We start from the raw sequence: 68542 nt of genomic DNA, 5'->3' as shown, positions 1-68542 counted from the left end.
AAATGATTCCTATCATATTGTGTGCAATGGTCCGAAATTTGTTCTGCTGGCCAAAGCCTTTCAGCAGTGCCTTGCCATCATGCTTGAAAGTTTGGCTAGACTTATCTTGCTCGATAGGGCCTTGAACTATGGCAAGGGTTGAACCATTGAACTTCCAGATTTGCCTTCCCCTCTGGATCTCCACATTAACAAGCTTTCAGAAGCCGTGAGCTTTCCCAGATCCTAAAGCTGCTGCCTCAGGAACTACTCATTTCTCTCCTGGGCAGCAGGCAAAAATAGCCATATGAATTTATAGGGCTCAAATGCATCTTCAGGCAGCAGAGAACCAAGAAGCATTGCAGAGGCTTCCTTCACTGGAGGAAGAGCTGGCTCCTGTGGTAGGCAGGGTCCCAGGAGAGGCCATCTCAGTGCTCACTTTTCACCACATTTCAGTCCCCTTTTCCTCCTGTTTAAAACTGCCTCCTTAGATGTGGATGCCTTAATGCTTTAACACATTTGAAAACATTGGCGATACTTAAGCTGCTGCCATGATTACAAATGGAATTATTGGCAACCAAAGAGATGCAATTGATGATGAAAAGCATAGTCCATCCTTCCTCGTAACCAAAGTCAATCTTAATGCAATTTGAGTCCCTTTCCTTAGTAGGGATAGACTTTCTTCAGATTCCAAGTACTCTCTTAAGTGGCAAATTAGGTTGAAAAACACTAATCCCCCTCACTTGGCCTCCAGTTACTTGCTCAATTCCAATATCACCAAAGCAGTGATGTGCCAGGTTTGAATCGGTTTTCCTGTGAATTCTGTTGTCAGATTATTATTATTATTATTATTATTATTATTTTTAAGGCAGAGGTTCTGCACTGGAACATAGGAAGTTGGAAGCAGTACTACCTACAGAGGCTGTGTATTCTCTCCTCACCCTTCACTTCCCCCCCCCCCAATTCAAAACAGCCAAGTTAGCCTGTTCTAGTATTTTGAATCATTAGAGAAAATAAAGGGAATGGCTGTTTTGAGGTGTCATTTCTTGTAGAAAGGAGAAAGTGTAATTGTGGTTTTTTTTTTTTTTTTAACCAGCCTATTTCTAAGTGTCACTGCCTGGTTTTCCTCTTTTTCAATAGAACTAGGAGGACACACCAGCATTGTTTATTAAGCCCCTGACACTTGGTAGCTAGGTACTGAACATGGGAACTGTATGTTAATAGCACAAGCCCCCACTGTGGCAGAACACTCCTGCCTCTTGGTCCCTGAGCCCTTTGGAAGACTGAGAATAATAATCACATCCATCTCAAACTGCTGCAAAGTAAGATGAGAGCCCTTGGTAGTTGCTCTACAAGGGACCCTTCCTTGCATCCGAAAATTTGTTCGGTACAGAATGGTCCACATCTCCCTAAGAGTGCTCTTGGAGATGCTATGAAATTAAAACCAATGATGTAACCTCTTTGTACCTGAGATATCTCAGAATCACCTCAGGAGCTCTGAAAAAGACTTGTGACTTGTGGGAAAAGACTAGCCAACCACTTAGGAATTCTCTAGATATGCTTAGCCTAACACAGTTGCTTAACACAGGGAGATTGGCTTTGATTTTTGTCTGGTGGCATCTTCTGCAAGCTGGAAGTCTCATGGGATAACACTGCAGTTCCCCTGGTTCGGTGGCCTAAACAGAGATTTTAAATATCCCTTTTTCTGGATCCTTTGTACACATGAAATCATTCCATGGATGGCTGCCTTATAATTTTGTCTCTTTCCATTTTAATTGTGAATGGTTTTTAAAAAAATGCTGTTTTCTGGTTTGTTTATGATATTAAATTTTTATTAGTGCATACCTTATGTGAATGGCTCATTACTTACCTGACAACAGCGTTTCTGTTTGACAGCCAGGCTTGATTTGAACATCAAAAAAGTAATGAAAAGCTATGAAGGACAGTGGAAAGATCTATCTACTGTATGCACATCCTCTAGGCAAGGTGGGAGGTGGGTAGGGACGCAGTATACCACCTGCTCCAAAAGGCACAGCTTCACTGATGCAGTGTTTTGCCTTCTGCCGTTGTTAGCAAATGTGATTTATGAAGATAGCTCTCTACTCCCAGAAAAGAGAAGCAAGAACACATGAAGTGTATCATTGAAATGTATTATTTGTGTGTCATTAGATTTCATTAGTTATTACTGGTGCATTTTGTGCTGGTATATGTGTGTGTGTATATATATAATATATATATATACACACATCTCAAAATGTGTGTGCTGTGCTAGTTACAGAGATTGTGCCCAGAGTGTTCCATGTTTCTCAAAAACCTCTCCTCATGAGGAAAACCAGCAAAGAAGACATGCTGTTTACGACTCCTGTCATCTCTACAGGAGTCACCAGGTGAAGTGCTCTGTCCCTCCTCTGCCTTGAGCAGAGAGTTTGAAATTCTTAGGAAGTCAGCATTATGCCCCTTTCACACTGCTGTCCTGAGATGAAAGTGTGTTGGGGGGAGGGGCGGCGGCAAGGAAGGGTTTGCATAGCCAAAATAGCCAGCCATCCTTAGGTTTGTGTTGTTTTTAATCCTAAAAGCTAGAACTGCATCCTATGGTGTAGTTTTTATAGTAATAAATTAGAAATAAGCAGCTTTTGTCTATGTTGTCCCTGTGTCTGGAATGCTTTTCCCCAGCCTCCTCACCTTCTTGATGCAGTGTCCCCTTCTCTTAGCCTACTGTGACCTCTTAGTAAATACTGTAACTTACATCATCCCATGTTCCTCACCTTTTTTTTTTGGTTCCTAGTACCAAGGATTGAACCCAGGGGTGCTTAACCACTGAACCACTGAGCCACACACACCCCCAGCCTTTTTTATTTTGAGAAAGGGTCTTACTAAGTTGCTTAGGGCCTTGCAAAGTTGCTGAGGCTGACTTTGAACTTGTGGTCCTCCCTCCTCAGTCTCCTGAGTTGCTGGGATTACAGATATGCACCACAATGCCTGGCAAATCAATCATCTTCTAATGTGCTTTATAATACATGTCTTTACTTTGTCCCTTTTGCCCACTAGAAATCAAGGTCCAGGCAGGTAGGTTCTCATGTACTTGTTCAATGAATTGGTCTTGCTGGATAGGGGGGTGCTTTTCTTTTCATTTACAGCACCCTACCATCACCAGGAACTGCAGGCATGATTCCTGGGAGAACCAGCTGTGACCTTACGTGTTGCTCCAGTTTTGCCTCACACTTGAGGAGTTAGCAATGAAAAAGGGAATCAGAAGGATATTACCAGGGTTCACGTTACTAATCCAGTACTAACCTTAGGAAGGTGCTGTATGACTGACTCGGGGATGGGGAAATGTAGGTCCCGTTCCCAGCTTGGCTACTGATCCCCATTGCAGTGCTAGTCATTGCCCAGTTTTATGATCTGGGTCTTGCAATGAGAGTCAAAGTGTGTGCCTCACTCTGTTTGCCATGCTTATGGAGGGGTCCTGACAAATTCAGGAGCTGTCAGATGAGGGAGCCCAGGGGAAAGGGGGATGAGAGACCATTTGAGGAAGACAAACTGGATTGTTGGCCTGTACCTGGGATGCTCTTGGGGGCCCAGCTCAATAACCAGATTCTTCAAGGGACGCAGTGATCCTGTGTCCCACAGAGGGCAGGACCAGAAGCAGGTTGACTGTTCCTTTACTTACCACCTCATTCAGCGGCAGCATCCTATGAACCAAGTACTTCGAGGGAGCAAGAGTCAGTTCATACCTTTGAATAGTTTGTGTTCCATCGAGGGTTTCAAACAGGAAAACACAATTACCAGTAGTGAGGTTGTCACAAGAAAGCAAGACCACAGGGGCTAGGAGGACACATGAAGCCAGCAACCCAGAATGGGGCTCTGGGAGGCCTCCAAAAAGTGGTGGTACCTGAGCTGAATCTGGAGGCAGAGCAGAGTGAGCTAGGGGAGAGTTGGGGAACATCCCCTGGGCAGGAGAATGTTCTGGGCGGAGGCCTGCTGGCAACACAAGAGCATGAGCTCTGCACGTAGAAGTCATTCTGGCTGAAAGGGGAGGTGTGAGGCAGGTATGGAGAAGCGTTAGTCCCTTAGAAGATCTAATTTAAAAAACTACAGCTATATGGGCCTAGCTAGGGTCTTTATACTTCATGCTTTCACTCCACCTGGTGTCCCTTCTCTGGTTGGCCTGAGTTCCTGTCACCATGCAGGTGACTTGTGAATGTGGCAGTCAGTAGTTTTCAGGTCCTTGCACTCAGTGACTATAACTTTTCCTCTCTTTATCCCTGCTTATCTCCCCTACTTACTGGCCGGGGCCCAAAGATTCCACTGCTGGGCACCTATGTCACAATTCTGTGTAGAGGACCTACTCCTCCTGGCAGGCCATCTGCTCTGCCTTTGGTCTGTTCCTTCTCCCCCTCCAACACTCCTTTGCCTCTGCTCCCTGGTTTACTTAAGGGAGTAAGTAAACCCACCACCTTCTGCATGCACAGGCTTCTACTACTGTCTCACCAAGGCCTCCCTCTCACACCTGGTGTTTCCTTCTCTCTCTGTAGCCCCTGACTTGCTGATTTCAGGTCTTCCCAGGGCTAGGTGCAGAGGACAGGAGCTAGAGGAGAACCCATCTTATTCTCATCTCTGTCTCTGCCTTTGCCTTTGCTCAGAACTTTGAAAACCCAAAAAAGAACTTGCTGTTGGCCCCTGGGTAAAAAATTCCAAATTAATATGCTGAGAGTTCAAAGGCTTTCTTTTTGATACATGAAGCCCAAAGGGGGTTTCAAAGTAACGTGCCTGTGGTCTTTACATTCAGTATAGATGGAGCTAACACTGGGGCCCAGCTTCTGGCATTTGGTTCCCTGAGTTGCTAGTGTTCCAGTTTTAGATGAAAGACCAACACTCTGGCTCTCCCTCAGCTAGTCTGGGAGAGAGTGTGAGATTGTAACAATACATAGCTTATGGGTTTACTGGCCAGACTCAACACATCCACCCCTTAATCCAAATAAAATATTATACTTGCTCATAGAATCCAAATTAATGTGTACATTTTAATCCACACATCATCCTTGAGAGGGAGCACTTCCATTGTTTCTGAGCAGTGTGTTGCCCCTGGCGATGCCCTTGGGTGCCAAGAGCCCATGCTAGTGCTGTAAGTGGGTGGCAGGGCAGCAAGACATTTGGGCCACCCCCAGAAAGTCTGCATTGGCAACCTTGGGTGTGAGCAATTACTGGTTAGTGAGAGGGCAGAGGCCTAGTGAGACATGACCCCTGCTGGTGAGAACAGAATCTGCATTCTAGTGCAAAGGAGTCAGAGAAATCTGACTGCCAGTGTGGCTTCAAGTGTGCTTCCCCATGAGGAGGTGAGACTTCCTGTGGGGGCCTGCTTGATCCTGCTCACCCAGAGACAGTGCTGCTGGTCCTCAAATGCCCATCCAAGCCCCTCCCCAATCCAACCTCCTTAGCACTTTGGCCTATTGGCTGTGCCCCTGTGTGTGGCTCCCTGTCCCTCCCTCACCTCCCTCTCAGATTCTCCTGGGAGCAGCCAGGACTTGCACAGGCAAAGGAGCCTAAGACCAATCCTGATCTTACAAAGTCCAATCAAAGTAGGAATAGGATTCAACAAAAAGGGGTTTTAATCCTTGCCAGGAGAGGAGGGAGTGATCAGAAAAGGAATCACAAACGATCATTTAAGCTGAGTCTTGAAGCAGAATTTGGGGAAGAAGAGAAGCACTCAAGACCAAGGAAAGGACAAGTGAAAAGGATACAAAAGAGCTTGCCAGCCTCTCAGAATGTCAGAAGCAGTGTGGCTGGTGGGAGTGTTGAGGAGAACAGATGAGAAGGGGGAGCTGACCAGGAAGGGACTTCCAGCCAAAGGGAGTCAGGAACTGTAGTCGTGGCATGGGAGCTCCAGCAGAGAGCTCGAAACAGACACATAGTCACTTTGAGCATGGAAAAGATCCTATGAGAGATACGTAAGCCTGAATTCTTTGAGGGTAGGGACAGTCATTTGGAAAGGCTGTTGCAGAGTCCAGGTGAAAGCTGAGCATGAAGTTGGGAGCTGAGGAAGACGTGGGGTGAGAGAAACAGGCCAGAGAGCTACAGTGATTATCCTTAGTGCACAAGGCTATTGTTACAGCCTGGTGTCCAACCTGACTTAATGCCAAAAGTAGAGTCTGCCACCAAAAAATTGCTTTCAGAGGCTGAGATGTTCCTCTGGTAGAGCACTTGCCTGCCACGCACGAGGCCATGGGTTTGATCCCCAGCAACACACACAAGATTGCTTTCACATCCTTTCTCAGGCACCCCATAGGTTCTATTCTATAGGGAAGTCAGAGTCTGAGAGGTCAGAATTCATTTGGTAAGCAAAAATAGAACAGGAAACTGCAACCCCTGGCTAGAGACCAAGCAAAGAGAATCAGTTCAGTGAGGTACTACATGTTCCACCCCACCCCCGATCCTCAAGGAGTTCACAGTCTCCTTGACTATGAAGAGAAGCAAACACACAGAAAAACTCCAAACCAGGAGGATAGACATGGGCTAGAACAGAAGAATCAGCAAAGATCCACAGCACCAAGAGAAGGGTGTAGTTACAGCTGAAATCAGTACCATGACTTTATCATGGACTCTAGAATGGGAATCCAAGTGAGGAAATTGGGGTCCTAATGTCACCAGACAGGGGTCCAGGGAGTTCCCTCCAAAGAAAAGAATGGGACCTCATCCTGGCCCAGGCTCATTCTGGATTTTTGCCATTCGAAGTTCTAGGATGCATCAGAAGTAAGGCACAAGCGAAGATTTATTTAAGGACAGCAAAGGTGTATGTACCCAATAAGCACATGTCTTCCCAGAGAAGAGAGATGAGTGAGGTGCCCTCAATTGACTATATATGTGATTTTTCTGGGAAGAAATGTGCAGGTTCTCAGCAAGCTTCTCTGAAAATCAAGTTGTGTGACACTGATTTGATAATTGAGGTTCAGAATGTTCCTCTTGTTAAGCTGTCTAGCCATATATCAGTTGTGGGCACACTGTATAAGTCTTCGAATCTGGTGACACTTAAATTAATTATGTTTTTATTCTAGTTGATCCATTCCAAACATATGCTATGTTCACCTAACTAGAAGGACAAGCATGACTGGTCATCTTGTTGCCATCTACTAAAGGTCTCTTTTCCTCTCTCCCTAAGAGCCCACCTACCTCAGAAGGAAGAAAGAGGTTCTGTAGGGGCTGGGGATGTGGCTCAAGCGGTAGCGCGCTCGCCTGGCATGCGTGCGGCCCGGGTTCGATCCTCAGCACCACATACCAACAAAGACGTTGTGTCCGCCGAGAACTAAGAAATAAATATTAAAAATTCTCTCAAAAAAAAAAAAAAAAAAAGAAAGAGGTTCTGTAAAGGACACCTGATGCTGCTCCAGGGCCCAGCCTGGTGCCCAGATCTCCCACTTCTGCTACTTGGTCCTATAGGAAAGCTTGGGCCCAGCTCTGTCATCAAATTGACACTGGTGCTGGGCTGGGATACCTTAGAGAAGCCAGAGTAGCAGCATTCCTGGGTCCTTCACTTGGCACCAGCCTGGAAACAAGTAGAAAAACCATAGCCTGCATACCTGAGGGTGGGGTCAAGGACCGTTGGTGGGGGAGCAGTGGAAGTGGTGCTATGGAAGAGCCATTTTTGTTCGCCCAGGGTTCTGGGAACTTTGGTAGCCCAGTCAGGATGTGATTCCAGGGAGACCCTATCAACATTCCTGACGGGGAATGTTCTGCTGCCCATTCCTGGCTTGAGTGAGCCTGTATCTGGCTCACTGTAGCTAAAGTATAAGATCAGGGCTGAGGCTGTAGCTCAGTGGCAGAGTGCTTGCCTAGTATGTGTGAGGCACTGGGTTCGATCCTTAGCACCATATTGAAATAAAATAGAGGCATTTTGCCATCTACAACTACAAAATTTTTTTTTAAATAAATAAAGCATAAGATCAGAGAGCTGAACCCCAGACAGTAGTCACATTATGCAAGTATACATTCACTGTCGGGAGTCCCTTAGCTTCAAGGCTAGAATTTTACAGTGCAAGAAGAATTGTCTTTTTGGCTCTACAGGAACATTGATTCTTAGGTGAGTTGACGATAAAGTACTGGAAAAGAAAAAAAAAAAAAAGACTGAAAGGGATCTAGAATTTTTCCAGTCCAAACTTTAATTCACATGGCCCTATACTGCTGCAGGAAGGGTCTGGGCTTGGGATTTAAATCAAATCAAGGTGTTTGATTCTGCCAGTTTTCCTCATTCCACATGGATTTGTGAGCCTATCACATTCTAGGAAATGATCAGCTGTGTGACCTCAAGTAGACAACTTTTAAAAACTTGATTCTCATCTGGGAAATTAAAAATAATGTGTACCTCCTGGCCTATTAGATGAAATAGGTAAATCATAAACAGCCCACAGAGAACATCAACTCTGCACCTCAGCAGAGGAGGGGGACACTTTAAGGGAACCTGCATTTCTGGACTGGTCTCACTGGTAAGATTGGGCATCCCTGACCCACTTGACCTGGGGCCCTGAACTTGCCTCTGACTTGTTTTGTTCTCCCCAGAATTCTTGGCCAAGCATTCGGCACTTCTGGGCAGAGGACATAGCAAAAGCAGAAACATCTTCCACAGCTGACCTGGCATGACTTGGGCTGTTAGTTGAGGGGGACAGAAGTCACTCAAGTATCTAGTGATTGATCAAATTCATGTTATTTGTCTCCAGTGGTATTTCCACACAGTCTTTGCCACTGTTAGTTACATCATGTCCAGATGTCTTATTTGCAAAGGAATGGGCAAAGATCGATTTCCCTCCGCTATTGAAAAAACCTGGGGTCCATTTCTTCCACTGAAGAAACTAAGCCCTTCCTAGGATCATCTGGGCTCACACTACTCATCTCCTCGAAGGATGTCTCAAAATGACTCCTGGTATCCTGACTTTATCTCCTAGTGATGGCTCACAAACTCACCACAAGTGATCAAAACTAGAGAAGGGATGAATTTACTAAAAGAATATGAGGAAGGCCAAAGAGATAGGCAAAGCTTCCAAAACAATACTCAAAACCCTTCTGTACAGTGTGTGAGAAGGAAGCTTAATGCCACAGAACTCTCATGCAACTGTTGTGTGCTACCAGGAACTCGCCTCCCCATGACCACCACTACAGCCACAGTGGACACCCAAAACAAGTCACATGTCTCTGCATGCTTCTTCCTTGCATGTATCATCTATAAGTCCTGTCTCTGCCCTGACCAGTGAACTGCACACACAGGCAAGTTTTGATTGTTGATATTGGGACTTGAACCCAGGGACAATTTACCATTGAGTTACATTCTTTTATTTTCTATTTGGAGATAGGTTCTTGCTAAATTCCTTAGGGCCTCACTAAGATGCTGAGGCTGGCCACAGACTTGTGATCCTCTTGCCTTAGCCTCCCTAGTTGCTGGGATTACAGGCATGCACCACTGCACCAGGCCTAAGGCAAAGCCTTTAGTAGCCATCTTAGAAAAGTAAGACTCCTAATGTGGGAACATTTCCAGGTATTAAATGGGTCACAAACTCAAATACAGGGAGGAGCCAGGCAGGTAAGACAATAGAGGATTATAGGGTCTCTGGATAGTACCCCTTTAGGCATTCAGGTCAAAAATGTTAAGATGATGTGAAAATGATGATAAGAGTGATAAGTGATTGTAGTGATGGTGCTGAGGAATTGACTAGAAAGGGGCAAGAGGGAACTTTCTAGCATGAGGGAAATGTTCTGTGTTTGCTTTGGTTAGTGGTTACATGATGTATGTGGTGTATACATTATTTGGTGTATACATTCACCAAATGAGTAGTTAAGATCTGTTCATTTTACAATATATTAAGTATACCTCTTTTTTTTTTTAGCTTGGGGCAAGTTAATATGTCCAGCTGAAAATTAATTTGGCCTTCAGGCTACCCATTTCCAAGTTTCTGTTACAATCTTCATCTCACATATGAGGAATCAGAGACCTTGAGCAGGGAAAGTGATTCCTCAAGGGCACAAGTCAACGGTGACTTGTGGCCAGCTCCTCAGCCTGGGGAAGGTAGACTGTGCGGTCTGGGAGCTGCGTCTTACTGCGCAAACTCCGTGCATTTGAAGAGTCAGTCGCAGTGCTAACCCAGCCTTTCCACCCGCTGGGAGGAAGGCGTTCCCCAGAGACTGGGCAGTTGTCTGCCTGGCCAGAAAGTGAGACAGTCACTAAATACCTACCCCAAGGAAAGCCGAAATGAATGTAACAAGCATCCCTAGGGAGTATTGGCCAGGCGCGCAGATAAATCACAAACTGCACTGACAGTTTGAGATTAGCATTGAGTGCCAAATGCCGACACAGGCAACCAAGTTCCAGGAAAAGAAATCCGATCTGAGAGAGGCGACCGCGGCGGTGCAAAGCGAAATCCACAAGAGAGGCCGGGCAGAGACCAAATCTTGATGGAGCCTCCTCTTGGAGCGAGCACCTAGGCACTTACCTGGTCACCGGTCTGCCCCAAAAGGTACCGCTATACAGGTGAAAAAAATCAAGGCTCCTGCAGTTTACAGTACTATCCAAAGTCTGAGTTGTAATCTCAAACCCAGTTCTTTGACTCCACGCCCGAGATCCTTCCTCTCCTCTACCCACTGGGGAGTAGGTCTCTGCAGAGTGACTCCCGCCCATCCCAAAGAGACTTGTCCCGTGATTCGATGCAGGTGCTGCACGCCAGAGGGAACTGGAGGAATGCTGGGCGCCCGGGGTGGGGGCGGGGAGGTTCTGTAGCCAAATCCTCGGCCGCACCACCCGCCGGGACCTTCCGGACGCCGGGAGCAGGGCCCTCCAGCCGGCGCCCGCCCTGATTGGTGCTGGGGGTCGGCCTCCAGCTGGCTCACCTGCCACTCTCAGCCAATCGAGGACACCAGAATTAGGGCTGTCACCGAGGGAGGGGGAGATGCTGCGGGCGCGCGTCTGAGCTGCCCTCCCCGCGGAGTTCCCGCCAGGCCCGCGGCAATCCCGAGCCTGAGTCCCAGCCGCCGGCTGCCAGCCCCGCGGCCCTCATCACCGAGCTCGGTGCCCCGCGCGCTTTAATGCAGCAGCTCCAGCCCGGGCCTGCTCGGCATCTCCGCTCGGTGGGACGCGCCCCCACGGTGCCCCGAGTCGTCTGCGAACGCCACCCCCATTGCCTCCCACCGTCCACCCGGTCCCTGTTGGCCCCCGGGGAGAGCGTGGGCCCGGCCGGGGTCAGCCCGGCTGAGGCAGGATGTTCACGTCCAAGTCCAACTCCGTGTCGCCCTCGCCGTCCCTAGAGCAGGCCGACTCCGACGCGCTGGACATCAGTACCAAAGTGCAGCTCTACGGGGTGCTGTGGAAGCGGCCCTTCGGGAGGCCGTCAGCCAAGTGGTCCCGGAGGTGAGTGCGTCCCCAGAGCCCCCAGAGGACCTCCGGGAAGGGAGCTCCCGGTCTCAGGACACCTCCCATCACTTCCAGTCACTGTTCCGCCTCTGCCTTCCTCTGTGACCTTGATCTCGCTCCGTTTCACTCTGCACTGGCTCCCCATGAAAGATGTGGATCTTAGCCGCTAGAGCTGGAGTGGGACCACCCGCCTGGGGGAGGTAGTGAATTCTCTGTGGAATAAACTGAGTCCCTAGTGGGGAGCCTGGGTGTGGGCTGAGATCAGGGCTGTAGCAGGTCAAGTTGGGCCAGACTCTGCCTCCAAAGGAGAAGCCCCATCTTCAGCCACAAGACGTCTTTCCGGACCTTTACTGTCAACTCGTTTTCCACACCCAGGTCTAGAGGAGCTGGCTAGAGGTGGAACACTATTGAGCCAGCTTCTGACTTAGGCCAGGAGAGAGAGAGCAGGGCCTGGAAAAGTCTGTGCCATCCCCACCTGGATGGGGGCGGGGGGGGGGGGGATACATTGGTTCTGCTCAAAGGACTGATCCTTTGGAAGTGGTAGTGGATGGAGAAATCCACAGCAGCCCCAGCCCCATCCTTCAGCACCAGCTTCCTCATCCTCCCTCAGAGAGGACTCCCCAGAAGTCAATAGCCACTTGCCACTAACAAATGGCCTGGGAGGTTTTGGTATTGGGACAAGGGGAATCTTATAGCTCTGGGCTTGCAGGAAGCTCCCAAAACTGGCCTCAGGTGCCATGGGCCATCTTCTGCACAGTTTTTATCCTCAAGCCAACTTTGGTTCTGAGATTTGCTGCTTGTATGGCCTAGAGAACTTTAGACCCTGTCACAGCCCTTCCCTGGAGGTTGTGACCCTTCCAGGAAACTAGGGGTGCATCTATATACCCTTTCCCCATCCTATACCAAGAGTCTATCCTGAGCAGAGGGGCCTCAAATGTTCTTAGGATCACAGATCATATTCTGATGTTCAATTCTGATGAATAATTTAATATTCCTATAAAATTGCAGAACAAATGAAGCTGTGGACAGCATTTCATATTTTCCATACCCGGTTTTATGTATTTTTATTACTTTTGACAGATTTCTGAGATTTAATGTAATACACACTCTTTGAGTTCCTCCAAAATTCTTACCTCTGATGCTCTTAATGGAGATTTGCAGCAGCACGAAGATTGTATGAGGGGCTTCCAGGGTTGAACTGCTTGAGCTGTAGCCGCTGAGGGTGGGGAGCAGCCTGTCTCTGCCTGGGCTCTTGAGTGGGGGTGGGAAGTCTTCTTGAGATGCAAGTGCCATTAGCAGAATGTCCCCTCCCCTCTTCTGCCTCAGCTGCTCCAGGCAGCAGACACTCCTCTCCACTGGGTCTGGCTGCTGTCCCAGGTATTGCCTCTGAGTCTTGTCAGCCAATACTTTTCTGGCCAGGCATTTTCACCTGATTGCATCCAGTAAATGCTAGGTGTCTGGGACCCCCAGCTCATGTCCCCTGGGCCCCCTTACCACTATAGTTTCAGTAGGGACCTGGACCCACAGTTAATTTGGGGGCTGAGAAGCATCCAGGGTAGACTCCCAATTTAACCACAGTGATATGTTTGGGGTACCCAGAGAATCTCATCAGTGAACCCCACAGCCACCCTAAAAAACATCCAGTCTAAATCAGAACAATGCATGTGACCCACAAATACAACTTCAAGTCTAGCCCTCTAACCCCCTTAGAGAAGATTTTCACTTCCTTCCTCTGGAGCTGCCACTGGGAAAAGACTCCCACTCCTCAGGGCTCAGGCCTCTGTTCATGACCTCTGTTTCATACTCTGGAACTAACTAACTCACTCTCTCTCTCTCTCTCTCTCTCTCTCTCTCTCTCTCTCTCCACACACACACACACATATACCACAGATTTAGCCTTGAGTCAGCAACAGCTAGCCTGGGTGGGTCTGGGAGTGGGGGAGGCCTGATGATCCACTTAACTCCCTCTTGCTTCCCAGCAGGGCCCCCTGCGCCCCAGTTTCCCATTTGTGAGGTGGAGTCTCTGGACCTCAGCTAATTAGCAGCCAGGGTAAGCTTGGGAACAAGGCTTGCCACTGCAGAGCGGTCGATGCCCTGGCTGGGCAGCTAAGGAGAGAGGGCTTAGAAAGGCTCTGTCTGTACTGCATAAATAATGAGTGGGCAGGATAGAACTGCCTGGGGCTGGCTGGGTTCTATAAACCCTCTTCCCCTGGGGCCTGCCTTAGGAAGCATGCCTCCAGCCCCCACTACCCAAGCAGCCCTTCCTTCCTGGGGTGGGAGGACCCCCTGAGCTCAGTCCAATCCACATTCTAGTCTCCCATAGGCAACAGAAGGGGAAGGGAATCAAAAGCATTAGTTAGAAAAGGGAAGGGAATCTGGGGAGGTATTTAGAGGGTGATTCAATAACTCTGTCCTCACCTTAGGCTGTGAGCAGTGGTGATGCAGGTACCCAGACCTGGGAGGCTCTGAGACAAGGAGAACAGATTAGGGAGTCCCAGCCTCAGCCAGGGTCAGCTCAAGTAACCAGAGGCTTCTCAGATTCAATACTTCATCCAACACTCTAGCCCCTCTCCCAAATGAATGCCTCCTAAGACCAGAGCCCCTGATGAAGAGGGCCCAGCCAATTCTTTCCTTCTTGGGCAGAATGGTAGATCTCTGCCCCAGGGAGCTAAGACTCATGGTGCCCATCAGGTACCCAGAGTTCCATGGAAACAGCACCTACGTGTTGCAGATCTGCAACCTGCAGACATGGCTCAAGAATCTGCCACACCCACTCCCTTTTAATAATCAACCTGTGTTCTCCAAACTTCTATCAGAGTGGCAGCATGAGGGGGCGGAGGCTTGGCCAGGAGGCAGCTGGAAGGTTGGGATTCCTGCAAGTATGTGTGGGAAGGATGGGGGGAGGTGACAGAGCAGGGAATCTCTTTCAGCATTGGTGAAGGAGAGGGATTTGGAGGACAGTGTCTTCCCCAAGAAAATAGTGAGCGACTTACTTTATTCTAAAGATTTCATAGTGTTTTTCACTCTCTGGGAAAACATTACCTTCTTCTTATCCCAGGATTGCTATTCCCTATACCCACTGATAGGAAGGAAAATTGGGGCACAGAGGCAGGGGGAATGTGCCTTGTCAAGTGTCTCCAGATCCCTCTACCCATCATCAAGGAGATGGGCAAAGTCTCTGGACCACACAGCCATAAAATGAAATGACACACCCGTTAATTTAGGCTTCACTGGGGTCAGATTTGTCCAGACAGACAGGTCTACTGGAGTCAAGTGAGTTAATTGTGCAAACAAACCTCACTTCTTTCCCACTCCTTTCCTTAGTGGCTGTTGATGTCCTGTTTGAAAATGAGTCTCAGCCGGGGGGTGGGGGGGGTGGGGGGGCAGGGTAGGTAGGGGGTGCGGCAGACCCCAAGCTTGAAGGCATTTCAGCTTCCTACATCCGGGACTTGAACATAGAAAGAAGTTTCTTCTGAGAGCAGCTGTGGATATGGTGGAACTGGAAGCTAGGCTGAAAGGCGGGAGCTCTGAGTTTCAGTCCCTGCTCTGCCACTGACTAGCTGTGTGTCCCAGGCTGTGGCATGTCTCCTAACTGGCTGCCAGTGTCTCATCTACAAAGTGAGGGTGAGGTGAGGTTTTTTGTTTGTTTGCTTATTTGGTACTGGAGATTGAACCCAGGGGTGCTTAACACTGAGCCACATCCCCAGCCCTTTTAAATACTTTATTTAGAGACAGGGTCTCACTACTGAGTTGCTTAGGGCCTCACTCGTGATCCTCCTGCCTCAGCCTCTGGAGCTGCTAGGATTACAGGCGTGCGCCACCACGCCCAGCTCAAATTGTGTTTTCTTAAACTGTGTTCCACAGATGATTCTAGAGGTCCCTTGAGTCTACCCCAGGGAGTGGGGACCAGGTGGTAGGGCACCACCAGTGTCTCCACAGTAGTGTGTGTTTGGTGCATTGAACATGCCTTTGCTATATTGTTTGAAGAGTTCTGATAAAAAAATTGTTTGAACCTCTTTGAATTTGATCTCTCCAGGAGCCGACACACTCCCCCTGCCAACCAACCTGCTGTCTCAGATGCAACGCTAGCCAAGCAGCATAGGTCAGGATGAGCACCCCCTGAGCATACAGGCCTTTGGACAAGAAGGAACAAACACTGGGGGCTCTGCCACTTCCATCTCCCTTCTGTCACTTCTGTAAGGACACTTGATAAGCTGTCCTTTCCCAGCTTCAACCCCCATACCCACTCTTAGGATCTGAGGAGCTCAGATTGAGGGGAGTAAGGGCTGGACATATTCTGGAAGTCTGTGCAGCCAGACTGGATGTTCTGCCTTCCCAGGAAATGTAACTCACACCTAACTCCAGACTCTTGCCCTCCTGAAAGTGAGGTAACCTTGGCCCCAAGATCAAATGCTACAGGGAGTCTACATCCTGTACCCATGTTCCTGCTCCCACCTGGAGGCTCTAAACCTAGACCCCCTGAACGTAAATTGCTAGCTGGCTGGTGTAGGTGTCTCTGTTGCTCTAGCAGAGGGGGGACTCAGTTCATTCCTTGGTCTCCTCTACCCTTTCCCACTGCCACACGGGCAACCCAGCCTCTTATACCAGGTGGTCATGGGTCTAGCAGGCTGAGCTGAAGGGCAGGTGTGGCACCAAGGAGGAAGAGGAACACTTAGGTTATAGAGGTGTAAACACCCTCATGCTGAGTCTTAGCTGCCTTGTTTCTCAAGCCCACTATGTCCACCATCCTCTCTTGACCCTGTAGGACTCAAACTCTTGCATCTTCTTGGGTTCCTCTTCTGCACCTCCCCCCATTATTCCTCTACCCCATTGCCCTTCAACCTTTGCCCCAACATCAAATTTCTCTCACTCTTGTTATACAAAGTCCCTCCCAGATCCTACTCCCAAATTGGGCATTTGCATCTTGAAACCACAAGGAGCTCATCCAGTGGACTGACGAGGCCTTTCTAACAGGACCCTCCCCACTGGGAAGGTGCCTGCATGTTCCTCGGCTCCAGGTGGATCTCTCAGGAACCCAATGTTAACCATAAAACTCTGGTTGAGACCTTATTGAATCCAGAGCACAAGGGTGGGAGAAAGGAGGACAGAACTTAAGAAAACCCCTTCTGGAGGCTGGGGCTGTAGCTCAGTGGCAAAGCGCTGGCCTAGCATATGTGAGGGACTGGGTTCCATCCCCAGCATCACATGAAACTAAATAAATAAGATAAAGGCATTCTGTCCATTTACAACTACAAAAAAAATTTAAAAAATAAAATAAAACCCCTCCTGGTTCCCCAGTTCATGCTAGATGGCTCCTATGTTCATCCTGTCAACCAAATTAGAATCCTCTGGTGTCTCCCCAGATTCACATCACCTGCCCTGGTCTAATTGTTCAACAAGCCCTGATAGTTTTTATCTCCTGTTAACTCTAAGTTGTCCCTTTACCTGGCCATGGTCTCCTCAAGTTCCCACCCCACCCCACCCCACCACACCCCATGTCTAACACTACAATTTAACCTCACAGGACTTGCTCAAAACCCACTGCCACTTCCCTGACTCTGCTCTGAGTCTCTCTCTGACCTTAACTCCCTCCTTAGTGGCCCCACCCCCACACTGGCCACCCCTTCTGGACTTATCTGCCTATAATACCAGACATGTTTTGATGACCTGGATCACACTAGTTTTTGCATATTCCCTTCTTTCTGTCTGGACTCTCACTGGCCATTCTACTTCCTCCCAAATTCCTAAGATATTTAGATTTACTCCTCAGAATCCTGCTCAGCCGTGAAAGCCTCTCAGAGAACTCCCCTGGCTGGGCCCCTAAACCATTCAGTCCCCCTGCTGGGCACTCCTCCTGTGCCCTGATACAAACAGACTCTGATGCCACATTTTGGTGCTTGACAATGTCACAGTGATCCTCCCGGTGCTCTGTATTACCGCAGTGTACCCTGCTGTTTTACAATGTTGCCCTACATCCTTTACAAGTAGCCTAGCGTTTACCAGCGGTGTAATCTGGGGCATATTACTTAATTTCTTGCGCTCTAGTTTCCTCACCTACCTCTTATAAGGAGTGAATGAATTAACACATATAAGGAGCTTGATAGACATTAGCTATTTTTTAGTTTATTGATTTCTATGTTCTCTCTCCTCATTCATTTCCTAGCTCCTTGAGGGCAGGGACTCATTTTCCATAGGGTATAGCATAGCAGCTGCCCATCGAGGTGATTCCTTAATGCTCTGTGAGCCGAGCTGAGCAGGAGTTTGCAGTTCCTTTGCCAAGATCAGCTCTAGGGATATATGTGAACAATTCTGGGTCATAAGTGATGAGGAAGCCTAGGGCACAGGCAGTTGAGAGCTTGGGCTTCTAAGCCTTTGTGTGACTTGACTTACCTTGCAGTTCCTGCCAGAGCCAGGCATGCTCCTGCCTCAGGACCTTGCATCTGCGGGTCTTCAGCAGAGACAACTAACTGGGTTCTAAGTTTGCCACTTACTAGTGGCTCAATCTCTCTGTGCCTCATTGAAATAGAAACAACACACCTCCATCCCTTATAGTTTTGGTGAGAAATCTAAATAAGAGAATATCAATGCTGGGCACGGTGGCACACACCTGTAATCCCAGCGGCTTGGGCGGCTGAGGCAGGAGGATCCACAGTTTGAAGCCAGCCTCAGCAACATAGTGAGGCCCAAAGCAACTCAGTGAGACTCAGTCTCAAAATAAACTGTAAAAAAGGGCTGGGGATGTGGCTCAGGGGTTAAATTCCCCTGAGTTCAATTCTTGGTACCAAAAAAGGGAGCATCAATAAAACAATTGGCAAAGTGAGCATCTTGCTGCCTTCTAAATGTTCCTTAATCTATAGGTGAAAATTCTGTTCTTTAAGACTGGAGAGAGGAGGCAGCCATGCTGACATACCCTTATCCACATTCACTGGGCTCCCCACAACCCAAAGGGGCAGGTGGGGAGGGTCCTAAGGACTAGGGAGAGCAAAAAAGCCTCCCTCCAGCAGGGGCTGTGTGAGCCCAAATGGGAGAGGAGGTCAGAGGGGGACCCCAGCAGGAACCTCAGAAAATAAACACTAATAGTCATAAGAAAAGTAAACACGTCCTGAATCTTTCCACAGTCTTCTAAGCCTTAGTGTGACTGTACTTACCCTCAAGCTGCACTCAAGGGAACCAAGGCCTGAGTTTAGGATAGCTACACACTCCCATCCTCTCGATCTTTTCTTGCCTTCTAATCATGCATGGCGGCAACTCTTACCACGTCCCCTTTTCTCTGCCTCCTCCCCCAAATCTGTCCTTGACACCAGAGCCAGGTAAGCCTTTTGTACATCAGGCCACGCCATTTCTGCTCAAAGCCCTCCATGACTCAGAGAAAAACACAGCCTCTACCAAGTAGCCCTGTGACCTTCAGCAAGTCATGTCACCTCTCTGTTTAACATGCAGGGAGCACCTGTTTCCTAGGGTAATTGTGAGTGTTCCAGGAGTTAACAGAGGTAACTGCTCACAGGAAAGCAAGATTTGTGGTAAGAGCTAAAAAATGTAGGCTCACTCCTTAATCTCAGCCACAGGGCCTTATAAGAGCTGGCCCAGCCATTTTTGGTCTTGCTCCCTCTGCTTCAGCCTTGCAGTTCCTGCCAGAGCCAGGCATGCTCCTGCCTCAGGACCTTGCTTCTGCAAGTTTTCTGCCTGGGGCACCTCCCCTCTTCCCTCACCTTCTTCATTAAGCTTCTTCTGCCCACCTGCTTAGTATAACCCCTGCCCCACCCCATTACCTAGCAGAGTCAGGTTCTGGGAGGACCTCTTCCTGTTTCCCAGAGGGCCAACTCTCTGCACAGGGCAGTGGGGAGGGGAAATTGAAAAAGAGGGAGGAAAAGAGCCTGAGACACAGAGGGAGGGAGAAAGGGAGAGGGAGAGGGAGAGGGCCAGAGAAAAAGGAGAGAGAACCTTCCTCTTTTTGTCAAGGCTCAGGCCTATAGGAACAGGGCCCCTCCCTCTTAGCACATTTAACCTTAATTACCTTCCCACCTCAGATACAGTCACATTTGGGGTTAGGGCTTCAATGTGAATTGGGGGGTCAGGCAGCACACAGCAATATTTCAGAAGCTGTTGAGAGGGGTAGAGGCAGCTTGTGCTGCTTGTCTCACCTTATATGGGGAGGTACATATTCATGCCAGGTGTCCTGGGTCCTCGCCAACTGGCAGAGTGATGAGCACAGGCTCATTTGGTTTCCCAACAATCACATAAGGTCAGTGTTCTCGCCCCAGCTCTATAGACAAAGAAACTAAGACTCAGAGCTGTGCTACCTCCCCAAGGGTCTCCCAACCCACCTGGAAAAGGGCAAGTCTGTTGGATGCTGAAGCCCATGTTCTCACCTACTCTTGTGAGGTCCTGGAAAAAGCAGGGCACACCCACTTCAGTCCATGGGACAGAAGTGGTGTGGCCCCACCCTCCAGGAAACTAGCAGCCCTCTCTGGACAAGCAGAGCATGTAGGCTGTGGCAGTGAGTGCCGAGTGCCAAGTACCCCTCAAGTGCAGGAGGGGCCCAGACGTCAGCATTGGGTGAGGAGCATGCAGCCCGATGAGGAGCAGATGGAGGGCATTTGGGGTAGAGCAGCATGACCTCCATTTGCAGGGTCATGCAAGGAGCAGGGAGGCAGCGGGCTCCACACTCCCCTGGAGCACAGAGACACTGAAGGGTAGAAGTGGTGGGAGAGCTGAGCATGGACAGAGTCAGCTGTGAGAGGCCCAGAATGTCACTGAAGTTCTGCAGTGGCTCTTGGTAAGGAGGGCAGGGAGGTTCTGTAGTATTTAATTTTCATTGTATTTTCCCTGGCCCATGTCATGCCATTGATGCTGTGTCTCTGAATGCACAGCAGCTGAGAGTCACACTGTTGACTACTGGGAGTCCATCTTAGCAGTCCAACATACCCCTGCTTTGAACTCTCCTCCATGCACACACCCACACACTCAACAACTGAGAATCTTCCCTACTTTCTGCTCATATTGTAGCGCTATAACAGTGGCCCTGGAGGAAGGAGCCAGTACTTGGGATGTCTCTGAGCCTCAGGACCTTTGAGACCAAACTGGATCTTCCCCCTGTGGGGCATTTGGTGTCTTATCAAAGTTAGCTTTAATCATTAGTTTTATAAGAGTCCCCAGGGAAGGGCCCTGGGGGTTGGCATTGAGGATGCACCTCCTCAAAATTCAGAAAGCATCGAGGTCCAGGGATCCGAAGTCCCAGAAGGAGGCCGTGGAGCAGTCTAAGAGAAAAAGGAATGCAGGTGTCCCACGAGGGTGTCAGGCTCTGCAGATGTGGCCCCAACAACCTGTACCCATTCCCTTTGGTTGCACGCTCTCAAGATTACACCAAAAGACTCACCTTGGAGTCATGTGTCTTTTTACCCTCCTCCTATTCTACCTGGAGGAGACTCTAAGTAACTGGAGATGATAGTTCAAGGGGTGCAGGAACCTGAGGGGGAAGGACTTCAGGTGTCCTGCTGTACCTAGGATGGTGGGTCTGGGGGATAGACAGCCAGCCCTGAGGAGCAGAGGGAGGGTATTTTGGGTGGAGCAGCATGACCTCCATTTTTAGGGTCCTGCAAGGAGCATAAGCTGGTGGCCCCGTGGGCTCCTCTGTGAGTCCAGGGCTACAAAGGCACTCTTGTTGTCCCCCAGGGCCTAACTCTCCCCTTCCTTCCCCCTCACCGCTGTAGGTTTTTCATTATCAAAGAGAGCTTTCTGCTTTACTACTCTGAGAGTGAAAAAAAGAGCTTTGAAACCAACAAATACTTCAATATACATCCTAAGGTGAGGTGGCCCCTCTCCAGGGCCACAGTGGGGGAGGGTCCCAAGGAGATGTTAGGGGATGTTGGGGGGCTGTCCTTTGTCTTGCAGTGGTCTAGCAGGGAGTCTGGAAAGCAAATTTTCTCTCAGGGCACAAGACCCCCTGCCCTGCCTCCCAGGCTCGACCCCAACTTTCCTGTACCCTGGAGCCTGCCCCAGCCCTTCTTCTTCCCTCTGAGAGTCAGTTCTGGCCTCTGTCCAGCAGCCACAAGGTCAGGTTCAGTAGCCCCAAGGTCAGGTCCACCTTGGAGGTCTTGGCAGAGCCTGGCTTTATCCCCAGAGGCCCCAAGTGACCTGAGCTGGGTGGGTGGGGCTGCCTGTTCTGGTTCTTCCACAGGGTGTCATACCCCTTGGGGGCTGCCTGGTGGAGGCCAAGGAAGAGCCCAGCATGCCCTATGTCATGAAGATCTCCCATCAGGACTTCCATGTAAGTGAAGTTCTCCCCTCGGCCTGGGAAAATCAGCCTGGCCCAGGAAGGTGTCCATGCCCAGGACTGTGTTGTAGGGGAGCAGAGTGGGCCTCCATGACCCTCCGAGGGGCCACCTCTCAGCACACCCATGGCTCCTCTTCCTGGCAGGGGAATGTCTTGCTGGCTGCCGAGTCCGAGTTTGAACAGACGCAGTGGCTGGAGATGCTCCAGGAGTCTGGGAAGGTGTAAGTGCTCACAGCCAGGAGGGCATCTGGGGCTCCAGACTCAGGGGGTGGGGGACAGGCTGGGCCCACCGTGTATTCCCTGCCTCTCTGCTGGGATCCTCGTGGACACTGAGAGGGCAGTGGGAGTTGGCTAGGATGGGTGAGAGGAGGCAGACCAGCTCTTAGAGCATCTCTGCGGGTCCCCCAAGTGAGCTTGGAAAGTATTTAGGGTCACAGGTAGCAGACATGAACACTGTGTGTCTCCAGCTCTTGGAAGTGAATCCAGCATCAGTCACTCATTGTATTTGGTACTTGCTCATGTCTATCTCACCTCCTCAAGTATGGAATTGATCCTAGCAAGGACCAGAGTGAGTGCCCAACACTGTCCAATTGCACATAAATCCCTGTCCTGGCACCTGCTTATTTGAGCTGGATCACACTGTTGATCCAATAAACAATACTTGAGTCCCACCCTGCATGTGGCCTCGTGCTTGGTGACTGGTACTCAGGGAATAGGAAGCTGCCTGGGAAGAAATCTCTTCCCTGCTCTGAAAGTGCTCTTGGTCCCTGGTGGCCCACTTTGCAGCCTGGGCCAGTCTCCAGTTACTGTAAGTGATCCATGCTGGTGGTGTGCCCAGAGCCCTGGGTGCCAGAGTGACAGTCAGCTGAGTTTCTGGATAGGCGAGTACAAAACACGTACTTGCTCTTTCTCCTAGATCCTCGTGGTCTAACAATCTTATTTCTTCCTCTTCTCTCCTCTGTGCCACCTGCCCTCACTCCCAGGACCTGGAAGAATGCCCAGCTGGGAGAAGCCATGATCAAAAGCCTGGAGGCCCAGGGGCTGCAGTTGGCTAAGGAAAAGCAAGAATATTTAGGTTGGCTGGAGGGGTGGACTGGAACCTGAGGTTCCCTAGTGGGAGCACTTGGGGGCCTAGGATATAGCCAGAGGCTTGGTGGAGGATCCCGGGTGGGTGTCCAGGTGGGACTCAGCAGGCCATGAAGAACCAGAGACCAGCTCCACACCTGGAGGGCTTTATGGGGACACAAATGTCCTCTGGCCAGCATGGCTGGAGGCAGGAGAGCCTGGTGGCCAGGAGTCAGGGGTCTGCACCTGGCCTTTTCATTTCCCTACCAGCTCTCTGTGTCTTTAGGTGCTTGTCTCTCTAAACCTCAGTTTCCTCCTCCTTAAGATGGAGATAAGGATATTCCCCAGCTTTCAGAGGTGGTATGGAGATCGGGTTCATTGGTCCCATGAGAAAATGCTGCAGGTGCTCATGTAGGGCTTGCAGTGAGAGCTCCTTAAATGAAGATGCAGTTATCCTACCCTGGGCGCCTGAATCCCACACTTCACCCCAAACCCTCCCCACGCCAGGACCACCTTGAACTTGGCCACAGGGCTCCAGGCCCCTATGCCAAGAGAGAAGATGGGCAGACTTGGGGCTCGATGCTTTGCCTGGGACCCCTCCCCTTCTGCCCGCTTAGGCACTTGGGCCCCAGCATGGTTCCCCTTCCCACTAAGACTCTGCCCTCCCCACTAGCTGGACACCAGTGCAGGCAGTGGCAGGGGTGGGGGGGTGGGGGGGGTGGAGCTGAGGATCAGCCCAGCCACAGCAGCCCTGGGGGATGCATGGGACTCACCTGAGCTCCCAAGGACAAGGCCCTGTCATGGCCCTGTGAATGCATGAAGCAGGAACAATACCCAGAAAGAAGGGAAGCGGGACCAGTCCCTGGCTAGCAGGGGTGCTGACCTCTTCCTGGGGAGATGCTGGGGATGATGGAGACCACCCTGGGCACCTGCCTCAGGACTTCCACTGTGAGAGAGCCGTCTGTGAGGGTGTGCTTGCATTGACAGACAAACTGATGGAAGAGACAGAAGAACTCTGCCTTCAGCGGGAGCAGAGAGAGGTAGGTGCACAGGGAGGCCACTGTCACTCTGTCACTGCCTCCCCATAATACTTAATAGCCTCGCTTGCTGCTTGCTGTCTCCCAACACGTGCTTCCAGCATTAGGGAGAGACGAGGGGGCTGGGCACCCAGCGACTGGCTGGAACATCAGACCGGGCGGGGCCGGGAGCCCGGTGCAATGACAGTGCTTGCAACTGCTATAGATTCTTGGCAGGAAGTGCATTTCTCCTTGCCAACCCTCCAAAGGAAAGTAAAAAGGGGAGGTGACCATCTTCTAAGGAAGTTCTCCAAAAATTTTATAAAGCGGCTTGTCACAGAGATTCCCAGGAGGCTGTAATGGCCTGTGTTATTTATCAGGGGCTTCTGACACTGTAGGGGTGATGGGTTTGATGATCTCAGAGGTTCCTTCATTCTCTGCCAACAATACAGTCCTGAGCAGGCTCATTGCTGACTTGAAGCTGCCTGTGGTTCAGGAGACTCTTGGCTTCATGGGAGCCACTGAAGTTCGCTTCATTTGAAACCTCTAGGCAGCACTGAGCCTCGCCTATTCTGAGGAGTCTTTCTGACACCCGAAGGGCAGGGGGTGAGTACTCGTTGGCAGTATGGAATCCAGAGCCAGGCTCTCTGTGTTTGTATCTCCCATCACACTTGTGGCTGTGTGACCTCAGACAAATTATTTAACCTCTCTGCACATCAATATTCTCATCTGAAAAATGACAATCATAGAACCCATCTTATTAAGGATGCGGTGAAGATTAAAGGTGTTACCTATAACGCGATTGGCCCGTAAGACATGTTTATTGAATGTTTGTTGATATGCTCGTGTTAATATTAATTACGGGCCCATCCCACATGTGAACTGCCTGAGGCAGAAGCTACAGAGTGGCTTGTGCAGAGGAGCCCACAGAGAGAGGCACCATTGATTCTACTTCTCTTTGCCTTGTCACTTTTCCTCGCTCCCAGGCCAGCTGTGGAGCTTGGCACTGTGGGATGAATCAATGGGTGAATAACTTTGTTCTCTCGACTTTACATCTTGATTTTAATCCAGTAGGACAGTCCACCTTCATTTTTCTTCTAAAAATTTGTCAGATTTTCCGTGCCCATTTATTCTTCCAACTGGACTTAAGAGCCATTTTGTTGGTTACAAAACAAACACAAAAATCCACAGAGGATTTGTTCTTAGAGGTATGGATTTGAGGACTGTCGTGTTGACCACAATGTCTCTTCCACCCCCGCAAGGGTGGGGGCCTCCGTATCCCAGGCTTTCATCTAGATTTCATTAGAATGTTGGTATTTTCTCCATTCAGTCTTACACCTTTTAAGTGGGAATTTGGTGTGTTGTATGTCAGCACCTTGAAGATAGGTGAGCTGGGTGTGGTGGCTCACACCTGTCATCCTAGGTACACGGGAGCTGAGGCAGGAGGGTTGCCTGTTGAAGGTTCTGTCTCAAAAAAACAAAACACAACAAAATGTGATTTAGGAAGCCTGGGGTGGGGTGGGGTGACAGGCATGGCCTCCGGCAGGGGAAGAGACTTATCCATCAGAGAGGCTAAATCTGGGGCAGCAGTCGGCCGGAGGAAAATTTAGATACTCTATCTAGGTCTTTAGCCAGGAAATTAGGACAGCGGGGACCCACTGCACACAGGCCTCACTGGGTGCCACAGCGCGTTGGAGGAAGGAGGCTGTCAGCAGTGAACTCTCTTTTTGGCCCATGATGGGTGTAAGCCCAATCCCGCTGGTGCCCACAGGGGAGGCTGCTCAGGCGGGCAGGGGAGAAAAAACCAGGAGAGCTGGATTCCTTGTCCGCAGCTTGTCTAGAGAAGAATAGGTTTCGGATTCTATTCCTGACTTCACCACTGAGTCACTCTGTCCAAGTTTTTCTCTCCTTTACTTTCTCATCTATAGGATGAGTCTGCCTGTCCCTTCCTCCTTCCCCATTTCACGGCAGGGCAGAAATTGGGGTGTGCTTTGGGCCACATAGAAAGGCCTTTGGTACAATGGACCAGTGATAAGATGAAGGTTCTTCAGATTTGTGACGTCTCAGGGGACAGCCTGCCCAAAAGGAAGTCTCAGGGACTGGATTCAAGAGACCTGGATGAGAGTCTCAGTTTTATGACTGACAGCATGAACTTGGGAATGTCAGTCGAAGCCTTTGATCTTCAGATTATCCATCTGTGATGTCTGATAAAAGAAATGCCAGCTTCGACCTTCCTCCTGGGTTGCAGTGAGGCTCAAGGGAACAGAATGTAGGTGCTTTGTGGAATGGAAAGGCCCAGTGTATGATGGCGGAGTCTGGCACCCTCCATGTGCAGAAAGGTGGGAGGAGCACGACTTCAAAGCCAGCCTCGGCAAAGTGAGGCACTAAGCAACTAAGTGAGACCCTGTCTCCAAATAAAATACAAAATAGGGCTGGGGATGTGGCTCAGTGGTTAAGTGCCCCTGGGTTCAATCCTTGGTACTAAAAAAAAAAAAAAAAAATCATAGGTGAAATTAAAGTGTAAAAGAACAGAGCAAGCAGGCAGCTTGGGGTTCACGGCAAAATTGGATAGAAAGTATGGAGTCCTGCTGCCCCCACTTCCCCCTCTCTCCATGTCCCACACCACGGTGACAGTCATGTTATGATTGAGGGTCCTACACTGACACGACATTATCACCCAAAATTCATACTTTACATTAGGGTTCACACTTTTTTGGGGGGGTGGGTACTGGGGATTGAACTCAGGGGCATTCGACCACTGTGCCACATCCCCAGCCCTGTTTTGTATTTTATTTAGAGACAGAGTCTCACTGAGTTACTTACCAGCTCATCTTTGCTGAGGCTGGCTTTGAACTCACGATCCTCCTGTCTCAGCCTCCTGAGCTGTTGATTACAGGCATGCACCACCATGCCCAGCTTGTCAATGGACCTTTATTTTACTTATTTATATGAAGTGCTGAGAATCAAACCCGGTGCCTCACACATGCCAGGCAAGTGCTCTACCACTGAGTTACAGCCCCAGCCCTAGGGTTCACTCTTGGTGTTGTACATTCTGTGGATTTTGACAAATATGTAATGTCATGTAGCCACCATTGTAATATCATATAGAATAGTTTTGATGCCCTAAAGATCCTCCATGCTCCAGATATTCATCTCTCCCTCCCCAATAACCCCTGGCAATCTTTTTACTGTCTCCATAGTTTTGCCTTCTCCAGAATATCATACACTTGGAATTATATTCTATGTTGTTTTTTCAGATTGGCTTCTTTCATTTAGTAATATGCATTTAAGTTTCCTTCATGTCTTTTTATGGTTTGATAGCTCATTTCTTTTTAGTGCTGAATAATATTGTCTAAAGGACATCTCAGTTGCTTCCAAGTTTTGGCAATTATGAATAAAGCTGCTATAAACATCCATGCATAGGTTTTCTTGTGGACATACATTTTCAGCTCATTTGAATGAGTAACAAGGCATGTGATTGCTGGATCATATGGAAAGAGTATGTAAGTTTTGTAAGAAGCGGCTAAACTGTCTTCCAAAGTGGCTGTGCCACTTGGCATTTCCGTCAGAAGTGAATGAGAGTTCCTGTTGCTCCACACTTTGGCTAGTGTTCGGTGTTGCCAGTGTTTTGGATTGTGGCCCATTCTCATAGATGTGTTGTGTTATCTCATTGTTGTTTGAATTTGCATTTACTTAATGACATAATAATGTTGAACATCTTTGCATATGCTGATTTGCCACCTATAGATCTTTTTTGGTGTCAGTTAAGGTCTTTTGCTCTTTTTAAAAAATGGGGTATTCATTTTCATATTAAGGTTTTTAAAAAAGTATTTTTAATTGTAGATGAACACAATACCTTTATTGTATTTATTTATTTTTATGCAGTGCTGAGGATCGAACCCAGTGCCTCACACATGCAAGGCAAGCATTCTACCACTGAGCCACAACCCCAGACCTTCATATTGAGTTTTAAGAGTACTTTATGTATTTTGAATAACAGTCAATTATCAGATGTGTTTGCAAATATTTTCTCCCACTCTATGACTTGTCTTCTGAAAATCATACAGCCACTTTGGAAGATGGTTTAGCAGATTCTTACAAAACTGATATCCTTTTACCTTATCATCCAGCAATCACATTTCTTGACATTGTCTTTTACAGAGCAGGAATTTGTATTTTTAATGAAATCCAGTTCACTATTTATTTCATGAATCATGCCTTTGATGTTGTATCTAAAAACTCATTGCTATACCCAAGGTCATCCAGATTTTCACCTATGCTGTCCTTTAGGAGTTTTATACTTTTATTAATTTTTGTAAAAGGTTTAAAGGTTATGTCTAGATTATTTTTTTAATTTCTTGTTTCTTTCTTTCCTGTTTTTTTTTTTTTTTTTGCATGTGGATGTCCAGTTGTTGTGGGGACATTTATTGAAAAGACTGTCTTTGCTCCATTATATTACTTTTGCTCCTTTGTCATAGATAAGTTGACAATATTTATATGGGCCTATTTCTAGTCTCTTTATTCTGATCTATTGATTTGCCTGTTTTTTTTCCCAATACCACATGGTTTTAGGTGTCATAGGTCTTCCAGTTCTTCTCTACTTTGTTCTCCTTCAATATTGAGTTGGGTATTCTGAGTCGCATACCTATTCATATAACATTTAGCATCAGTTTGCCAATATCCACAAAATGATGTGCTAGTATTTTGATGGGATTGTGTTGAATCTATAGATCAAGTAGGGAAGAAATGACACATGACAATATACAGTTTTCTTATCCATGAACATGGAATATCTCTCCATTCTTCTTCCATATTTTTCATTAGAGTTTTGTAGTTTTCCACATAAATCTTGTACATTTTTAAAATTTAGATCTAAGTATTTTATTTTTAGGGGATGCTAATATAAGTGGGTATATATTTTTAATTTTAAATTCCATTTATTCACTATTGGTATATTGGAAAGCAATCGACTGTTTTCATTTGTTTGGTATAGGGAATTGAATCCAAGTCTTTATACGTGCTAGGCAAATACTCTACCACTGCATTACATCCCTAGAATTTTTTATTTTATTTTGAGACAGGGTCTCACTATGTTGTGCAGGCTGACTCGAACTTGTGATCCTCCTCTCTCAGCTTCCCAAGTAGCTGGATTAAAGCTGTGTGCCATAATAACTGACAGCAATTGACTTGTATACATTAACTTTGTAACAATGCTACAATTGCTTATGAGTTCCAGGAATTTGTGTGTCAATTTTCCTGGATATCCTACAGAAATAATCATGTCATCTGTGAAAAACGATGGAGTTATTCTCTCTTTCCAATCTGCATGCTATTTATTTCTTTTTCTTGTCTTACCAATTATCTAGGCCTTCTGGAACTTTGTTGTAAAGCAGTAGTGAGAAGGAACATCCTTGCTTTATTACTGATCTTAGAGGAAATGCTTCTAGTTTATCACCATTAAATATGGTGTCAGCTATATGTTTTTTTGTAGATATTCTTAATCAAGTTGAGAAAATTCCCTTCTATTCCTAGTTTGCTGAGAGATTTTATTGTCAGCAAGTACTGGACTTTGTCAAATGATTTTTCTGCATATGTTAATATGATCATGTGGTCTTTCTTCTTGAGCCTGTTGATGTGATGGATTACATCAATTTATTTTCAAGCATTGAACTAACTGTGTGTACCTGGGGTAAATCCCACTTGGACATGTTGTATAATTCCTTTTATGCATCATTTGATTCAATTTGCCAATACTTTGTTGAGGATTTTTACATTGATGTGAGTGATGATATTGATTTGTATCCTCCTTTTCCTGTCATGTCTTTGTTGAGTTTTGGTACTAGGGTTATGCTAGCTTCATAAAATAAGTTAGAAAGTATTTCCCCTGCTTCTGTCTTCTGGAAGAGATTGTGGAAAACTGGCATAATTTCTCAAATTTTGGTGAGATTCACTAGGGGACTCATCTGGGTCTGGTATTTTCTGTTTTGGAAGATTATTAATTATTGATTCAATTTCCTCAACAGACATAGGTCTATTCAGATTGTCTGTTTCTTCTTGTGTGAATTTTGACAGATTCCTTTTAAGGAAGTGGTCCATTCATTTAGGTTATCAAATTTGTGGGCATAGAGTTGCTCATATATTCTATTATTATCATTTAAAAATTTTAGTTATACATGGACACAATCCCTTTATTTATTTATTTATTTTTATGCAGTGCTAAGGATTAAATCCAGTGCCTCACATGCTAGCCAAGTGCTCTTATCATTGAGCTACAACCCCAGTCCCTTATTTATTTATTTATTTATTTAGGGGTACTGGGGATTGAACTCAGGGGCATTCGACCACTGAGCCACATCCCCAGCCCTATTGTGTGTTTTATTTAGAGACAGGGTCTCACTAGGTTGCTTAGCGCTTTGCTGTTGCTGAGGCTGGCTTTGAACTTGCGATTCTCCTGTCTCAGCCTCCCATGCCGCTGGGATTATAGGCATGTGCCACCGTGCCTAGCCCCAGCCCCTTTTATTATCCTTTTAATGTCTATCTTGTCTGTAGTGATATCTCCTTTTCCCCAATTCTACTTCTGATATTAGTAATTTGTGTCTTTGCATTTTTTATTAATTAGCCCAGCTTATGGAGTTTATTGATCTTTTCAAAAACCCAGATTTTGGTTTTCTTGATTTCCTTTATTTATTTCCTATTTCCAATTTCACTGGGTTTTTTTATTTGTTTTTTAGGAAGGGGGATTGAACCCAGGGTCTTACACATGCTAAGCAATTATCCTACTATTGAGCTAGCTACATTCCCATTTATTTTTATTTTTTTGAGACAGGATCTCACCTTGTTGCCAGGCTGGCCTTGAACTTGTGATTCTCCTATCAAAGCTTCTGCTGGGATTACAGGTGTGCATCACCTTGCCCAGTTTTTCATTATCCTTCTGTCATTTATTTCTAGTGCAATTCCATTGTGGCTTAATAGAAAACATTGGATGATTTTCTATTCTTTTAAATTTGTTAAGGGCTATCTTATGGCCTATTTCTCATAGTTCTAGATGCCCGCAACACAGGTTTTATTCTGAGCCCTCTTCTATTGGTGTGTAGGCAGCTGCCATCTCACTGTGTGCTTCTTGTACAGACACAAGGAGAAAAAAAGAGCTAGCTCTGTAGTGTCTCTTGTGCAATCAGGAGAGTCCCACATAACTTCATCTAATCCTACTTACTTCCAAAAGATCATATATTTACACAGTGGAAATTAGTGCTACAAAATTCAACAAATAAATCTTTTAGAGAACTCCAACATTCAGTGCATAACAGATGCCAATTAAATCCAGTTGTTGAGTTAAACTATGTCTGTATAGACTTTTTACCTACTTCTCTGTCAATTTATGATGTCAGTTTATGATTTATGGTGTCAAAGTCTCTAATTATATTGGTGGATCCATTTATTGCCACTTTCAATTTTATCAGTCTTTTTCTCATGTACTATATTTTGATGCTCTGTTTTGGGAGCATACATATTAAATATTGCTATATCTTCACGGAGTATTGACCGCTTTATCATTACATAATGCCTCTTGCCTCTTACCCCCACTCCTGCAGTTCTGGGGATTAAACCCAGGGCCTTGTGCATGATAGATAAGCACTTTACCACTTAGCTACACCCCAGCCCATGTAATGCCTCTTTTTATTCTTGATGACTTTTCCAGCTTCTTTTTCAGAAGTCTGCTTTATCTGAAATTAGTATAGTTATTCCTACTTTCTTTTGATAACTGTTAGTATGGGTATATCTTTCTCCATCTTTTGCTTGTAATCAATACGTGTTTTTATATCTAAAGTGAGTTTCTTGAGCTGGGGATGTAGCTCACTCATAGAATGCTTGATTAACATGTATGAGGCCCTGGGTTCAATCCCCAGTTCTACCACCAAAAGAAAAGAAAAGAAAAGGATTAATTAATTTTAATCCATTAAAATGGATTCTTATGGACAATAGATATATTGAATATTTTTTTAATCCATTCTGATAATCTTTGCTTTTTAGTTGCTGTGTTTAGGTCTTTGACATATAAAGCGACATTCAATATAGTTGAATTGATATCTATCATATTTGTTCCTGTTTTCTGTTTATTACACTTGTTATTTATTCCTTTTTTCTATCCCCAGTACTGGGGATCAAATCCGGGGCCTCACTCATGCTGGGCAAGTGCTCTACCACTGAGCTACATCCTCAGCCCTATTTGTATCTATTTTGTCTTCCACACATTTTCTTACTTCTGTGATTTTAATTGTGTTTTCTTTTTTGCTCTTTCTAGTACGGGGGATTGATCGAGAGGTACTTTTACCATGAAGCTACATCTCCAGTCTTTGTTATTTTTTATTAATCACCGTTGCCCCAAACTGTGATCCTCCTGCCTCAGCTTCTCCAGTCACTGGGATTATGGGCATGCAACATCATGCCCAGCTTAATTGTGCATTTTATATGATTCAGTTTTTTTTCTAAAAAATTTCATTGTCAATGGACCTTTATTTTATCTATTTATTTTTACATGATACTGAGACTCAAACCCAGTGCCTCATATATGCTAGGCAAGCACTCTACCATTGAGCAACAGCCCAAGTCCATAATTCCATATTTTCTACTTTCTTAACACACCAATTTTACTTTTTAAAAATTAATGGTTACCCTAGAGTTTGAAATACACACTTACAACTAACCCAAGACCATTTTCAAACATCGCTCTTCCTAACTCCTCCCTCCCATCCCTTATAACATTTTTGTCATTCATTTCACTTATATGTAAGTGCATATAAGCATCTCTGATGCTCTTTATTAATATAGATCTGAGTTTCTGACCAGTATCATTTTCCTTTTCTCTGAAGAACTTTTTAAACATTTTTTGCAAAGCAGATCTACTAGCAAAAATCTATTTTCATTTGTCTAAGAAGATCTTTATTTTTCCTTTCTTAGCTGTAGATGGACACACTATCCTTTATTTATTTAGTTAGTTTTATGTGGTGCTGAGGATCGAACCCAGTGCCTCACACATGTGAGACAAGCGCTCTACCACTGAGCTAAAATCCCAACCCCTTTCCTTCACTTTTAAGGGATAATTTTTCAGGAGACAGAATTCTAGGTTGGCCTTTTTTTCTTTTCTCTCTCTCTCTCTCTCTCTCTCAATGCTTTAAACATTTCACTCCACACTCTTCTTGCTTGTATGGTTTCTGAGAAGTTCAAAGTCATTCTTATATTTATTCATCTTCACTCTTCTGTAGGTAAGGGGTGTGTGTGTGTGTGTGTGTGTGTGTGTGTGTGTGTGTGTGTGTGTGTTTTCTGGCTTCTTTGAAGATTTTTTCTTTGTCTTTGATTTTGTGAAGTTTGAATACGACATGGCTAGATGTAGTGAGGTTTTTCTTTTTTTGTCTTACATTTATCCACTTTTGTTCTCTGAGCTTCTTGGAACAGTGGTTTGGTTTCTGATAATAATTTGGGGAAATTCTCAGTATTTATTGCTTCAAACATTGCTTCTGTTCCTTCTGTTTTTTTCTCCTTCTGGTATTCCCATTACACATATATTACACTTTTTGCAGATGTCCCACAATTTTTAGATGTTCTGTTTTTTTTCCTCTAGTCTTTTTTCTCTTTTCTTTTGAGTTTGGGGAGTTTCTACTCTCAAGCACAAAAGTTCTTTCTTCAGCTGTGTCCAGTTTACTAATGATTTCATCAACGAATTCATCATTCTGTCATAGTGTTTTTGATCTCTTGCATTTAAAAAAATCTTTCTTAGAATTTCCAATTTCTACTTACTTTATCCATCCATTTTCCATGTCTGTTTTTCCCATTAAAGCCTTAGCATATTAATCTTGGATTTTAAAAAGATTTTTTTTAGTTATACATGGACACAATGTCTTTATTTCATTTATTTATTTTTATGTGGTGCTAAGGATCGAACCTAGGGTCTCACACTTGAGAGGCACACCCTCTACCGCTGAGCCACAACCCCAGCCCCATGTTTTTGTTTTTAATTAGGGGTCTGATAATTCTACATTTCTACTATATCCAGCTCTGACTCTGATTCTTATTCAGTCTTTTGCAACTGTGTTTTGCCTTTTAGTATGCCTTGCAATTGTTTGTTGAATGCCAGACATAGTGTGCTAAGGAAAAGGAACTGTGGTACATAGGCTTTTGTGGTGCAGTGGTCAGGTGTGTGTGTGTGTGTGGGAGCAGTCTATAGTCCTGTGATTAGGTTTCATTCCTTTAATGAGGCTGATCCCCTGTATTGTGGATGTCACAAGTGTTTCTCAGTGTCTACCCTGCACCTCCAGCCTCTTAGATGGGACAAGATGACTATAGTGAGCTGGACTTGGGAATTTTCTTCCTTCAGATAGGTGAGGCTCTGATGCAATTCCAGCAGGTCAGACTCTAGTAAAATCATTTCCCCTTGAGCACAGGACTTGTTAGGAAGAATAGAATAATTTTTTATTTGCTATATTACATTCAAATATATTATTAAAATCAATTTCACCTCTTAAAAAAGAGAATAGAATGCTTTGTTGTATTTCAACATTTCTCTTGCTGCAAACATCATGTTATTTTTCTTCTAATATTCCCTGTAAAATTTGGTAGAGTTATTGGAGATAAAACTCACAAAAGTGTGCAGGGAGCCCTAAGTCGGGAGCCTGATGGGGTTTTTAACACTAAAACGTGTCCATATGAAGCCTTCAGCAATTCATCAGCTACAGTTCAGGTTTTCCTACCTCTGTATTGGTTCCCAGTGAGTTTTTTGCTGATGTGTTTCTGCTCTGTTCCTGTGGTTTTCTCCAATTTCGGGTTTAGTAGTTCACTCCGTGACATCATTCCTCTGAAAGATCTAAGAAGAGAGGCTGATTTTTCAGTTTATCTTTTTATGTATTTGATGGAGTAGCAACTTCTAAGTTCCTTGCATTCTGGACTGGAAACTAGAATTGCCCAGTTGTCTTTCCTTTTCCTCTTTAACAGTGCATACAGCTTCTTTCCTAGTGATGGAAATCATGCTCTTGTAGAAAACTTGGAAAACATGAATTTATCCTTAGTCCCACAATTGATGGATAATTATTGTCAGCTTTTAGTGTTTTGCATTTGTCTATTTTCTACTATGTCGTCTTCTTCTTCTCATTCTTCTCCTCTTCCTCCCTCCTACCCTTCTTCTTCCTTATTCTTCTTTTCTTTTTTGTGGTGCAGAGGATTGAATCAAGGGTCTCATGCATGCTAAACTCAAACTCTACTACTGAGCTACTCTTCCTGCTGTATGTATTATTTTTATATTTTAAACATAATGAGGAGGATGCCAGATATTCAGTTTATGGCCTACTTTTTCATTATGCCTGTTATCATAACTTCATTAATATTATACCTTTGCCATGCCATTTAATATTCCTTGAAAATATTGATTTTAATGGCTCAGTACCGATTCATCCTATGTGACACTTCATATCTCCTATTTTTGAACATTTTAGGCCATTTACACAATTATAAATTATGCCACAATGAATCCTTGTACATAGATCTTGTTTTACTTTTCTAATTATTTCCTTAGGATAGATTACAATTCAGTAAAATTACTAAGTAAAAAGACAAGAACTTTAATGGCTCTTGGTGCACATTGCCAAATGCTTTCCAAAAAATATGTACCAATTTATATTCCCATCAGCAGTGTATGGCTATTTCCATTTTGAGTCCCTCCTTCATCTTTTACTAGCTGTATGACTTTGAACAAATTAGGTAACAGCTTGTTCCTGTGTTTTTCCCATCTGTAAATTGACAACAGTAATACTCATACTTGTTTTGAGTATTAAATAACTTAATGCACGTAATGTGCTTAGAGCAGTAAGTTCACAGTAAATTCTAGGCATTGTTTTATTGTTTTTTTTTTTAATTTACTTCTTTAATGGTAGTTGGACACAATACCTTTATTTTGTTTATTTATTTTTATGTGGTGCCGAGGATCAAACCCAGGGCCTCCCACATGCTAGGCAAGCGTTCTACCACAACCCCAGCCCTCTAGGCATTGTTATCATGTATCAACATCTATGTTTGAAGTCCCTTTTCTGTTCTTTTGAGTAGATGTCCATTCTTTTTCTTTTTTCAGTGTTGAGGATTGAACCCAGGGAGATTTTACCATGGAGCTCCATCCCTAGCCCAGCCCCTTTTAATTTTTTATTTTTGAGTCAGAGGCTCTCTAAATGACCTAGGCTGGTCTCAAAACTTGCAATCCTTCTGCCTCAGCCTCCTAAGGAGCTGGGCTCACAGGTATGCACAATAGTTCCCGGCAATCACTGTCTACTCTTGAAAAGATACTCCACAGTTTGAATGTATTATACTAATCAATACTTATTAAACACGTACTATGGTGCAAGCAAATTGTATGGATGAGTTCATGCAATCCTCGCATTGACCTAAGAGGCCTCATTTCAGAGGATGCTGCCTGTTCTTCCCTTCTCTCTGCACTAGATCATAAGGCAGTTCAGGCCTCACTCCCTAATTTTTTGTGCCCTAAGTTGATCCCTCCAGCCCCTTCTCTCTATTGAGTTCCATTCCCTTCTACTCAGCCATTAATTTTACATCTCCAGACATATGTCCAAAGAGACCACAAACACAGAGTGTCGAAGACCAAATCCATGATCTTCCCCAGCAGAGCTGGCAGGCTTCTGGTACTTCCTGTCTCAGGGAATGCACAACAATTAACAGATTGTGCAGGTCAGACACTTGGTGTCATGCTGTACCCTGTCCTCCCTCCCTCCTCCCTTCTCCACCTCACTCCCTAATTCTGCTAGAGTTATCCTCCCCCCAGGCCTGGAATTCACTCACCAGGCCACTTTCATCTCACTGCTGAGCTCTGTACCCACTAGGTACTAGGTCTTGGCTTGGACTAATGCACTGGGCTCCTTAGACTCTTTCCTCCATGTTGCAGCCAAAATCACTGTTTAAATGGAAATTAGGTCATGTTACCGACCATCTTCTCCTGCTTCCTGCTCAAAACCTTCATTGCTGCTGCTTCTTATTCTTTAAAGACTTTCCTGTCTTTTTTAAAAATATGTATTTTACTTGTTGATGGACCCTTATCTTATATATTTATATGCGGTTCTGAGAATCGAACCCAGTGCCTCACTCATGCTGGGCAAGCACTCTACCACTGAGCCACAACCCCAGCCCCTTCATTGCTTCATCTTCCTTAAGAGAAAAGGCCAAAATTCTCAGCATAGTCCAAGGTCCTGCATGGTCTAGAGTCTGTCAGCCCCTCCAGCCTCTTTCCACTGTGTTTACTCTCACTCTGGGCCCGGCCTTATGGGCCTCCCTTCATTTTTTCTCACAGGGTCTTTGCATATACCGTTCCTTCTGCCTGGAATGCTCTTCTCTCTCTCTCCTATTTATTCACCTTGGTCAGTCGGTTTAAGAATCACCTGATCGTCCTCTCCCCTGACCTACTCCCACTTTGGACAGCTTTCCATAGAACTGGGTCCTGGTCCTGCATACCATGTCTTTTGGTCAGACTCTAATGTGTCTGATTCTTTTAGTAATATTTGGGTTTTGCATCTGATCTAAAATCTTGCTCTAATTTTATTAACAGCTGTACAAGATGATAAACTCCATGTGAGCATCTCCTTATCCTCAGTGCTCAGCCTGGCAGGTATTTGACACATATGAAGCGCTCAATATATATGTATAGCATCGATAAATAGAAATAGAAGGTTAAATTTTCACCGGGATTTTTGTTGGAATCCCTTTGAGCCTGTAAATTATTTGCAAAGCATCTTTACTGTATTAATTCTTCCTAATTAGGAGCCTATGTCACAGCGTTCTTTCCAAGAGTATAATTAGTTCTACGGAGGACTAGAAATCATGTCCTGTGAAGCACAGCAAAGAGGAATTGTTTGGCTTGAGGAGAGGGAACTCGGGAACATAAAAGCTCTTTTAAATACTTGAAGGGAAAAGAAATTAGTCTTGTTCTATGGTCCCAATGGGGTGAGAAGTCAGACACATTGAAGAAGTTGGGAGGCAGATAAATCTTGGCTCAAATGAAACTGGTAAGTGAAATGGCCTGTCCCCTTCTCTAGGTATGCTGGAGCAACATGAAATGGTCAGGTGTAAGCTGCTGCCCTTGACCTTGGCAAGGGACTGTCCACTAGCTCTTATTCTGTTTGGCAAGAGGTTGTCAGCTAGCTCTTACCTTCTGGTCTGGGATCCACAGCTTCATAGCTGAGGAGAGAGGCTGTGAGGAGGAAGACGTGACTGAGACGGAGAAAGGTCAGGGGTCCAGTAGCTGCTGAAGGGAGGGAAAGTTTGGGCAAAGGACAGATATGGCTTAAGGGGTTTTGGAGAGGACATTTTGTTGTATAAATGAGGTGTAACTCTCACTGCAGTCCCACCAAGATTTCAACAAAATCTATCATTTATTAATGCACTTATATTTGTGGCTTTCAGAGAATGACAGTCCTGAGCCTGCCAGGGGGTAGAGTTTGTAAGAAAGATCTTTTTATCAGTCTGTTCAAAGGTGAAATGGCCTATAATCCCAGCAACTCCAGAGGCTGAGGCAGGAGTATTGTGAGTTCAAAGCCAGCCTCAGCAACTTGGCAAGGCTCTAAGCAACTCAGTGGGATTCTGTCTCTAAATAAGATACAAACAAGAAAGGCTGGGGATGTGGCTCAGTGGTTAAGTGCCTTTGAGTTCAATCCTTGGTACCAAAAAAAAAAAAAAAAAAAAAAAAAGGAGGCTGTCTAAAAAAGGGGCAAATTTCTTATCATGAGTGATTTCCTGGGGCTGGGGATGTGGCTCAAGCGTAGCACGCTCGCCTGGCATGCGTGCGGCCCGGGTTCGATCCTCAGTACCATACACAAACAAAGATGTTGTGTCTGCCAAAAAACTAAAAATAAATAAATAAATAAAATTCTCTCTCTCTCTCTCTCTAAAAAAAAAAAGAGAGTGATTTCCTGTCACTCAAGTGGAGGTTGGCCAGAAAACCAAGCAGGGGATTTAACCATCTGAGGAAGACTGAATTTCCTGTAAAGTTGTTTTGACCCTGAGGGCTCTGATTCATAGGCACCCTTCCTCTGGCCCTTTCACACAGCAGTGAACACTGCCTGGGCCCAGGTAGTTACTGACTCAGGTTAGAAAAGGCATCACATTGCATATGCCTGGGGCTACAGAGGGAGGGAGGAAAGAAGAAAAGCTAAATGATCCTTTTGCCTTATTGTTTCTTGGTGAATTGATTTCACTTTCTGGTTGTTGGAGGCATAGCTGGGGCCTACAGGCATCATGAGGCACTTGAGTGCTAGGGAGGGAGGAATGGGGCTTTAATCATTTACCCTCCCCATTTTCAACGACATGAAGATATCCTAGCATAATATTAGGTAAGGGGAAATATTTGCAAGTAGAGTTTTAAAGAAAGGGGCTTTCCAGGGAAGGACAAGCTGAGGTTGTGAGGTGGGGTCCTCTAGCTGGATCCTGGGTGGGATTTGTTGGTGGGGGGCGGGTACCAGGGATTGAACTCAGGGACACTCAACCACTGAGCCACATCCCCAGCCCTATTTTGTACTTAATTTAGAGACAGGGTCTCACTGAGTTGCTTAGCTCCTCACTTTTGCTGAGGCTGGCTTTGAACTTACAATCCTCCTACCTCAGCCTCCAGACTGGATGATCATTTTTGAAGTAGCAGAAGTTTTGGAACCTATAAGAACCAGGTGCCCTTGTGGGTTTTTCCCCCCAGTGATGTTTGCAGCTTGAAATCTCCCAGGTCTCTTCCATAGCAGGCAGAGGCCATCAGAGAGGGAATCAGTTAGGTTTGTCACATCTGAGGCCAGAGAGGTTTTTCATCATGAGTCATATTGTGTCACTACTGAGGATTTATTAAAAATAAGGGGGAGGGGCATCAAACTTCTTTGAAGCACTGAATTTTACTTTTATTAAAAAGGGAGGGTCTACATGAATAATTTTTTAATGTATTTACATGGTGTCTGTATACAGCATGTTGTGTATATATATATATACATACACCCAGGCGAGGCTATGGCTACTGCCCCAAAACACAACCCCAAAACATCAGCAGCCTTTAACAGCACATCTGTATTTCTCACTCAGCTACGTGCGTCAGCTGGAGGCTCTGCTCCATGGGTCCTCACTCCTAAGGACCCAGGTTAAGGGAGCCCCCACCATTTGCAGTGACACCAGGTGCCAGGGGGAAGGAAACAGCATGTCATGCACTGTACCTTAAAGGCATCTGCCTGAACATGACACACTTCTGCTCACAGTCCATTGGCCTTAGCCAGTCCTGTGGGCTCGCCTGACTGTAGCAGGTATGCTGCAGCTATGCATGTGCCCAGGAGGAGCATCAGAAAACCAGTAAGCAGCCTAGGTGACATCTGGCAAACTGAGGTCAGTTGGAAACCTGTGCTCCACACCAGAAGTGCTGTTAATGGTTCAGTGGGAAAGGAATGACAACTGTCCGTAACGTATTTAGGAATTGAGGTCAAGTGGTCTGGAATCAGACTCTTTCCTTCTCTACATCTTCTCAAAGCCAACGGCCACTTCTCCCTCTAGGCAGCCCCACCCCCTGGGAGAGTTTCCCTTATACTTGAGAATAAAACCCCCAGGTGAAAATGAGCTTGTAAATTGGAGCTATAAGATGAGAAATTGGATGTAGAAATAATATCCTCCCAGGTTACAAAACATGGAGGAACAAAGCAATTGTCACAAAAGTCCTTCAAGCCGGACTTCACATACAGTGTACCCCACAATTTATCACCTGCCATGGAACCCCAGAAAAACATCTGTGGGGAACTCATACTTGATGGGTAAACACTCGGGCTTGCAGACTTTCTTGAAGGAACTTATCTGGTCCCCTGGGACCTGTCCTGGGTTGTCTAGCTCCCCAGCCCTTGGCACTAAACAGAGGAACGCTATAGGCACCTGGCTCAGATGCCTCAGGAAAAAAAGAGTCTTTATTCTCTGACTTTGGAGTTGGGAGTGGCTTTTCTATGTCACTTCTAACTCACATCTGCATAGAAATGGAAATGCGTACTCCCCACTTTTCCCCTCTAGTCTCAAGGGTCAGCCAACCTCATCTTAGGGTATTCATGACTGGAACTCCCCACAGAGCAGACATCCAAAATTATAATCATATCTGTATGGACAGGACACACTCTCGGCTCATTTCCAAACCCCACCTTCAGCTTGCTAACTTTTCATAGGCCAAGTTCACCAAAGATTTGGGATGGTTAAGTCTGTGTGTCATTGGGTGGGGACAGGGCTCCTCAGAGCTTAAATACAAGCCTGGTGTAGCCTAGGTCCCAGACTTAGTTAAATTCCAGAAGGTCCCCTGGGTTAGGGTGGGGCCTTCCGACCTCAGAGGTCCCTTGCCCACTGTGACCCTTCTCTTTCTCTCTGGTTCTCTTCAGGAGCTTGAGCGTCTGAACCAGGTGCTGGAAGCCGAGAAGCAGCAGTTTGAGGAGGTGGTACAGGAGCTGAGAGTGGAGCAGGAGCAGATCAAGAGGTGGTGGTGGTGCCCAGGAGGGGCTGGGAAGGGGTAGCCCTGGCTTAGGGCAGGCAGAGCCATGTTTGGCCCAGCCTGGAGAGGTCTCCACTCAGGAGACACCTTCACACATGAGACACCTTTGCTGACTTGGTTTGGGTTTCTCTTCCCAATGCTCCAGGACTTGGGTATGCCCAGAGGATGCTATAGATGCTTTTGCCTATTGATAATGACCTTTTTGCAATGCTGTGAATTGAAGCAGGAGGCATGAGTGAGGGCAGAGAGGCCTTCCTCTAGCCACCACAAATGCCCCTACTCCAGCTGTCAGGGACAAGCTGGCCAAGCCTATGGGTGCTACTATCCAAGACCCTCAGTGCTCTTACACTTTGGCTAATGATATCATTTGGGATCTTTAGTCTCATATATCATTTGCAAATATAGTTTCACATTGTGATCTCATGAAGGTTGGGCCCCCAAATCTATATTTTTTCAAAAAGCACTCCTTTAAGATGTAGCCCAACCAGGAATTTGGAGACTCCTGCTCTGGGTAGTATTGATAGTAGTGGTCATCATTGTCATCTTCACTGTTGATCATCAGACCAGAAAAATTTTTCTTGCAACATCTTTTTTTTTTAATTTTTTTTTAGTGAGAGAGGAGAGAGAGAGGAAAGAGAGAGAATTTTTAATATTTATTTTTTAGTTCTCGGCGGACACAACATCTTTGTTGGTATGTGGTGCTGAGGATCGAACCCGGGCCGCACGCATACCAGGCGAGCGCGCTACCGCTTGAGCTACATCCCCAGCCCCTTGCAACATCTTTGTAAAAGGAAATCAAAGCCAGACACAGTGGCACACACCTGTAATCCCAGCTACTCAGGAGGATCACAAGCCCAGCCTCAGCAACTTAGCAAGACCTTGTCTCAGAATAAAAAAAAAATAAAAATAAAAAGGGCTGGGAATGTAGCTCAGTGGTAGAGTGCCCCTGGTTTTGATCTCTAGTCCCACAAAAATAAATAAATAAATAAATAAAAAGAAATCAGTGACATATTTTAGGGAGGGAGAAACTCAAGAGAATCTTATCAAGTAAAAAGCCAAGCACTTCCTCAGCTTCTAGAATTTTACTAGACACTGGAATAGAAAATAAGCTTCCTTCCTTGAAAATCTTGTGATCTGATGGTTGGAAAAGCCAGACTGAAGCTGGGAACATTAACACAATGACACAGTAAGGTGCCAGAAAGCATAAGGTGGATTTCCTGTGTCATGGGAACTAAAGTACGTGTGAGCTTTGTGGGCTTGTTGGAGGTTAGATGGTGCTGGGCCTTGAAAGGATTTGGAAAACTGAGCAGAAGAAGTGAAAGATACTCCGAGCAGGAGGAGGGGAAACTGGTGTAAAAGTCTGTGCTGGCCAAGGCTTGTTCAGAGTTCATCACCCCAGAGAGGGGCCTTAGCCATGTCCCATGTCACAGTATGGGTTCTGGCAGGTACTGTCCAGGGAAGCTGGGGGTGGGTGGCTGAGCCCTTTGGTTTCTCCAGTGCTTCTCTGTGCCCTAGGGATAGCCCTAGGTTTATCCCACCTGACTGATGCCCGTGTACCCGGATCAAGTGACTCCAAGCCTCTCTGGCTGAGCTCTCCTCTCAGCCCCAGGCTGTGCAGCTGCTTTTGGAACCCAGGATTGCAGAGGGACTGTCCATCCAAGGGCTCTTCTGAGCCATATCTCGGGGTGCAGCAGAAGCGTTTCTGTGTGCAGAGGTTGGGAGAGGTGGGCACTGCCGTATCCAGCCCTCTGTCCCCACAGGGAGCTAGAACTGACTGCAAGATGCCTCAAGGGTGTGGAACAAGAGAAAAAGGAACTGAGGCACCTCACGGAGTCCTTACAGCAGACACTGGAGGTAAGGGGCCACTGTTGGTGGTTTCTGGAGGTGAGCTGGTTGTTTAAGCTATGCGATGCTGATTTTTCCAACAGTATTTGTGTGTGTGTGCGTGGGTGGGGTATACCCACTAGGGGACTGGGCAGGGAGGGGCACTGATCTAAAGGGTCTCCAGCCAGTATAGGAAGCCCAAAGTAGGAATTGGTTTTTTCCCCAGACCCAGAGGGCAAATTCCAACTTGACCTTGCAATGACCATGATCTCAAGAAATCCACTTTCTCCACTGCTGGAGGATCAATTAGGACAGTGGAGTCACCCACCACATCCTTGTTGTGGCTCACTCACTTAGCTGCTCCTGAGTGAAATTGAGCATGAAAGGAAATTGGCTGGCAGGTCACCTTCATCTGATACCACAAGAAACTGTGAGGGGAAGGGGAAGTGGCTTGTGTCAAGGACAAAGTGCAAAGTCCTTAGCCTGGTGTGCAATTGCTCCAGCCTCTCCTCCTCCACTGCCCCACCCTCGCTCTCTGCTACCCCTCCCCACCCCAGAGATACCCCAACCCCTGCTCCAATCCCTGAGCTCATGTGCCAGAGAAAGATAAGCTCTTTCATCCTTCATACCTTGGCCCTACTGTTCCTTCTACACAGAAGATCTTTCCCACCTCTTCTCTAAGATTCAGTTCAAGTATCTTCTTCATCATCTTTCCCTGATTCTCCTTCTGACCACAGCATTTTGCACATCTGTTAGGGAATGAACCCTCTAGGCCGTGTATTCCAAACAGTGAACTCCATTAGACCTTGTCTGAATAGCCTCCCCAGGATGAGCATCTGGAGCAAAGCTGGCCTAGGGTGTGTGACCCGTATGTGTTTACTGAATCCATGAATTGCCTTGAAGGCTGCAAGGATTGTAGTCCCTCTTGACTGACTGGAGCTTTGTGTGTGGTGTTTATTTTTCTTTCCCCGCTTCACATTATGGCAGGTGGTTCCCATGGATAATCAACTTCAGAAATTCTGTGTAGTGTAAAATCCCAGCTGATGAATGCAGAGACCATCTAAATCTGCTCTTGGGCTTGCCCTATTAGATATTTTTCACATGAACCCAATACATTTCCTCTTTAGATGCTTGAGGACAAGGACACCCCCCCCCCAGAAAGTCATGGTGCCCTTGAGCCTTGAGATCAGGTTCTAGTAGGTGCCATCTATGCTGGAAGCCACACTGAGTTGAGGAGTATCTTGACCCTCCTGATTGAGGAGTAATCTTGCCTTGTGAGAAAGGAGATCTTGACCTTGTACCTCAGGAGAATGAGACAATTCAGGTGTGCTTCAAAGAGGAAGGAGAGAGGAAGGGACTACTCCCTGGATTGGAGAGGGGAGAACAGCCAGGTTTGGAGAACCAAAACTGGGCTTTCTCTTCCTTCTCTGTACCAGGAACTATCCATAGAGAAGAAGAAGACTCTAGAAATGCTGGAGGAGGATCAGAACCAGCCACAGTCACTGACCAATCAGAGTGAGCAGCCACCTGCCAGTGGGGGTCTCCAGAGCAACCTAAGGCAGATTGAAGAGCGGATACAGCAGCTGTTGGCGGAGAAGCTCCTAGCGGAGAAGCGGTAAGGGGCTCAAGACCCCTGAGTCAACAAGAAGCTTGGGGGCTGGTGACTTCCTCCAGCTGGCCACCTGGAGTTGCATTCTAACTGGCACCCGCCAGATGGGTCACTCACTTCCTTTTGCCTATGGAGGAAACTTCACTCCTCGAATCTGATTTGACCCTTGTATCTCACAATGTAGAACCTTATGCCATCATTGGATCCTCAAAATGGTGCATTGAGGCTGGTTGAGCAGATTTTAGCCCCTTCCACTATGAGGACACACAGCCTCAGAGGGGGGATAGGACTTCCCTGAGTTTGCAGAAGTGGCAAGCCCTAGACCCAGGACTCCAGTGTTCTGCCTCTAAGCTTCCTCACTGACATACAACCCTGTCATCACTTGGACTTCTGGACCCAGAGAGTTCTAGCAGCTCAGGGTTTCTTCAGCCAGGTCTCTAGGAGAGGCCACCCCCCTTTGATGGGCAAGCATCCAGGGAGTTCCTCTTCTGCCCTCAGGATGAAGGAGAATGAGGAGCGCTCACGGGCCCTGGAGGAGGAGCGGGAGTTCTACTCAAGCCAGTCCCAGGCACTACAGAACTCGCTGCAGGAGCTGACGGCAGAGAAGCAGCAGGCCGAGCGGGAACTCAAGGTGCGTGGACCCCGGGCCTCTGGGAGCTGAATGTGCTGGGGTGGGGGTTGGGGGCTTCTCTGTACCTGGAGACTCCCGCCTGCCCTGTACCTCATTGAATAGCTGCCCAAATCAACTCTGCCAATCTGAACAGCTGGCCAGGCACAGGGCATGAAGCCATCCTGAGGGGAGACAGTCGGTTCCATCTCTGATAAATGCCTACTGGGTGGAGAGACCAGACCCAGGCCATCTGGGTCCAGGGTGAGATACTCAGGCAGGATGTGGAAAGTTCCACCCAAACTCATTGAGCCAGGGGTGATGTGGGAAGGCTTCTGGGAGCATGGCAATGGCTCCTCTGGACCCAACTTCCCTCTGGCTTGCTTTTCCCCTCAGGCCGAGGTGAAGGTCCGCATGGACCTGGAAAGGCGTCTGCGGGAGGCAGAAGGGGCCTTGCGGAGCCTGGAACAAGGGCTCAACTCCAAGGTGCGGAACAAGGAGAAGGAGGAGAGGATGCGGGCAGACGTGAGCCATCTGAAAAGTAAGCCTGTCTCTGGGGACCTGGCCCAGCCTGAATCCAGGTCTGGTGGAGCCTAGAACGACAATGCTCGAGGCCATGGTTGTTGGGGACACTTCTCCACACACCTGCCTGCTGGGGACCCTTGATGCTGAGTGAGGGTATGGGGGGAGCCTGAGGTTTCTTCCCCTTGGCAAAAGCCCAGCTGTGTTCTCAGTAGACCTGGCCCTGAGGTGGCAGCAGACTGTGGTTTGAGGGACAATGGATGTCCCTTGGTTGGGGACTGTAATATCTCTTAGGGGTGAAATGAACCTATTTTGTACTCAGCCCTATTAGGATCCTTGGGAGGGTCTCGTAGGGAGGGCCAGGGCCAGAAGGAAGGTCGCAGTCAAATTGGCCCTGCCCACAGGGTTCTTTGAGGAGTGCATCCGGAACGCAGAGCTGGAGGCCAAGATGCCCGTCATCATGAAGAACTCCGTCTACATCCACAAGGCGGCCACGCGTCGCATCAAGAGCTGCCGCTTCCATAGGCGTCGGTCCAGCACCTCTTGGAACGACAGTGAGTGTGGCCGTCTGTGTGCTCTGGTGGGGTGGGACGGGCCCAGGCTGTCGGGGACAGGGTGGGGAGTGAGCAGGACTGGCCCACACTGGGGCTGCCCAGTGCAGCCCTGGACCTGGCTCTACCAGCTCCGGTGAATTCTCAGGCCTTGGTTTTCTTGCAGCCCCTGGGAAGCCCCTGGGCAGGAAGGGGCAAGGAGAAAGTCAGCCTCCTGTAGGGCTGGGAGTGAGGGGGGCAGGGTGGGGCAGGGTGAGGGCCAGCCTTGGGGTGAGAGGGCTGTTCACCGGGGCTCTCGGGCCCTGTCCCCCCAGTGAAGCCCTCCCAGTCCTTCATGACCTCCCAGCTGGAAGCCAACAACATCGAGGAGCTCAAGGAGGTGGCCAAGCGACTCAGCCGAGACCAGCGCTTCCGGGAATCCATCTATCACATCATGGCCACCCAGCCTGGAGCTTCCTCTGCCCTTCCCCGGGGTGCCAAGTGAAGGGTACTCCTCCCACCCCCAAGTCATTCCTGGCTGGGGCCGCAGAGGGAGAGCTGGCTCCACCAGGCTCCTCCCTACCAGAGCGCCACCGGGCCCCAGCCTCTCCTCAAAGGACAGGGATGCGACCTCCCTTAGCCACGCCCCACACCCTTTCCTTGGGTGTACACCAGGTCGGGGTGGGCCCACGCTAGGTGCTGCCCGGTTGACACAGCGAGGTGAGGAAGGGGCCACCATGCCTTTGTTGCACAGGGTATGGGATGGTCTACCTGTCTACCCTATGTGCTCGCCATACTCCTTTGTGACTGTGGCCTTGTCCCTGGCCCTCGTGTGTGACAAACAGCCTCACCTCCCCGAGGTGAGACCCCCTCCCCACCTGACACCCCCTTTCCCCAGGTTTTCCCAACCCTCTCTGCTTCAGGCATTCGAACACATCCCCAGCCAAGGCCCCTCACCTCTTCTGGGGATAGCATCCCTGAACTCATAGTACCCCACACACTCGTCACCGTACCCCCTTTTCCTGGGGTTGGCCACGGCTGTGGGATCTAGGGGTTTCCCTTCTCAGGTAAGGTCATCCTCCTGTAGCCTCAGCACCCTGTGGGAGGGGTGTGATCCTACCATGTCCTCTGGACCCTGGCTGGGAGCTAGGGCCAGCAGTGACTCTGGAGGCTCTCCCAGATGGCACACAGGAAGCTCAGGAGTGGAAGGTGACCCAGGCACCTGCATTATCTACTGGTCTGCAGAGAGGCATCTGTCCCTGGCCATAGTGCTGGTCACTAGATCACAGATGTCTCCCCCCAGCTTGGTTGCCTTTCTGCCTCCTCTCTCTCTGCACAGGCGACAGCCGGTCAAGCAATGCAGCCATGACCCCAGCACGTGGAGAACCTGGGCCTGTGATAATCCCGTAGCTATTGGTTGGCTTGACATTATTAAGAGTGAAGCTGTAATACCCATCTGCAGCTTTAGTGGAAGACCACCATCCTTCAGGAGGTCCAAGGCCTTGGAATGTGTCTTTTCCCTGTGACAGTCTTCTGGGCCCACCCCTCCCAAGCTTCCTGAGTCTGTGGGTCTCTCTAGAAAAGGCTCTGCCTGGATCAGTGTGCTCTAGGACACTGGTAATATTAAAGATGCCGATTTTCTGTTGTTCAGAAAACCAAGATATTCTGTGGTTGGAAAGATGGTTGCAGGGCAAGTCCCAGCAGAAGGTACAGGCCCTGGGAACATACAGCCTGCTCTGTGGGAAGAGAAGTGGTGCTCCTTCTGAGAATATATGCATGTCTGCCACTAGGCTGGCCAGGCCAGCTGGGCTGCCCCACTCTGCGCTCAGGGCTACCTAGAGAAACTCAGGGTCCTGTCTCAGTGCGGGGTGGACTTTGATGGCTTCAGCTACTCTATAGAATCTAGGTGGTCTCTGGGCATTTTGGAATTAATGCACCTGAGTGTAAATGTAAAAGCTTTAAATATGTATAAACCTGCATAAACCTGGAACTTGACTATCTAATATGTATGTAGAATGAACGTGAAATGAGGAGGAAGATTTATAAAACCAAGATGGCTGCTTTTGTTTTTATTTTATTTTTTATTTCTGCAATACTAGGGAATGAACCAAGCACGCTCTACCCCTGAGCCACATCCCCAGGCCTTTGTATTTTTTTTTTTTTTATTTTGAGACAAAGTCTCTTTAAGTTGCTGAAGCTGGCCTTGAACTTGTGCTTCTCCTGCCTCAGCCTCCTGAGTCACTGGGATGGCAGGCATGTGCCACCATCCCTGATTTTTTGTTTAATTAATTAAACAAAATTTAATTAATAATCTCTTGCTCTTGGAGAGAGACCTTTTGGAAATTTTCAAATGTGTTTGTTTTTCCTGGGCATACTATTACCAGAAAGGAAAGTGCTTGTCTTAGTCCATTTTCTAGCAATACCTGACATTCAATAATTTATAAACAGCAGAAATTAACTCACTGTTTTAGAGACTGGGAAGTCCCATATCTAGATGCTGGCATGTCACTAAGGCCTTCTCATGGTGTCATGCTATGGTGGAAGGGCAGGAGGGAAGAGCAAGTGGGGGCCCAACTCATCATTTTATAAGCAGGTTATACTCCCATGATAACTGGCTCCTGAAATGATGACATTAATCTATTCAAGAGGACAGAGTCCTCATGCCTTAATCACCCCTCAAAGTTCCCACCTCTTAGTACTGTTAAAATGGCCATTAAAGTTTAACGTGAATTTGGGAGGGGACCAGCATTCAAACCACGCCAGTGATTTTCCATGCACATTCACCAATCCCTAGTTCATTTCCTCCTACTCTCACCCTGAACTTTTCATGCCTCAGGCAGATCTGGGTTATCTTTAGCCAACTGATCAATCCATAAATGTTTACTTGTTTAAAGTTTACTATATACCTGACGCCGTACAAAGAAAAAAGGAAAAGCAACTCTATATGAAAAAATGTAGGGGTGGAAATTACTTACTGGAAAAAAAAAATATATATATATATACGTATCCATATATATATATATATATATATATATATATATATATATATATATATATATATATATATATATATATATACTTAAAAACAAACAAACAAAAAAAACCTCATTCCTTGGCCAATTAAATATTTCCTGCAGTGTCAATCTTAAGTACAGCTGTGGTCATTGCTAGAGAAGTGCTGCCCCCTGCAGGTCAAATGTAGAATTGCAGAATCACCTGCTTGTACCTGATCCTCCCACCAGCTTTTCCTTTTTGGTACCTGGGATGGAACCCAAGGGTGCCTAACTACTGAGTCACATACCCGGCCCTTTTCATATTTTATTTAGAGACAAGGTCTCACTGAATTGTTTAGGGCCTCTCTAAGTTGCTGAGACTGGCTTTGAACTTGCAATCCTCTTGTCTCAGCCTCTGGAGCTGCTGGGATTACAGGCACACCCCACCTTGCCCAGCTACCTGGTCCTTTGTGCATGCTCCTGTACACTTTTCTACATAGGAGGAACTCTCCACTTCCTTACCTCCTGTGAGCAGCTTTTTAATAATTAATTGAAAAATCTGTGTTCCTACCCTGAGGTCCTGGCTGTTCCCATGTAACAAAGACAACCAGCAGGATTTTCTTTTGATTTGAGCACAGACCAAAGGGACAGAGCTTACTGTACCAGGGTGAACAGCCTGAGAGAGACAAAGGATTCCTAGTTTTATAGCCTGCCGGTTCAGCATCCCCACCAGAAATGGACAGTTTAACCTGTTCTGATGTGAAGTTTATGCTTTTGTTCAGTAATCATATGAGGGGGAGTGGGAAATTAGTGAGTAATGGTGATGGCTGTGTTCTCTTGCTATTTGGTTTGTTTTCCCACTGAGGATGGATATATTATGGTTCTTTAGAGGAACAGAATCAATAAGAAGTATGATTATAAAAAGGGGATTTATTAGATTGGCTTACAAGACCAGAAGCTGGAGAGTCCACAATGGCTGTTTGCAGGCTGGAGAACTGGAGGAACCAGTAGCTCCACAGTCCAAGAGGCTGAAACCTCAGAACAAGAGGGATCAATGGCACTACTTTAGTCTGAGACCAAAGGCTTCTAGAAACTCCCTGCAGAGTCCACTTTGGAAGAGTGAAGAAGTCTGATATCCTCAGGCAATCATAGCAGCAATCAAGAACCATTCAAGAAGACTTGAGCTTGCATCTGCAGCTGCTTTCTTATTCTCCCAACTTCTATTCCATCCACGCACCACCATTGAGTGGTGCTGCCCACTCTTAGGGAGGTCTCCAGTTCATAATCCCACATGCCAGTCATTCCTAGACATACCCTCATTGATGTACCCAGAAGACTCTTACTCATCTGCATCTCTAAATCCAATCAGGTTGACAATTCAAATTAACCTTTATAGTGGATGATCTAGCACCATGCCCAGGACGGTCCTTTCAGTGTCCTGTGTATGTGTGTTTCCCAGTATAATCAATGGCTCTCCCTTAATAGGAAGTGTCTTAATGGAGATTTTCATTCAGTGGTCACCCTGATCCTGACACTTTTCCCCCAATGACATGCTAAGGCATGAGGCAAGAGATCTAGGAAGCACTGGGGTTCTGACCTGCTCCCAGCTCTCAGCCCCCAGGAAGGAACCACTCCTCTACCCATCTTTGGAGGGATATCATTTTCCCCCCATCCCCCCATCCCACCCAGCTCAGCATGATCCAAGCTACCTGTGTATGGAGCCCACAGTGAATATCGATCACTGGGCAGAAACAGGCTCGAGTCTCTGGGAGGCAGCCCACAGCTTGTCAGGTGTGATCTAACCAGAAGGCAGCTGGGCCTCGACCAAGCAGCTGCCCTGAGGCCCTCAGGTAAAGTCCAGCAGCCCCAATGGAAACCCTGCGCTTCTGTAATCAGTTGGGATGGAGCTGCTCAGACACCCAAGGAATCTGCAAATTCTCCCCAAAGTCAGGAACCCTGTGGCTTTGATGTACGTGAGGGGAGCTACTGAATTTTCTTCTTATCCCATTCCTATGAACTGTGGTGAAAGGGTCCTTTGCAAGGCTCCCCCCCAATCACTGTTTTTTTTTTCCCCCAGCATCAGGGTGCTCTACACTGAATTACATCCTCAGCCCTTTTTATTTTTTATTTTGAGACAGTCTTGCTAAATACTGCCTAGATTAGTCTAGAACTTGCAATCCTCCTGCCTCGGCCTCCAGAATAGCTGGTATTACAGGTGTGGGCACTGTGCCCAGCTGAAAAGCTTTGGGAGAGAACACAGTGGTTGTTTTTGCCTCTTAGAAAGGGAGATTCAATCCCAGAAACCCAGAGCAACTGGGAGAAAATGGCTGTTCAAACTAGCAGGTGGGTGTAGCTGAGTGCTCTGCCAACAACCCCAGGTTCCATTATCCTGACCCTGTATATCCCCCTTCCCCTTCCCTTCCTTGGAATTGGGCTTCTTCTTGTGTTGCCAACTCCTCGGAACCAGAAAAAGCTTCACCATTCTGTTCTGCTGGCTTGAAAGTCTTCAGCAGAAGTTTAGGAAACATGCCAAGCTCAAGAATCCTGGGGCTCAGGGATCTTAATAAAATCCCTTTTTCTGGTAAATTCTATCTGCCCCTGTCACCAAAGGTCTAAATGGTTTGTCCTTCTGTGTCTCTCTGGTTTTGACTCTGGGCAAAACTTGAAGACCAGGCAGGAAAGTTGGGGTGATCCAGGGCTGCTCAAAGGCAGAAGACTGGACACCAGGGGCTCCAGCGGACACCCAGGTAGTGGCAAAGCCAGGTGCATGTGGAGGCTTGTGTCCTGGAGGACCTGACACCTGGGTCCTGCTGGGAAATCAACCTCCTATTAACCTGCAAAAACTACGGCTAGTGGGCCTTGGGATGTCCCCAAGGAGAACCTTTGCTCTTGTAGAGCAGGGCCTCCATTGGCAGGTGTGACCTAATCAGATGGCAGGAAGTTGCCACTCTCTGCCTGCTGCTGTGGGGGGTGGCAGTGGGCAAGGTCAGGCCTCTGCTTTGCCACTTGCTGGCTCTGTGGCTTTTGAAAAGTTACTATGTGAAATGTTTTCCTTGTTTCTATAGTTTTATTATTAGGAGAGACATCTTTTCAGTCTCATGAAGCTGCTTGGACTCTTGTAGTTCTTGAGTTCTTGTAGCCCTGAAATCAACAGACCAAGGACAGACAGGTCTCAGACACTCTGGCTCAGTTGAACTCAGCAACATACTGTCCTCTATGAAGACAGAAAATTTTGGCTTTGAAATGAGAACAGGAAAGATAACTGATCCATCACACCAAGGAAAAGGGCATTGGAACTCATTGTCATCACTTGGAAAATTTTCCTGGTAAAAAGAACTTGTTGGAGGAAAACGCCCAGCCAGACCAGAGGAGGAAGTCCGGCCCCGCCCCGAGTACTAGTCCAGAGGAAGCCCATCAACCCTTAAAACCCATCAAAGAGGGTGTGGCTACCAGCAGGGTTCTGCGGCTGATCCAGGTACCCGGTTTCTAACTCCCCCACCCTTAGCTGCGATAACTCAAAATATTTCCCACAAGCTTTTGGGGGTTGTAGCTATCAACGCAAAACAACAACTGTACAGGCACCTGGTTTCTACCTCAGAGACTAGAGTAGGGAAGATACAGGTGGAAGCGTATTTCCTTTCATGCTGGCTATATCCACCACCCTGAATACAGAGGCTCAAGCTAGGAATAGACAACGCCACCTACTGGAAGCAAGGAAAACAGTGTTCTGAGAGACTTTTTTTTTCTCTTTCTTTCTCTTTTCTTCTCTCTCTTCCACAACTTCAGCATATGTGAAACCAAGAACTGTGCATGAACAACCGAATTACCAAAGTAATATAATATAGAGGAATTGCATATACCCCACCTCCCCCCCATTTTTTTTCTTTATTTCTATCTTACTTCCCTTTTCCTTCTCTTATTTCTCTTTTCTTCCTTGTTATTTTTTTCTTTTTTTAAAATTTGTATTCTCTAGATCCTACTTTCAACCTCCTAATTTTTGCTATCTATACATAGGGTAACTATCTAAATAGATAGGAGGTTGAGTCTATACATTCTTCCATAAATTACCAGTCTAGTGGTTAGAGTTCTCCAAAGGTGCTAAGTTAGTTTAACCTCATACCCTCACTCCTTTCCCTCTAAGTATAACATCCTTCGTCTGAAATTAAGTTTTCTATATGCCACCAGATATGGTACGCCTTTTATGAAACTAATGAATATATTCTTAAGTAATAATTAAACCCAATATCTATAGTCTTAGAATCTAACCATAAATGTATTAATAATGAAAACTTGTGCTTAGATAATGTACTGTTGATACTGGGATCTGTTAACATTGTCTTTCTCCGCAAAAGAGGGATTTTGGAGCTATACAAGAACAATACAAATATATAAGGGGAAAAACATTAGCACAAGAGTTTCACAAAGCTAGAAAGAATCATGAGAAGTATGAAAAGACAAGGAAATACAGGTCAATTCAACATTAGATGAGGTAATATCTGCAGCTGATGGAATGTCAGACAAAGAGTTCAAGATATACATGCTTCAGATGATCTGGAGTCTCAAGGAAGACATACTACATCAAATTCAGACAATGAAAAATCACTTTGACAATGAATTACATAAACAAATCCAAGAAGCAAAAGATCAACTCTATAGGGAGATAGAGGATATAAAAAACAAACAAACAGAAATCCTGGAAATGCAGGAAACAATAAACCAAATTAAAAACTCAAATGAAAGTATTACCAGCAGAGTAGAACACTTAGAATAGAACTTCAGACAACGAAGACAAAGTTTTTCAACTTGAAAAGAACATAGACAGGGGCTGGGGATGTGGCTCAAGTGGTAGCGTGATCGCCTAGCGTGCGTGCGGCCCGGGTTCGATCCTCAGCACCACATATAAACAAAGATGTTGTGTCCGCCCAGAACTAAGAAAAAATAAATAAATGTTAAAATTCTCTCTCTCTCTCTCTCTCTCTCTCTCTGTCCCCCCCCTCTCTCACTCTCTCTTTAAAAAAAAAGAACATAGACAGCTCAGCGAGAATGTTAAGAAATTATGAGCAGAACATACAAGAATTATGGGATAACATCAAGAAACCAAACCTAAGAGTTACTGGGTTACAAGAGGGTACAGAGGTCCAAACCAAGGGAATGAGCAATCTATTCAATGAAATAATACTAGAAAACTTCCCAGACTTAAAGAATGAAAAAGAAATCCAAATACTAGAAGCCTACAGGACACCAAATGTACAAAATCATAAGAGATCCACACCAAGACACATAATAATGGAGATGCCCAACATACAGAATAAGGAGAGAATCTTAAAAGCCATAAGAGAGAGGAAGCAGATTACATTTAGGGGTAAAACCAATCAGGATAACTGCTGATCTTTCAACACAGACTCTGTAAACTAGAAGATCCTGGAACAACATATTTCAAACACTGAAAGAAAAAGGGTTCTAACCAAGAATCATGTATCCAGTGAAATTAAGCTTCAGGATTGAAGATGAAATAAAAATCTTCCACGATAAACAAAAGTTAAAAGAATTTGCAACTAGAAAACCAGCTCATCAAAACATCCTTGGTGGGCTGGGGATGTGGCTCAAGCGGTAGCGCACTCGCCTGGCATGCGTGCGGCCCGGGTTCAATCCTCAGCACCACATACAAACAAAGATGTTGTGTCCGCCGAAAACTAAAACAAATAAATATTTTTTTTTAAAAAAATCCTTGGCAAAACATTACAGGAAGAGGAAATGAAAAATAACAATGAAAACCAACAGTGGAAGGTAGTACAGTAAAGGAAAAACTAAGCATAGAGGAAAAACATATCATGTTAAGTATCATACATAACCAAATATGGCTGGAAATACAAACCATATCTCAATAGTAACCCTAAATGTTAATGGCTTAAATGCACCAATCAAAAGACATAGGCTAGTAGAATGGATTTTAAAAAAAAGATCCAACAATATGCTGCCTACAGGAGACTCATCTGATAGGAAAAAACATACACAGACTGAAGGTGAAAGGTTGGGAAAAATCATATCACTCATACGGACCCTGGAAGCAAGCAGGGGTGTCCATACTTGTATCAAATAAAATAGACTTCAAGCCAAAGTTAATCAAAAGGGATAAACAAGGACACTACATACTGCTCAAGGGAACCATACACCAACAAGACTTGACGATCATTAATATATATGCCCCAAACAATAGTGCAGCTATGTTCATCAAACAAAGTCTTCTCAAGTTCAAGAGTCTAATAGAGGGCTGGGGATGTGGCTCAAGCAGTAGCGCGCTCGCCTGGCATGCTTGCGGCCCAGGTTCGATCCTCAGCACCACATACAAACAAAGATGTTGTGTCCGCCGATAACTAAAAAATAAATATTAAAAAATTCTCTCTCTCTCTCTCTCTCTCTCTCTCTCTCTCTCTCTCTCCTCTCTCACTCTATAAAAAAAGAAAAAGAGTCTAATAGACCACAACACAATAATCATGGGAGATTTTAACACACCTCTCTCACCAATGGACAGATCTTCCAAACAAAAGTTGAATAAAGAAAACATAGAGCTCAATAATACAATTAATAATTTAGACTTATTTGATATATACAGAATATACCACCCAACATCAAGTGAATACACTTTCTTCTCAGCAGCACATGGATCCTTCTCAAAAATAGACCATATATTATGTCACAGGGCAAATCTTAGCAATTACAAAGGAGTTGAGATACTACTATGCATTTTATCTGATCATAATGGAATGAAATTGGAAATCAATAATAAAATGAGAAAGGAAAAATCCTACATCACATGGAGATTAAACAATATGCTACTGAATGAACAAAGGGTTACAGAAGACATCAAAGAAGAAATTTAAAAATTCTTAGAGGTAAACAAAAACTCAGACACAACATATTGAAATCTCTGGGACACTATGAAAGCAGTACTAAGAGGAAAATTCATTTCATGGAGTTCATTTCTTAAAAGAAAGAAAAGCCAACAAATAAATGACCTCACACTACACCTCGAAGCCTTAGAAAAAGAAGAACAAATCAGCAGCAAATACAGTAGAAGGCAAGAAATAATTAAAATTAGAGCTGAAATCAATGAAATCGAAACAAAAGAAATAATTGAAAAAATTGACAAAACTAAAAGTTGGTTCTTTGAAAAAATAAATAAGGTTGATAGACCACTATCCACGCTAACAAAGAGAAGAAGAGAGAGAACCCAAATTACTAGCTTACGGGATGAAAAAGGCAACATCAAATCAGACAATTCAGAAATACAGAAGATAATTAGAAATTATTTTGAAACCCTATACTCTAATAAAATAGAAGATAGTGAAGGCATCGATAAATTCCTTAAGACATATGAACTACCCAGATTGAGTCAGGAGGATATAAACAACCTAAACAGACCAATATCAAGTGAGGAAACAGAAGAAGCCATCAAAAGACTACCAACCAAGAAAAGCCCAGGACCCTATGGGTATACAGCAGAGTTTTACAAGAACTTTAAAGAAGAACTAATACCAATACTCCACAATCTATTTCAGGAGATAGAAAAAGAGGGAGAACTTCCAAATTCATTCTATGAGGCCAATATCACCCTGATTCCCAAACCAGATAAAGACACCTCAAAGAAAGAAAACTACAGACCAATATCCCTAATGAATTTAGATGCAAAAATCCTCAATAAAATTCTGGCAAATCGGATACAAAGGCACATCAAAAAAATTGTGCACCATGATCAAGTAGGATTCATCCCTGGGATGCAAGGCTGGTTCAATATACGGAAATCAATAAATGTTATTCACCACATCAATAGACTTAAAGATAAGAACCATATGATCATCTCGATAGACGCAGAAAAAGCATTCGACAAAATACAGCATCCCTTTATGTTCAAAACATTAGAAAAACTAGGGATAACAGGAACTTACCTCAACATTGTAAAAGCTATATATGCTAAGCCTCAGGCTAGCATCATTTTATTCTTTTTTTAATTTTTTTTAATATTTTATTTTTTAGTTATCGGCGGACACAACATCTTTGTTTGTATGTGGTGCTGAGGATCGAACCTGGGCCGCAAGCATGCCAGGCGAGCGCGCTACCGCTGAGCCACATCCCCAGCCCTAGCATCATTCTAAATGGAAAAAAACTGAAGGCATTCCCTCTAAAATCTGGAACAAGACAGGGATGCCCTCTCTCACCACTTCTATTCAATATAGTTCTCGAAACACTGGCCAGAGCAATTAGACAGACAAAAGAAATTAAAGGCATTAAGATAGGAAAAGAAGAACTTAAATTCTATTTGCTGATGATATGATTTTATACCTAGAAGACCCAACAGGGTCTACAAAGAAACTACTAGAGCTAATAAATGAATTCAGCAAAGTGGCAGGATATAAAATCAACACGCATAAATCAAAGGCATTCCTGTATATCAGCGACAAATCTTTTGAACTGGAAATGAGGAAAACCACCCCATTCACAATATCCTCAAAAAAAAAAATACTTGGGAATCAACCTAACAAAAGAGGTGAAAGATTTATACAATGAAAACTACAGAACCCTAAAGAGAGAAATAGAAGAAGATCTTAGAAGATGGAAAAATATACCCTGTTCATGGATAGGCAGAACTAACATCATCAAAATGGCGATATTACCAAAAGTTCTCTATAGGTTCAATGCAATGCCAATCAAAATCCCAATGGCATTTCTTGTAGAAATGGATAAAGCAATCATGAAATTCATATGGAAAAATAAAAGACCCAGAATAGCAAAAGCAATTCTAAGCAGGAAGTGTGAATCAGGAGGTATAGTGATACCAGATTTCAAACTGTACTACAGAGCAATAATAACAAAAACAGCATGGTACTGGTACCAAAACAGGCGGGTGGACCAATGGTATAGAATAGAGGACACAGAGACCAATCCACAAAATTACAACTATCTTATATTTGATAAAGGGGCTAAAAGCATGCAATGGAGGAAGGATAGCATCTTCAACAAATGGTGCTGGGAAAACTGGAAATCCATATGCAACAAAATGAAACTGAATCCCCTTCTCTCGCCATGCACAAAAGTTAACTCAAAATGGATCAAGGACCTTGATATCAAATCAGAGACTATACGTCTGATAGAAGAAAAGGTTGGCTCCGATCTACATATTGTGGGGTCGGGCTCCAAATTCCTTAATAGGACATCCATAGCACAAGAGTTAATAACAAGAATCAACAAATGGGACTTACTTAAACTAAAAAGTTTTTTCTCAGCAAGAGAAACAATAAGAGAGGTAAACAGGGAGCCTACATCATGGGAACAAATGTTTACTCCTCACACTTCAGATAGAGCCCTAATATCCAGAGTATACAAAGAACTCAAAAAATTAAACAATAAGAAAACAAATAACCCAATCAACAAATGGGCCAAAGACCTGAACAGACACTTCTCAGAGGAGGACATACAATCAATCAACAAGTACATGAAAAAATGCTCACCATCTCTAGCAGTCAGAGAAATGCAAATCAAAACCACCCTAAGATACCATCTCACTCCAGTAAGATTGGCAGCCATTATGAAGTCAAACAACAACAAGTGCTGGCGAGGATGTGGGGAAAAGGGTACTCTTGTACATTGCTGGTGGGACTGCCAATTGGTGCGGCCAATATGGAAAGCAGTATGGAGATTCCTGGGAAAGCTGGGAATGGAACCACCATTTGACCCAGCTATTGCCCTTCTCGGACTATTCCCTGAAGACCTTAAAAGAGCGTACTACAGGGATACTGCCACATCGATGTTCATAGCAGCACAATTCACAATTGCTAGACTGTGGAACCAATCCCGATGCCCCTCAATAGATGAATGGATAAAAAAAAATGTGGCATTTATACACCATGGAGTACTACGCAGCACTAAAAAATGACAAAAATCATGGAATTTGCAGGGAAATGGATGGCATTAGAGCAGATTATGCTAAGTGAAGCTAGCCAATCCCTAAAAAACAAATGCCAAATGTCTTCTTTGATATAATGAGAGCAACCAAGAACAGAGCAGGGAGGAAGAGCAGGAGGAAAAGATTAACATTAAATAGAGTCATGAGGTGGGAGGGAAAGGGAGAGAAAATGGAAATTGCATGGAAATGGAAGGAGACCCTCATTGTTATACAAAATTACATATAAGAGGTTGTGAGGGGAATGGGAAAAAAATAAGGAGAGAAATGAATTACAGTAGATGGGGTAGAGAGAGAAGACGGGAGGGGAGGGGAGGGGGGATAGCAGAGGATAGGAAAGGTAGCAGAATACAACAGTTACTAATATGGCATTATGTAAAAATGTGGATGTGTAACCGATGTGATTCTGCAATCTTTGTAATGTTTTGAATAACCAATAAAAAAAATAAAATTAAAAAAATTGTAATGCAAAAAAAAGTACATATATAAAGGCATAAATTGGCGTCAACATACTTTATATACAGAGATATGAAAATTGTGCCCTATATGTGTAATAAGAATTATAATGCTTTTCACGGCTATTGTGTATTTAAAAAAAAAAAAAACAATAAAAGATTTAAAAAAAGAAAAAAAAAAGAACTTGTTCACCATACCTGTAATCTCAGTGGCTGGGAAGGCTGAGGCAGGAGGATTTTGCAGAGGAGAGGTTGGATATCTTGGATTAATCATTGGTTCTTTGCACCATCCAGGCCTCCAGATTCCTAGCCCAGGATCCTCCTGTTGCCTGCCCCCTCAGCAAAAGCCAGCCTCAGCAAAAGTGGGATGCTAAGCAACTCAGTGAGATATCTTGTCTCTAAATAAAATACAAAATAGGGCTGGGGATGTGGTTCGGCGGTGGTCAAGTACCCCTGAGTTCAATCCCTGGTACCAAAAAAGAAAAAAAAAACCTGTTTGGGCTGGGGTTGTGGCCTAGGGGGCAGGGTGCATGCCTAGCATGTGTGAGGCACTGGGTTGTGAATAAATGAAGAAAATAAAGGTCCATCAATAATTTTAAAAATATATTAAAAAAAAAAAGAAAAGAAAACCTGATTGAAATCTTAATCTTATGAGAAATTATTGGCCAATGAGTAGGGCTTTGATAGTCTTAGAGGACAAAAGGATCACAGCTGAGAGGAAGGCAGGTCTCCACCTTTCTTCCTCTGCCCCCCTGGCCTGTGTGTAAGGAAGACTTTGGTGTTCACTTCCTCCTTCTTCCCAGCAGATGGCAGCATGCCCTGAGCCCAGCCTGCAGATTCCAGAGGGAGAGGGAGAGGAGGTCCCTGGAGAATGGGGAGGGCTTTGTGACACTGCAGAGGTTCTGCCTGATTGGTCTTGAATCACCCCGTTGTTCCCTCCTTGAAGACCCGAAACAAAAGACTGCTCCAACAATGAATCCATTCTAGACACCGTGCACTTTCACATTGATTTCTCTGTTTGGTTCTTACAGGGCACCTTTCCTTGATTAATAGAAAAAAGTGAAATCTGCAGAGATTAAAGGATTTACCCAAAGTCACACAGCTTAGAAATGGGAGTTCAGGTATTTGAACTCAAAGCCAGTGTCTTTCTATCACCCAATTTCAAGTGAGTTTCCTCCACTGACTCCTCCATTCAACAAGTATACTGTTCTCTCCTGTATGTCAGAGCCCAGGAATCTCCACTGGGGTCTTTTCTATCATGGGTTCTTATGGCAGTGACAGTCTGCTGAGAATGCTTTTCTGCAAATCTGACTAGTCCAATGCAGCAGGTTCTCAGGGCCAGTGGGTCGCACCCTCAGGACTTTGCAAAAGAACCAGACCTTTTCTTGCTGTCCCCAGCCACTTCCAGGTGGGCACGTCTTGACCTCCCTCCTTTGCCCTTTTCTCACATCCCCGTGTCCAATAGCCCCATGAACGAGAAGTAACATCTCAGGGAGGGGGAAGGCAACAAGAGGATCCTGAGCTGAGAATCTGGAGGCGTGGATGGTACAAAGAACACATCATTACTCCAAGATATCCAACCTCTCCTCTGCAAAACGCAGATGTAAAACTAGTCATGTGCCATTTAGTGATGGGGGTACATTCTGTCATGAGGTGATTGTGTCATTGTGCAATGACTGTCCTTACACAAATTAAGATGGCTATGACATCCCTGGGCAATATAATCTCACTGAGCCTCTACCATAGATGTGGTTTGTTGTTGACTGAAAAATCATCCCACAGCACACAGTGTGGAGGCTTTCAAACCTCTCCTCCAATTCTGGTCGAAAGTATAGGCATGTTCAACACTGGGGAGGTTTTCTGGAAAGACTGTCACCCTTCCAGGAGATGAGTGGCCACACATCTCCATTGTCTTGGTTTTTGGGAGTCAACAGTGCTCACACCTGTATACTTAGGAAATGCCGCCTCATTTCACTGTTAGAAAACTTTCACTCTCCAAAGGCTTCCTGCATGTGACCTCTCTAGTGGGGACCCACCCATCCAGGTGGCTGGAGCAGAGACTGTGGGTCAACCCCAGGGGACCTCAAAGACAGACAGGCACCCAGGGGCATACATGACAACCTACTCAGAGCACCAAGAATCAACTTGCATGACTTTTCCTTGAAGGTTTTATTCTCTGAAAAAAAAAAGAAAGGAAAAGAAGGAAGGAACGAAGGAACCTCCTTTAGTTTCAACATATAGATTGACACTGGGACCTCCCACCATCCTAAGGATGTCATGTCCTGGTCACTTTAGGAATTCAGAGTTCCACACACAGTGTGGAGGCTTTCAAACCTCTCCTCCAATTCTGGTTGAAAGTATAGGAAACATGTTACATTCAGATATTGTGATGTATGATAGTTTGCATCTTGTGAAATGGGGACAGGGATTATGCTACTTAGTTTCAGCCACATTGATTTTCAAAGGATGCATACATGGCTCTAAACTTTTCCCGCAGAGAAGCTGCAGATTAAAAATCATACTGTTGCCAGGTGCGGTGGTACACATCTGTAGTCTCAGTGGTTCGGGAGTCTGAGACAGGAGGATCGCAAGTTCAGAGCCAGCCTCAGCAATGGTGAGGTGCTAAGCAACTCAGTGAGACCCTGTCTCTAAATAAAATACAAAATAGGGCTGGGGATGTGGCTCAGAGTTGAGTGCCCCTGAGTTCAATCCCAAGAGAAAAAAAAAGAATAAAAATCATACTGTTAATGCAAGCACATTAACAAAGATTTCTGACATTTCTTCCACTTGTATTATGAACCATGATATGATAGCCGTCTTACACTAGGTAGAACCAAGATGTTCTCATCAGATCAGAAAAGACGTTGGTCCCCTATCCCTTGAAATGATCAAGAACATCTGCAGTAGTCTTCCTCACCTTGTAAGGGGCCTGAGTTGACCTATAAAAATGGTTTACTACTCTCTTGATCCAGAAAGCCTCACAAAATCATGCACATCAGGAGATTCAAATATTCTTATTCGGTTTAAAAACACCCATGAAGCTGCCCAGACCATTAAGTGTATGCATATTCAAAAAGCCACCAAGTATCCAAAAGATGTCACTTCATAGAAGCAACATGTGCCAGTCCTTGGTTACAATGGTGGAGCTGACAGGTGTGCCCAGGCCAAACAGTGGGGCTGGGTGCAGATCAGTGGCCCAAAAACAGTGCTAATTTTTTGCTGCATATACTTAAAAATGCAAAGTCATGCTTAACTTTGGGGTTTAGATGCAGACCTCTGGTCACTGAACACATCCAGGTGAACAAAGCACATGAGATGCACTGCCACACTTATAGAACCCACGGTTGGATCAATCCATACCTGAGCTCCTTCCCCTGCCACATGAGATGATCTTATTGGAAAGGAAAAAAATTCTTCCTAAACCAGATGAGGTGATTTTACGATAGGAAAAGATATCCCAGAATAAACTGAAGAAACAAAACTTATGGCACAGGAATAAATTTAGCATAAAATAAATGCAAATAAAAGTTTAAAAAAAAGAACACTTGAAATAGCTCTCAGAAGCAAGTCACAAAAAGCCCAATTTGGCAGCTCATTCAAACAATCTTATTCTTCTCATCTGACTACAAGTCTAGAGGCAGACAGCTGGTGCTATTGGTCAGTCCTTGAAGTTAGGGCCAGTTGTCTGCCATTCTCGTGGCCTTTTTCTCAGTATTGAAAGCTGTTCATCCATCCTATCTGCTCTGAAGGTAGGAAGGAGATAAAAGGCAATGTTAGTACCTCTGAGATATTTTTTTTTTTTCTGGAAAAATCTTCCCCTAAACCTTTGCTGACATTTTGTTGACCAGAGCTGGGTCACATGGTCACCTTCAGTGGCACAGAAGGCTAAGAAAGTGACCACTGGGCTTTCTAGTCTTTGTGGTCCTGGCAAGAGAGAAGGGAACTGGGAAAATGTGCTAAATCAGCCAATCAGTCCATGCCACAAAATGGTTTCAGTATGGATTTCACTCAGTGAAACTTGCTATCAGTGTGCTGGCCTCATGGAATGTGAATATTGAGCCTGGAGATATTTTCTCTGATGCTACAATGATAGGATTCCTTCACTTCTTCCTCAGGAATAGTCTCTGGGTTGACTTCTAGGCACCCGCCCCTAAAGCGAAGGTGAACTCCTTTCCAAGCTCAAGAGTGAATCCTGCCAGACCTAATCCAATCCAGGCAACGAGACTCTCTGCCAGAGACTGCTTTGGAGGCAGGCATGTGACCCAGGCTGGCCAACGAGGGGAGAAACCTGCTGGAGGCCTTCTGGGACAGCTTTTTCTCACTTTATAAAGAGTCACAGGGAGGTACAATCCTTTCATGGCCACTGCCTTTTCCATGTCTGGATATGACATTAGAACGAAGGTAGTCCACTTGGACCAAACCAGCACTTCTAAGAGGGCCAAACAGGTGATGGCAGGCAGCCTTGGTCCTCACTGGGTTATTAAGTCATAAATTAACCAGAGCTGGATGGACCTATTTCAGGACTTCTTATTATATGAGCTAATCTGCCTTTCCTTATTATTGAGATTTAAAAAAAAAATTCCCTGGTACTGGAGATTGAATCCAAGGGCATTTTACTACTGAGTCATATCCTCAATTATTTATTTGCTTATTTGGGGACAGGGTCTTGCTAAGTGGCAGAGGTTGACATTGAACTTGCAGTCCTCCTGCCTTAGCCTCCCAAATCACTGGGGTTCCAAGCATGTGCCACCTTACCCAGCTTATTAAGAGCTTTTGACTGGGTTTTCTGTTGATTGCCAACAAGAGGAGCCTAATTAATATAGTCACCTTAGCTTTATCGAGTTGCATGATCCCCCAAATCTGAAGACCTTTCCCTAAGGAAGACAAAGCATTTTTTAATCATAGCCCAGGAACTGGAATTTATCTACTCTTTCATTCTATGAATGTTGATTGAAAAACCTACAATCATATTTTTAAAAAATTCTGACAGGGCTGGGGTTGTGGCTCAGTGGTAGAGTACTTGCTTAGTATGCATAAGGCACTAGGTTCGGTCCCTGGCACCATATAAAAATAAAAACAAATAAAATAAAGCTATTGTGTCCACCTACAACTAAAAAAAAAAATTTAAAAAGTCTGACAAATGTTCCCCTTGCAACTCAAACTGTTGAAATGGGTTGTATTGTAAATTAATGGCACCTTATAGTTGATTTTGGGTACATGTCTGTCTTGAGGTTATCACTGCTGGCTCAAACATCAGAAATTCCAACACCAAAACTTTGTAGAATGTGCTGGGTGCGGTGACACATGCCTGCAATCCCAATGACTTGGGAGACTGAGGCAGGAAGACAATGAGTTCAAAACCAGCCTAAGCAACTTAGTGAGGCCCTGAGCAACTTAGACTCTGTTTCAAAATAAAAAATCAAAGGGACTGGAGAGCCATGAGCCGGGCATGGTAGCGCATACCTGTAATCCCAGCAGTGTGGGAGGCTGAGGCAGAAAGATCGCAAGTTCAGAGCCAGTCTCAGCAAAAGCGAAGTGCTAAGGTCTCAGTGAGAGCCTGTCTCCAAATAAAATAAAAAATAGGGCTGAGGATGTGGCTCAGTGGTTGAGGGCCGCTGAGTTTAATCCCTGGTATACCCCATCCCCCCAAAAGAGGGGGGATGGATGGGGTTGTGTCTCAGTGGTTAAGTGCCCCTGGCTTCAATCCCTGGTACCAAAACCAAAACAAAATAAAAACTTGCAGAATGTGTGTCAATAGCTTAGTCGGGGGTTGAGGGGTGGATCCAAAACAATCAATGGAACATGCTGTTAACCCAAAAGGATCACATGGTTGTGGAGGAGGTGGTGAATCAGTTTTGGCATCGTGCATGATATAGAAGTCCAAAGGAAGCTAAATCCACAAAACTGACAAGCTTGCCTAAGAGCCCAGCACATATGAATTTTATGGATTCTTTTGAAAAATGCCTCATCACCAACACTTTTCATGCCACAGAGGATGGCTGTGTGTGAAAAAAGATGGTCATTGTCAACTCTGAGTCAGAGGTGCCAGGCTGGGCTTGATGGTGCATGCCTGTAATCCTAGTGGCTCAGGAGGCTCAGACAGGAGGACGCAAGTTTAAAGCCAGCCTCAGCAACTTAATAAGACCTGCCTCAAAAGAAAAAATAGAAAGAGGTAGGAATGTGGTGGTCAGTGGTTAAGCACCCTGGGTTCAATCTCTAGTACAAAAAAAAAAAAATTCAGATTTCAAATTTCAAATTTTAGAAATACTTTAGCTAACTTATTTCACTTCTACTTCCTGTTTTATTATGCACAAGAGTGATTTCTGTTCAAAATCAATGACAAACCAAATCTACAAAAGCTCTTTTTCAGTGAGTATGAAATGAAAATTCTAAGTGAAAGTTGTGTCATAGTTTAATTGGCAGCATTTTTATTTCTTAGTGGTACATAAAATAACAATGTGCCGTATGCTTAAGTTGGATGACATATACTCTGTGCCAAGCACCGTTGCTGAGGTTATAGCAACGAACAAGTGGGACCACTCTCTGGTTGTCTGTGCCGGTTGACTCTCCAGAGTCCTTGACAAGTCCTCCAGGGATCCATGGGACCGCCACTTTTCCCATCATCAACCTGAGGCTTCTACGGCTGCCCTGGGGTCACCAATCTCCAGTCACCCATAGGATTTCCCCTTTCCTTTCTTCCTTTCGTACCAGGGATTGAACTCAGGGGCACTCAACCAGTGAGCCATATCCCCAGCCCTATTTTTTTTTTTTTTTTTTTTTTTTGAGACAGGGTCTGGCTGAGTAGCTCAGCACATCACCCTTGCTGAGGCTGGCTTTGAGCTCATGATCCTCCTGTCTCAGCCTTCCAAGCAAAAGCTGGTATTACCTGCATGTGTCACCACGCCTGCTGGATTTCCCCTTTTCCTTGTGCCTAAAAGCAGCCCAGAGCTCCTTGTTTTCATTCAATTTGCCAGGCTTGGCTCCCTCTGCTTTCATGGGAGTTGGGAATGTAGTCTGACCCAGCATCCAGGGGTGGGAAGAGGGATGCTGATGAATACAGATGTGGTCTGTAGTGCCCATTCTGCAACACTGTAGGGATGGAGGAGAGTCCAGTACCCCAGAACCTCTCCAAACAAAAGAAACTGTCTGTCCTGCCACAGTCTTTTTTTTTTGGGGGGGGGGGATGTGGTTCTGAATATCAGACACACCGCTGAATAGGAAGATGCTCATGACTCAGAACATTAACCCTATGTGGCTAATGGAGCCTGTGGTGCTTATTCTGAACCATGAACCTCTACTTGGGATATTTTGGGTAGAAGAGCTTTTTCAGGAGTGCCCAGAAAGCCCCCTCACTTAGTGCAGCTGATTCCACCCACTCTGCTGGCTCAGAGGGGCTGAGGGGCCTAGGCAGCATGCTCAGTACGTTGTGTACTGGTACCTCTGAGTGCTGGGTTCCCACCCCCAGAATGCAGAACAGAACAATGCTGCAGAGACAACCAGGAGCATTGCATGAGCTGGGTTTCACCAATTTCAAGCTGTGTGACTCGGGCAAATTACTTGACATTTCTGAGCACTGGAGTCCCCCTTTGTAAATGTACATTGAGCACAGGTAAAGAAGGCTGCAGCACCTGCCCTTACTGCCTCACAGATTGCTGAGAGGATCCCGACCCTTGGGCAGAGGATGTGAGCACTAGGAACATTCCTTGAATGACTGGAAGGGCCCTGGCTCTGCACCACTGCATCTGACTTGACGTGTTTAAGCCAAGGTCTTTCCCCGCGCTCCTGAGACCCTGAGGGGTGGGCCTATGCAAGAGTGCGCATGCACACAACAGACACACACACACACACACACACACACACACACACACACGCGCGCGCGCGCAGAGGAGCTTGATCCTTTTGGCCTTCAAGGTAAAGCCTGAGACAGGGATGAGGAACTGAGGCCTAAGATTAGCAAAAACTCCCCAGGGAAGTGGGGAAGGCTGGCGACCCGGGCTGCCCTGTCCCCTGTGTGGCAGCTGAGTGCATTTTTCATTGGCAGTGGCTGGGGGTCCCCTAGGCCTTAAGCCAAAGTGGCAAAGCTTTGTCTCCTGGTGCTCAGGTTAGCTCTGTGGGTAGGTTCCTCTTTCTCCCCACTTCTCCTCAACAAGGACATTTCCATCATTCATGAATCCTGTGACCTGGTCCTGACCCTCAGCCTTCAGCTCTCCTCTCGCTCACCTAGCAGTTTCTGGAGTGAAGGGCTGGAACCGAGATGCGGGTTAGAAAATGAAGGCTTGGAGAGGAGACTGATTTCTTCAAGTGCGGCCAAACAAGAGGATGTGGGTTAACTGAGAAGAAGCCACTTGAGAAGAGGACACTTTGGGCTGTGATAACAAAGCCCAGGGGCTTCCAAAGCTGGGAAGGACCCACAATACAAGTATTGGCCACGGAAACCAGAAGCTCAGGACCTAGAATTGGGGACGCGCTACCTGCAATGCCGGCTTTATCTGCTTGTCTTTGCTTCTTCATGTGATGACCTTGCTTTCTCCCACCACAAACATCTGGGTGAAGACATGGCCATGTGGCCCCCACAGAGTGAAGAGAGAGAGTTTTTTTTTTTTTTTCCATTGGGGTCCCTGGGTATTTATTCCAGGAACTGAACTGGCACCGGGGCTCAGGTCACATGCTGACTACTTGGTTACATCATGCTGTGGGTGGAGAGAATGGGCTTCTATAATTGCCCAGGCAATCCACCAATAGTGGGGGAATGGCGGGGGTGGGGAAAATATGTGCAAAGGATAGATGAGGAGTGGTGTGTG

At 45.7% G+C, this 68542-nt stretch overlaps 1 protein-coding gene across 1 annotated transcript; it reads left to right on the top strand.

The window, feature by feature from the left end:
- The first annotated feature begins 10782 nt into the window (after positions 1 to 10782).
- Positions 10783 to 48367, top strand: Plekhd1 (pleckstrin homology and coiled-coil domain containing D1). Its single transcript, XM_026385207.2, has 13 exons — positions 10783 to 11359; positions 21073 to 21166; positions 21540 to 21629; positions 21780 to 21856; positions 22619 to 22710; positions 23688 to 23740; positions 41134 to 41228; positions 43004 to 43097; positions 44504 to 44682; positions 45175 to 45307; positions 45680 to 45824; positions 46210 to 46359; positions 46671 to 48367. Exons 1-13 carry the CDS (start codon positions 11211 to 11213, stop codon positions 46838 to 46840), a joined length of 1521 nt encoding a protein of 506 aa, XP_026240992.1. The 5' UTR covers positions 10783 to 11210; the 3' UTR covers positions 46841 to 48367.
- The last annotated feature ends 20175 nt before the right edge of the window (positions 48368 to 68542 follow it).

The sequence above is a fragment of the Urocitellus parryii genome, chromosome 6 (assembly GCF_045843805.1).
Source record: "Urocitellus parryii isolate mUroPar1 chromosome 6, mUroPar1.hap1, whole genome shotgun sequence".
NCBI lineage: Eukaryota > Metazoa > Chordata > Mammalia > Rodentia > Sciuridae > Urocitellus > Urocitellus parryii.
This window is presented reverse-complemented; position numbering and strand designations above follow the sequence as displayed.

Coding starts and splice junctions, on each gene's coding strand:
- Plekhd1 (XM_026385207.2), top strand. CDS start 11,211: ATGTTCACGTCCAAGTCCAACTCCGTGTCGCCCTCGCCGTCCCTAGAG. Junction 41,229..43,003: donor GAGCAGGAGCAGATCAAGAG/GTGGTGGTGGTG, acceptor CTGTCCCCACAG/GGAGCTAGAACTGACTGCAA. Junction 45,825..46,209: donor AGACGTGAGCCATCTGAAAA/GTAAGCCTGTCT, acceptor CCCTGCCCACAG/GGTTCTTTGAGGAGTGCATC.